At 42.2% G+C, this 72,089-nt stretch overlaps 1 long non-coding RNA gene across 2 annotated transcripts; it reads right to left on the reverse strand.

Annotated features, from left to right (window-relative positions):
• Window positions 1-9,819: 9,819 nt before the first annotated feature.
• LOC132538111 (uncharacterized) lies at window positions 9,820-59,914 on the reverse strand. 2 transcript variants are annotated; one of them, XR_009549520.1, is made up of 4 exons: window positions 59,084-59,914; window positions 37,534-37,720; window positions 18,426-18,473; window positions 9,820-10,554 (listed from the first exon to the last, which is right to left on the reverse strand). It is a non-coding gene; the product is annotated as an uncharacterized LOC132538111 (long non-coding RNA). The 2 variants fall into 2 exon arrangements; XR_009549519.1 differs by lacking the exon at window positions 37,534-37,720.
• Window positions 59,915-72,089: the final 12,175 nt, after the last annotated feature.

Below are 72,089 nucleotides of genomic sequence, written 5' to 3' on the forward strand. Positions count from 1 at the left end.
CCAGAACCTGAACCCTCACCCCCTACACCAGAGTCTTTTACTTTTGTACGATACACCAAACCCAATCCAAATTCTGCTTTGTGTTTTCTTAGTTTTCAGTTTCTCTCTTTTATTATTAGTGGTTTGATACTGATAGACAAGATTGTGGGATGAGAGGGGTACAGTTCACACAACTCCCACCAGCAATATGCCATATCCAATCCCCTCCACTGGAAGCTTCCTTATCCTTTATCTTTCTGGGAGTATGGACCAAAGATTTCTATGGGGTGCAGAAGGTAGAAGGTTTGGCTTCTGTGATTACTTCTCCACTGGACATGGACATTGACAGGTCAATCTAAACCCCTACCCTGTCTCTACCTTTCCCTAGTTGGGTAGGGCTCTGGGGAGCTGGGGGTCCAGAAGACACTGGTGAAGTCATCTGTCCAGGGAAAGCAAGTAAAGTAGGCATCATGGTGGTATTTTTCAATTCCTGTCTATGAGTGAGATCATCCCTTTTCTTTCTGGTTGATCTCACTAAATATGATTCCTTCAATCTCCATCCTCGATAATGTGAAGGAAGTGAAATCACCATTTTTTTATAGTTGAGTAGTATTCCATTGTGTATATATACCACAACTTGCTCAGCCACTAATCTGTTGTTGGACACTTGGGTTGCTTCCAGGTTTGGGCTATTACAAATTGTGCTTCTATGAACATAGGTATACACAAATCTTTTTGGATGGATATGCTTGGTTCCTTAGGATATATCCCCAGGAGAGAAATTGCAGGGTCATAGGGTAGGTCCATTTCTAGCCTTCTGAGAGTTCTCCAGACTGCTCTCCACAGAGGTTGGACCAATTTACATTCCCACCAGTAGTGTAGGAGGATTCCTTTGACCCCACAACCTTTCCAGCATTTGTTGCTGTTACCTTTTCTGATGTATGACATTCTCACAGGAGTGAAGTGGTATCTCACTGTTGTCTTTATTTGCATTTCTCTGACAAGCAATGACTTGGATCATTTTTTCATATGTTTGTTGGCCTTCTGATATCTTTTATGGTGAATAATCTATTCATATCCTCTCCCCATTTTTGCATGGAGTCATTTGTTTTCTTGTTACTGAGTCTGGCAAGCTCTTTATACATTTTGGTTATTAGGCTCTTGTCTGATATATGGCATATAAAGATCTTCTCCCATTCTGTGGGAGGTCTCTTTGTTTGGGTTGTGGTTTCTTTAGCTGTGCAGAAGCTTTTCAATTTGATATAGTTCCATTGATTTATTTTTTTCTAGTCTTCATTGTAATTGGATTTACATCATTAAAGTTACCTTTAAATTTTGGATGGAAAAGAGTTCTGCCAATATTTTCCTCTAAGTATTTGATAGTTTCCACTCTAACATCCAAGTCCTTGATTCATTTTCAATTTACTTTTACATCTGGTGAAATGTAGTGGTTCAGTTTCATCCTTCTGCATGTTTCAACTCAACTTTTCCAACATCATTTGTTGAAGATATGGATATATATACATATATGTATATATGTATATGTATGTTTTGTTTTCTGGGACAGAGAGCACTTGAGAGGGAAAGGGAAGATAGAGAAAGAGAAAGATACCTGCAGCACTGCCTCACTGCTCTTGGGGACCAGGAACTCCAACCCAGGTCCTTGCTTAAGGTAATATGTGTGATCAACTAAATGCACCACCACTAAATGCCCTGGGTAGGCATTTGGAGGGTTTCCTCCCTGGCCTCCTTGTCTGTGCCCTCAGCCTCCTTAGCCACCATCAAGACCTTCCTGAAGCACTCTTTTGCTGATATTCCTTTCTGTTTATGAGCAGTTGACCACACTATTCACTGCCTTGACCCCAGTCTGACCTATTGCCTTCCCAGTTTCTTCCAAGTTTCCCAGAATCCTATCATTTCTGGTACCTTCTAGTTCCCTAAACACACTAGGCACTTTTATGCCTCAGTGGACTTTATGCATGCTTCCCAAAATGCTTTATACATTTTTCTTTGCCAAAGGAAAATCCTATTTATTCCAACTAGCTTAAATATTTTAATCTGGATTTTAAATCCTGTATAGTAACGTGCACTCAAGCAGGTGTGCCACCTTTTTTAGTTATTATTTTTATTTATTAGATGGAGACAGCTGGAAATCAAGAGAGGAGATACAGAGGGAGAGAGATAGAGAGATACCCGTGGCACTGCTTCATCACTTGTAAAGCTTTCCCCCTGCAAGTGGGGACTGGAAGTTTGAACCCAAGTCCTTGTGCATTGTAACATGTGTGCTCATTGTAACCAGGTGCACCACCACCCAGTCCCCTCCAGTACAGTAACTGATGCCTTACATTGCTATCCCTAGCACACAGTTCAGGATTTGTCAATGTATATAGAACCATTCCTATGAATCAATCAAAAAATTCACTGCAGTCATGAGGAGGAAGGAACCTAAGACTATCTGTGAATAATGCACAATCAGCCTCTGCATGAGTGAAGAGGGAATAGTTAAAAGTTAAAAGTTTTATTAAGGAACATATAGTGGTCATGTTTCTACCCAGTGGAGAAAATAAATTTCAGTTCAAGCTTTACAGTGGGGGCTACTTTTCCTACCAGAGACAACATCCTAGGAGCCATCCCCCTCAATCATTCATCACAATTCTAATCATGGATCAAACACAGGGAGTTTAGAAGTGCAATTTATGGATCAGAGCTATAACTCTGGATGTGCTAGGCAAGAGGGAGAGGGCATCCCCATTCAGTGAAAATGTCAGGGCAGGCATTTTCCAGAATATATCAGTGGAAACAATGCTGCTTAGGAATATCACTGATAGTTCATAAAGTAAACTTTGAGCAAGAACATAAGCAGCTGAGAATTTTCTTCACATAAACAGTAATGTGAGGCCTGACATGTGTGAGCAAGAGAATAGCATGCCTTCAGGAAAAAGTCAGATGTGTTTCCAGGAAAAGCCAAGTATAGCCAATTCTGCTTGGCTGTTTTTTGCCTTGTTTTTCACCAGTTGCAGTGTGGGGTAAAGCGGGGCCTTTCATAGAACGCTATAGTATTGAGTACACACTTTTTAAAAAATGTTTATGTATTTATTTATTTTTGTTTCCAGGGTTATTGCTGGGGCTCGGTGCCTGCACTTCTACTGGAGGCTATTTTTCCTCTTTTGTTGCCCTTGTAGTTTATCATTGTTATTATTGTTGTTGTTGTTGTTATTGTTGTCATTGTTGTTAGATAGGACAGAGAGAAATGGAGAGAGGAGGAGAAGACAGAGAGGGGGAGAGAAAGATAGACACCTGAAAACCGGTTTCACCACTTGTGAAGTGACTCCCTGCAGGTAGGGAACTGTGGGCTTGAACCAGGATCCTCACTCTGGTCCTTGTACTTTGTGTCATTTGTGCTTAACCCACTGCACTACCTCCCAACTCCCGCACCCACTTTTCTATACTAGTGTTCTCAAGCTGCCTGTGTAGGTTTCAAAGTCGATAAAATGGTCTCAGTATTCTCTCTGAACTGTCTAATCTTTATAAACCCTAAATGATGGATTCTCTCTAGTTACTATTCTGGAATACCTGAGATGACCAGCCTGTGCCTCCAACTAGGCACATGAAAATAGAATCTAGGTGCCCATAGAGGCATTCACTATTTTAAATATTTGTCGGTCCTTATGTTAGACACCAGTGTTGTAGTAACAAAAAATAGATCCTAGGTTCTTGGAGATGATCTTCCAGTGGGATAGGAGATGCTACCTAACAGCCAGGACTTAGATGGCAATGCACTCTATACTGATGGAGAGACAGAAGGGCCAGAGAGACATAGTGAAGAAGCCTCTGGTTTGACCAGTGGGATCAGGGAAGGCTTCCTAAAAGGATAATGCTGAGACATCTCACTTGATAATCTAGGCGGAAAAGGTAAAATGGAAACACAGTCCTTGTGAAATGATTTTGGGCACTACATGTTGCTGTGAAGGGCAGGAGGTGAGAAGGCTGCTCTGGGCAGGTTCATGTGGAGACACACCTTGCTTTAACCTATCTAGATGTGTTATTAAAGAAGAGACAAGAGAGTCAGGAATAGAATCTAGGACTAGCTCCTCCCTGACATTCCCTTCTCTCTTTAGATGTAGGCTTGGAGATTCAATTTCACAAGGTAACAGGGCCCCAGTGTTCCTTAAAACCTCAAGGATGCAGAGTTATGCCAGTCTCCATACAATAAAAGATAAAATGTCGGGCCAGGAGTAGAAACACTTGCTATCCTTCCTCTTTGCACAATTTTCTTCTAGCAGAGAAGTGACTATGTGCCGGCAAAGTGTTGCCATCTTGGATAGGACCTGACCAGTTCCATCAGAGAAGCTGTTTTCCACTACAAAGACCAGGGTGGGGAGCACCCCATCTGCAAGCTGTATACATCCTACAAATTCATTTGGTCTGGTCCTGATAATGCACCTGAAGCTTTTTTTGATAACATTATACTTTAATTTTTAAACTTATAATTTTCTATGGACCGCAAATGATATTATAAATATCCAAATGGCCCTTTGCAGAAAAATAAAAAGTTCCCCATCCTAAATCAATAAAAAGAGACAACAGACTGCATTTCAGTGACATATTATGGGCACTGTACACATAGCATGGGTTTGTCAGTTGCCGAGGAGAACTTTCCAGAATGTATTGCTTCTCTCAACAGGCAACAATCATCTCCTCAAGTCTATGCAATGTATACATACAGAATTAGAAGAAAGATAAGGTTGCTTTAACAATATATCATAGGCATTTTTGGCATTGAAAAGTATTTTCTTGCATGCTGGGCTTCTGTTCGGCACTTATTTATTTAATTATCTCCTTATTTGTAGTCTCAGAGATTCTCACATACATGATTTCACTTCTCCCTGGCCAACTTTCTACATCAGGAACACAGAGAGAGACAGAAACAGAGATAGAGGGACAGAAAAGGACAACAATGAAGTGTCCTTTGATGTCATGGACTCTTCTAAGTGGTACCAGGTTATGAGTTAGTGTTACATGCATGACAAGACATGTGTTCTATCTGGTAAGTTATCTCTCCAGCACCTGCTGGAAACTTTAGTTTAATCTAGTATGAAGTTAGTTCTTTACAAACCCTTATAGGTTAGGCAATATATTCCCATTTTCTCAGATGAGGAAACTGAAGCCCAGGCAGGTATAAAAGCTTGCTCAAAGTCCACTTCTTTCATAACAGAAAGAAAATTTGAGGAGCCAGTAGCTGTACATCTGGATGAGGATACATGTTACCATGCCCAAGGACCTGTATACACCCCTTGGTCTCTATTTGCATGAGGGAAAGTTCAAAAGCAGTGAAGTCATGCTCCGGGTACTTCTTTCTATCTCCCCTTCCCTCTCAATTTCTTTCTGTCTCTATCTAAAGCAATTTATTTATTTATTTATTTATTTATTTATTTTGCCTCCAGGGTTATCACTGGGGTTCCATGCAAGCACTATGAATCCACTGCTCCTGGAGGCTATTTTTTCCCTTTTGTTCCCCTTGTTGTTTATCATTGTTGTTATTATTATTGTTGTTGTTGTTATTTGCTGTCATTGTTGTTGGATAGGGCAGAAAGAAATAGAGAGAAGAGGGGAAGACAGAGAGAGGGAGAGAAAGATAGACACCTGCAGACCTGCTTCACCGCCCGTGAAGTGACCAGCCCCCTGCAGGTGGGGGCCAAGGGCTCAAATCCAGATCCTTGAGCTTAGCATCATGTGCGCTTAACCTGCTGTGTTAAAAGAAAAACTGATTAGAAGCATCCAATAACACAACTATATACAAGATACTGGATACTGTACAGCAAACCATAACAAAAGGACTTTTCAAAGTTAACCCAATTACCAAATAATGTGATGATGACATTAACTATCGATTGTCTTTTGGAACCCTAAGACAGCAGGAACCTCACATCTCCACTACAGAGCCCCTACTTCCCCCAGTCCTGGAACCCTTGGATAGGCTAGGCCCACTTTCCCGTATGCCTCTCCCAATCCATACCAAATAATATTGCATCCGCCGATCACAACCTAACCAACACAACAATTGCCACCTCAACATGCTTCACCTCAGACTGTGTCCAGAGACTTCACGTGTGGAATGACAACCCTTCAGCTTCATTACTCAGCTGAGACCTTTCCTTTTATAGTACACTCTAATATCATCTCAGGTGGTTCACTTTCTAACAAAGTCCCGTAACCTAGATATACACCAGTTTCTGTGAGAGAGTGTCCTATGCTTTACATTGGTTTGTTCTAGCCCTCCCCCGCCAAGAGAATTAGATCATTCCAGTTAATTTCGCGGGCCCGCTTGGCCCCGCCCCTAGGAAACCCACCAGAGTTCCAGAGTGACAGAGTTGCAGAGTTCGAGAAAAAAGAGGGTTCCTGAGTTTGAGAGTAAGAGAGTGCTTGTGCCGCCGCAAAGAGACAGCAGAGTTCTGTTTGGTGATTAGTTTGTCTTAGTTTATGAATCGTTGTTCCTGAATAAAGAAATACTGCTTCCCTGCCCAGCCGTTGTCTCCGAGTCTCTGTTACCCGCCCATGAAGCTAGCCCGCCCGGCTAGAGCCTCCGAATTTTAACAAGAGAGAGCTTATGTTCACACGTATCCATAAACTACTGCAAAATATATACCTGAAAGCAGAAGTACACTAGAGTTTGCAGTGAGTACCTCCCTAACACTTCCTCTCCACTATTCCAAGCTTTGGGTCCATGATAGCTCAACAATTTGTTTGGCGTTGTATGTTAACTCTCTTTTCAATCACCAGGTTCCAGATGCCACCAGGATGCTGGCCAGGCTTCCCTGGATTGAAGACCCCACCAATGTGTCCTGGAGCTCAGCTTCCCCAGAGACACACCCTACTAGGGAAAGAGAGAGGCAGACTGGGAGTATGGACTGACCAGTCAACGCCCATGTTCAGCGGGGAAGCAATTACAGAAGCCAGACCTTCTACCTTCTGCAACCCTCAATGACCCTGGGTCCATGCTCCCAGAGAGATAGAGAATGGGAAAGCTATCAGGGGAGGGGGTGGGTTATGGTGATTGGGTGGTGGGAATTATGTGGAGTTGTACCCCTCCTACCCTATGGTTTTGTTAATTAATCCTTTCTTAAATAAAAAAAAAAAGAAAAAGAAAAACTGAATTCTGGCCTTGTGCTTTCTCTCACTCCCACTCCCACATCCGTGCAAATAGTCATGCCCTGAATCTTAGTTTTGTTGGTAAATCTCATCCTTTCAGCTGAGGAGAGCGAGGCTAGGCTAGGTGGTAGAAGGCAACAGAAGCATGAGTTTTGGGCCTGATAGTATTGAACCCGTCAGCACATTTTCTAAGGCAGCTCCCCCTTGCTGAATGCCACCTCCCATAATCTCATTCCGACCATTTAATGAAAAATAAACGCACCCCCACCCTGCCCTGTTCACTAGACCAGATTGGGCAATTAGATGGTGTTTGTGGGGAGGTTGGTTCTGAGAGAGCAGGTCAGCAATGAGCAACAAAGGCAGGAAGGGAATGAGATGGCCCAGCTGGGTGTCCCCAGGTCCCCTTGGATCCCTCTCTCACTGTCCTTTTCACCTCCTCACAGTGCCCCTCAAGCAACCCTCTGCTGCCTGGGTACAGTTAACTCCACCAGTCTCCCTTAGGCTCCAGAACAAAGGATTTTTTTTTTACTAGTGATTTAATAATGATTTACAAGATAATAAGGTTACAGGGGAGTCATTCCACACCGGATCCAGGACTAAAGTTCTGTACAATCATCCAATAATAACCACTATAGACTGAGCTAGGGCTCTAAATGCCTTTCAGCCAAACTCTAACACAATACCTAACATATAGGATAAAGGTTAAAAGGGAAAGAATCAGAGTGGACCTGACCTTCAGCAGGCTCTCGCTCTGTGATTCTGAGCAAAAGACTCCATCTGGAAGAGTTTCCATGTTGTCTTCTATAAAATGGGAATGATAATAGCACCCAGCTCAGAGTTTGAAATAAATTGTGTCATGTAAACAGAGGGTACCAGGCAAGCAATAAGAGTACAAAAGGCATTACGCATTCAGGTATTTTTTCTAACTTAAGTGTCAAAGAAAAATTCACTTGTTGAAAGTGTATAACTCACTGGTTTTCACTCACTGAACACATTTGCGTAGCCAGCACACAAATCTCAAAACAGAACATGCTCAGCATCCCAGAAGGCCTTACTCTCCTCCTCATCCCACAACTTTCTGGTTTGCTTCCCAAGGAACTTCTAACCCCACTTCTAATAGCAGGGAGTGGTTTTCCATATTACAGATGGTGTTGTCAGTTGGGTCACTGTATAAGAGAAAAGAAAAAAATCTTTGCAAAATTGAGTTAGACAAATATCTCTTTGAGAGGGCCTAAAAAAATCATCAATTTAAGAAAATGATAAGGGGTGGGTGGTGGCACACCTGGCTGAATATACACATTACAGTTCGCAAAGGCCCAAATTCAAGCCCCTGGTTCCCACCTGCAGTGAAGGAAACTTCATAAATTGTGAAGCAGTGTTGTAGTTGTTTCTCCTTCTCTATACCCCCCTTTCATCTAAATTTCTCTGTCTCTATCCAAAATAAATAAAGATTTAAAAGGTATGTTTCTAAAACAAAAATTTAATGAAAAAATAGACCTCATCAAAATTAAATATGTCTTCTATTTGAAAGGCAATATAAAACTAACAAAATACAAGTATTACATTGGAAAAAATATTCATAATACATATCTGGGAAAGAACCTATCCAGAATAAAGAACCCTTACAGTTTTATAATAAGGAAGCACCCACCCCCAATTTTTTAAATAGCAAAGCACTTCACAAGAGATGATAAACAAACAGCCAATATGAAATATGAAAAGATCATTCATCATTAGGGATATAAGTCAAAATTTGAAAATGAGGTAATGAGGAATGCCGGTTAGAGCAACTAAAAGTCAGAAGGCTAACCACACCAACTGGAACTCACAAACTCTTGGTAAGAGTGTTGCACAGGACCATCAGTTTGGAACAACACAGTCTGGCAGTTTCTTAAAAAGGTGAATACACACTTATCATACAAGCCTGCAGTCTCATTTCTAGGGATTCACCCAGGAGAAATGAAAACAGAGGCCTGTGTGTAAATAAATGTTCAGAGCAATTTCACTCTTACTTCCATCATCGGCTGAACAAACATGTGAGTTGTGGGACAATTCACTGTATTCATAAATAAAAAGAACAAAGTGGGCACATGGGTAGATCAATCTCATAAATACTTTGCTGAGCAAAATAACCCAGAAGACAGTAGAATGTCCTGTGGCATTATTGATACAGGGATAGAAAGTAGATTAGTGGTTTCCAGGAGGCCAGCATGGGAGACTAGGGTATCTGTGGGAGAGACATAAGGAAACTTAGGAAGCAATGGGAATATATCGATGGAGGTAGGCATTAACGAGTATATTGATTGTCAGAATTCACTGAACTGGACACTTAAAATATGTGCAGCCTTCCAGAGGTTACTCAGCAGTAGAGATCCTGCCTTACATACCTCAGGTTCTGTGTTGTATCTCCAGCACAGCGTGAGAGTAGTAAAGACAAAACAAGGCAGAATTCCATGTATGGTGGCTTTATACGACCTCTCCCTCTCCCTCTGCCTTTCCCTGCCACTATCTCTATGTCACTCTCTCATTTAAAAATAAATAAATAAATAATTGGGTGTCAGTGGAGGTTCAGTGGTCAAGCACACATGAGAAATCCTAAGTTAGAATTTTTTATTTTAATTTTTATTTATAAAATGGAAACACTGACAAGACTATAGGATAAGAGGGGTACATTTCTACACAGTCCCCACCCCTAGAACTCTGTATCCACTCGCCACCCTTGACAGCTTCCCTATTCTTTATCTTTCTGGGAGTACGGACCCAGGATCACTATAAGTTAGATCGTCTGTACTGCCTGAAAGATAAAATAAACAAACAAATAAAATGAATGCATTTTATTTTCAGTTTTTATGTTTTCTTAGTGATTTAATAATGATTATAAGATAACAGAGGTATGATTCCATCTGACTCGCACCACCAAAGTTCTGTGCACCCTCTCCCCACCAACCATAGTTCTCCCATAGTTATGGGTAGATTACTTTTTTTTATTATTTAAAGTTTATTATTTCAATTCTCTACATTTCACTTCTGAATGAAATCATCCCATGGTTGTCCTTCCTTTTCAAACGGCACCTGACTTCTTCCAGTGCTCTCCAGAATCTCTTCCTCTCAGTGATGGTGCAATAACAAGTATTCTTTGTCACAAAAGTTCTAGGTCCCAATGGAACTGGGGTTCAGAGCCCTCTTATCATTATCCCTTGACATCCCTCTCCAGGAGTAAGGACCAAAATTCTTTGTGGGGTACAGGAGTTCTGGCTTTGTAATTGCTTCTTCATTGGCACTGGCTGGTCAAGCCATCCCCCAGCTGGTCTCTATCTGTCCCTAGTGATGTAGGGCTCTGGAGAGATGAGGTTCTGAGACATGTTGGAGAGGTCATCTACCTAAGGATGTCCAGAAGGGGTCATGTTATCATCTGGAATTTAGTGGCTGAAAGGCAATAAGAAATAAAACAGGAAAAATATTTAATAAACAGAGACTAAGAGGTAGGAATAGAGACAATGAAAGCAGAGTCCCTAGGATGGAAAGAGGCTCAGATATCTATTTTGAGTATGTTCCTAGGAGCTCAAGACTTTAGTAAAAATTTTATAATGTAATGGTAATAGCTTAAATATTAACAAAATAATTTTAATAGGCAAAAATAGAATTACTGGTTTTGTCATCACTATGTCCTAGAAATTGCATTAAGCTCTCTTTATATGTATCATCTCATTTACTCTTTATTTTATAGAAAGAGATTGAGAGGGAAGGGAGAGATAAAGAAGGAGAGAAAAAGAGACACCTGCAGCACTGCTTCACTCCTCATAAAGTTTCTCCACTGCTGGTAAGGGCTTAAATCTGGGTCCTTGTCTATGGTATAACAACCTGACCCTTCATTTACTCTTCTAAACTCCATCTGACATTTGTGCATTGATATTAACCCCGCTTCATAGGGGAGAAAAGGGAGGTTCATGGAAGGACTTAGAATAACCTGGCCACAGTTTCACTGTTAATAAGTAACCTAGGGTTAGAATTCAGACAGGCTCAGCCAGTGACCACACTACCTCTAAAAACTAAAGGAAGTCCACTCTGTGCATGGAAGTATTCTCACTCAACAAATGGCCATAAAGGATATTGTCCTACTGTTGTTATTTGCAGAGGTGCTAAGTCTACCCTTAGGAGAATCAAGGTTGCATCATGTGAGTAGAACTAGAACGTGGAAGATGTCTCTACCTTTTAGGACAGCCTGCCATGGGATGGAGAGAGTGTCAGAATCGCAGCTAGCTGGGACTTTGTAAACACAGGCCTCCACCCACAGAGAAATGGGCAGTGAAATTGAAGCAGAAGTTGAGTTCAAGGCAAAGCAAACATAAGTCAAAAGCACTACACAGCAGGCCAGAGACCATAAAAGAAAGCACAATGAGCGTGGGACCCCTGGTAACAAAAAAAAAAGAAGAAGAAGAAAGAAAGAAAGAAAGAAAGAAAGAAAGAAAGAAAGAAAGAAAGAAAGAAAGAAAAAAAGAAAAAGAAAAAAAAAACCCTCCAAGCCCTACCCAGGGTGGAACTGAGGTAATGAAAGCAATTTCCATGCTGGTCAACTTGGATCAAGAGGTGGGAGAGGCAGGATGAGATGGTCTGGAGAACCCAGACTGACCAGAGTGATTGTCCCAACCCACTGAGTCTGAGACAGGTCGCTCCTGGCAGAGTGGAAAGCCTGTATGCACGACTTCCTATCACCACAGATGTTTCCCCATTGTCAGCACCAGGAGAGAGTCTCTCTGGAAACTTCCCTGCTCTCAACCCTGCAGTTCTGGAGGATGAGATCACATCAGGTCATCGTGACTTGGGTACTGAAACAATTATTCATCCTCTTTTGCTTGTGATTGGTGGCCCATGCTCACCAGATGACTAGCTCTCCCCCTAATCCCTCACCCCACCCCTCCTCTCATGGCTCACTGAACTTCTGTGAGGTGAAATTGTATCACGCCGGGGACACAGAACATGAAGGCAGTAGGGGTGAGGGCAGAGGAAATAGTCTTTGAGCTGTTACCTAGCTAGAGAATTAATAAGTGGCTAAGAGGGAAAAGCTAGGGGGAGGAGGTTGTTCAGTGGTCAGAGCTCTGAATTTGCCTGTAAAAGGCTCTGATTTCAATCCCTAGCACCACATATGCGAGAGTAATTCTCTGATTCTTTTTTCTCTCATACTCTCTCAATAAATGAATGAATGAATGGAGGGAGGACAAAAATTACTTCTTTCTTCAAAGTCTTAAGAGTGTCATGAGGCAGGGCCTGGTGGTAGCACACCTGGTTGAGCATTCACATTATAATGTACAAGGACCTGGATTCAAGCCTTAGTCCCCACCTGTGGGGGTTGGAGGGGAGCTTCACTAGCCATGAAGCAGTGCTACAGGTTTCTCTCTTTCTCCCACTCTACCTCCTCCCTTTCTCCTCCTGATCCTTTCAAATAAATAAATTTTCTAGAAGTTTCATGAGGGACCCTTCTCAATTCGTATTACCATTTGTAATATATATATTTATTTAACATGAGATAAAAATATTTGAGAGAGGGAGCGAGAAGCCAGAGTAGCCCTCCAGTATATATGAAGCTGGAGAGCCAATGACACATGAGTCCTGAGCTCTACCAGTTGGGCTACTTCCCAGGCCACTGCACTGTCATTTTTAAGCCAATACACAGAACTACTGAACCAGAGATGTGGCTCTTAGTGGTGAGATTTCAGACCCTGAGAAAGAGATATTGGGAAAACCTTCACTTCAATTGTCCCCAACTCAGTCACAGATAAGGCCTTGTATATGTCCTTATCTGACAAAATTGGATCTGTCCTGTCCTCCACTGGAACACTAAATTATGGCATGTCCATGAAAAGAGTTGCAAGTCTCAAAATATCAAGACTGACAATCAGGCTTGACAAAATAGCTCATCTGAATAATGTGCCTATTTTATCATGTGCACAACCTAGATTGGAGCTCAGCCCCTGGAAGAAACTTCAGTACCATGGTCTCTCTCTCTCTCTCTCTCTCTCTCTCTCTCTCTCTCTTTCTCTCTCTCTTTTTTTTAATATTTATTTATTCTCTTTTGTTGCCTTTGTTGTTTTGTTGTTGTTGTTATTGACGTCGTCTGTCATTGTCGTTGGATAGGACAGAGAGAAATGGAGAGAGGAGGGAAAGACAGAGAGGGGGAGAGAAAGACAGACACCTGCAGACCTGCTTCACCACCTGTGAAGCGACTCCCCTGCAGGTGGGGAGCCGGGGGCTCGAACCTGGATCATGAAGCCGGTCCTTGTGCTTTGCACCACCTGCGCTTAACCTGCTGTGCTACCGCCCGATTCCCTTTCTTCTCTCTCTTAACTCTATCAGATAGAAAGATACAGAAAGGCAGAGAGAGACACACACAGAGATAAAAAGTTTCCTCTTTGCTATGTGAGCCAGACTCAAATATGAGCTACGCACATGGCAAAGCAGCAAAGCACAAACCAAGGAAGTTATTTTTCCAGCTCCCCTCTCTTTCTATTTGAAAATTTAGTCCCAGAGCAATGAAGCTCCAGTAAAGACAAAAGAACAAAAAATACTGATATACAATGACTGTTCTAGCTCTCAGAGCATGAAGCTAAAGGACACATTGTGAAAGGTCCACTAGGCAGCTAAATCACTGTAAGACTAACCAATGTCTGAACAGTGTTTTAGATAAAAAGGCTTCACCCATGAGACTTTGGATTGAGCAGGCTGAGAGGGTGAGAAATGATGAGATGAGGAGGGCTTCAGTCACTGAAGCTGTGATGAGGGGGTGAGATGGAATTTTACACTAGAAGTCTCTCACTGTATGCACATGTCTGTGTATTTGTGTTTAAGTGCAGTTATCAATCACCTTTCTAACAGCTATTTGCAGTGCAGGGAAAATACAACGTAAGTTCCTCCCACCAAAGTAGAAGTCAGAGCACAAATAGAGGCACATAGTTAGCCTTCATCATTTGACACCCCAGCAAGGAAAAAGTCAATGTGAAGAATTCACTTGCAGTTTTATTAATGTAAACAGAAAGAAAGAAACAGCAAAAGACTTAGATAATATATATATACTGTTGGGCGGTAGCGTAGTGGGTAAAGCACAGGTGGCACCACTCGCAAGGACTGGCAGAAGGATCCCGGTTCGAGCCCCTGGCTCCCCAACTGCAGGGGAGTCGCTTCACAGGCGGTGAAGCAGGTCTGCAGGTGTCTGTCTTACTCTCCCCCTCTCTGTCTTCCTCTCCTCTCTTTATTTCTCTCTGTCCTATCCAACAATGATGACAACAATAATAACTACAACAATAGAACAAGGGCAACAAAAGGGAATAAATAAAATAAATATTTTTAAAAATACTGTTAAATGAACAAAAAATGATCTGGGAGAGAACATAATGGTTATGCAAAAGACTATCATGTCTGAAGCTCAGAAGCCTCAGGTTCAGTCCCCAGCACTACCATCAGCCAGTGCTAAGCAATGCTCTGGCATATTGCTCTAGTTTTCTCTTTGTCATTAAAAAAAAATAAGTAAAAATATATTTTTAAGAAGTAACAAAAACTTTCAACGTGCAGGGCAGCATGGTGACCAAGTCAAACAGCCTACACACATGCAGTGTCAGTAGTTTGCAATAGTCAGGTTTCTGGCATCTTCCATGTTGGCGGCATTATCCATGGCCTTGTCCATGGAACTGTCTCTCTTAAGCCAGATTCACAGTGTGGTTTTGGACACTCTTAGATGTTTGGCCTCAAACCTGTTTCTCCATCTTGCTCATCATTTCTGGGAGCTGTCCAACAGATTTCCTTTCTTAGGTGTGTATTCTGTCATTCTCAACTGAGAATTAAGGATGATACAATTCTCAGACAGTAAGGAGTATATATAAAAATGGATTTGGTGGTCTAGTGGCCCAACAACTAGTATTATGACTAATACAAAACAGACACTCGTATGATACTTAAACTTATTTAGCAGATAAAGGGAAGAGAGGAAGAGAGAAAGAAAGGAGGGAGTGGTGAGTAATGTAATATGAGAGAGGAAAGACTGTCAAATGATCCAGCCATTTCTTATTTTAATATTTTTTATTTGTTATCAATAGTAGGTTATAAGATTGTGAAATTACAGTGTATAAATTCCACACCACACTCACCACCAAAGTTCTGTATCCCCAACCTCCCAAAGATAACCACCATAGTTCTCACAAGTCTTAGAAACAGTTCGCTTGCTTTCATTTTGTTTTGATTTTTTTTTCTTTTTGGCAAGTTTATGTAAATCAGATCTCTAGATTCCATATATGAATTAAGCCATTTGGTGGTTGTTTTTCATCTCTTTAATTACTTTGCTAAGCACAATCACCTCCAGTCTCATCCATTTTGTCCCAAAGGACACAATGTCATCTTTTTTGACTGCAGAGTAGTATTCCATGGAATATATAGCTCATAATTTCTTTAGCAATCTGTCTGTCGGTGGACATTTAGCCTACTTTCACTCTTTGGTTATTGCCCATAGTGCAGCTATGAACATAGAGGTGCATATGTCCCTTCAAACTGGTGTTTTAGGACAACTTTTTAGATGTTAGCAACATTAGAAAAATACAAGAAACAAAAGGTGCAGGTTAGTAGAGAAGACAGTGAGTGGTGTTTAAGAGTTTTGTTATGAATTTCCTCTAATATAGCCAAGTACAGATAACTGGGTACTTAATTGAGTTCAAAAGGAAGCTCAGGGCAGCCAATGATTTACAGATGATGGTCTAGGGTGGAAGGACAGAGGACAAGTGAGCACTGCAAGTGAAAGTAGCTCCGAAATGAAAAGAGACATCAGCAAAACTTACAACTATGGAAAAGCACCAGCATTGGTATATGACTGTAAAGAGAATTGCTCACAAAAGAGAAAGAAAAATTGCCACAATTTCAAAGAAAACCAGGACCTGATTAATCAAAAAGTGAAGCCTGTAGACCAAGATGCAGTCTAAGACCAGCTATGGCAGAACCCAGGCTTCCACTAACATAGAGCTTAGGACAAAACTATCTCTTTCCTAGCTCTTTCTGCTGCTAACAGTCACAAGAGGCAGACAGGGCTTAGCTTCTGACACTTACGAGTACCTACTACAGGTTAGGCCCTATGCAAGGAAAACTACATGACCTTCTTATCCTCTCAGTTACACTGTGAGTGAACTGCTGCATTCACCTCACCAAGCTGCTGTGGAAATTGAGGTTCAAAGAAGTAGAATCACTTGTCCAGTTATCAAAACTGATGATATTAGAATCATTTAGCAAGACTATGAGATTCTGAACCAGGGTGAAAGGAAAAAGCTTCGAAAACTTTTGACTGTAAACCATTAATCCTCTCAACCAAAAGAAATTTTTTTTATTGCAACCATAACCTGGAGATATCTCAGCACATTAGAGCACAATACTTGCATGCTTGAGGGCTCACCTATGATATGTCAGAGCTGACTGGTGCGCTGGACTCTCATGTCTCTATCTCTATCTCTCTCTCTCTTTCTCTCTCTCAAATATATAAACACAAAATACATAAAAATTGAATCCAGTTTGCATCACAGGGCTATTACTTTATCTGATAGCATATGATTAACTGACTGGATCTAATCCCTGGCTAGGTGCCTCCATGGTCCAACAGTGATAGTGATGACAACAATGATGAAGAAAGTAATACGGTTAATGGCTGGTACATTTGCAGGGCACCTAATATGTGCCCCTAAATTGCTGTCTTATGCTTTATCTCATTTCTTCTTCATGACAATCCAGTGAGGTAGGGGTTATTATAAACCCCCATGTGGCCACAGGTATAAAGGTGTTCAAACTGTCACAGTGAAAATCCTTCCACTGAAGCTAGGAACTGGAGGTAAGCATACGGGACAGGACGGGGGACAGGCTGTCCAGTCTGTGAATTCAGGTTCCTCAGATCCAGAGAGCCTGAGGGAACAGACAGCCCAGCCCCAGCAAGGGAGACATCCTGCCCAGCCAAACCACAAACGCGTCTAGCTCACTGCTGTCTCCTGCCCTCTGTGAGCCTGTAGCAGCTTGTGCAAATCCCTGGCATGACAGGAGCAAGGACCTGCCCTTCTGTCCCAAGTGACTGCAAGGTAACCACCCCTGTGTACCATGGGGCTGATCTCTCCAGAACTGCCCTGACCCAAGACCTTGCAATAAGCCAGGAAAATAGATAGAAAAGCACCAACCCCTTCCCTCCACCAAAAAAAAAAAAGTAAAGGATTTTAATACTATCACAACAGGGCTCTGTCCTAGGGCTTTTCTTAGTCCTTTTTCTGAAAATAATGGCTGTTGAATAGTTTGTTGCCTTTTCTTTTAAGTTACATTGGAAACAAAATTCCTGTGATAAATCCTGAGCAAAGGGGATCGGGTGGGTGGCTATGTGTTTAAGCACACACATTACCACATGCAAGGAACCGGGTTCTAGCCCCCCTCTCCACCTGCAAGCTTCACAGGCAGTGAGGCAAGTACCGCAGGTGTCTTTTGTCTCTCTTTTTGTATCCCCCTCCCTTCTCAATTTCTCTCTATCCAATCAAAGAAAAAATAAAGGAGGGGGGAATGACTGCCAGGAACAGTAGGCGCATTGTGTAGGCATAGAGCCCCAGTAATAACCCTAGTGCTAGTGAAAAAGACTAAATAAATAATAAGTAAATAAATTCTAAGCAAAGAAACTTGATGTAGTGGGATCCCCTCATAGTAAATAAAAAGAAGTATTTGGGGACCAGTGGTTGCACACATGGTTTGAGTCCCTGGGCCCCACCTGCAGGGGGAAGCTTTGCAAGTGATGAAGCAATGCTGCAGGTTTCTCTCTTTCTCTCTCCCTCTCTATCTCACCCTTCCCTCTGATTTTTGACTGTCTCTATTCAATAAATGAAGATAATAAAAAAAGAGGTATTTGTTGTAATAAACAAGATGCCAGGAACCTTGTATTCACTTTCTCCTTTAACTGCAACTAAGAAAATTAGGTGATTACTATCTTCATTTTATAGATAAGGATATTGACTCTTAGAAAGGTGAAGCAACTTGTTTATGGTTGCATAACTAAAACACGACAAAGCTAGCAACTGAGTATAGTCCCTGTTAATAACTGTCCCATTACAAATGAGTGAAAGTCTGTTCATGAATGTGTGTATGTGTTCCTGTGGGGGTGGGGGGGGGGAGGTGCAGCCATGGTTGGGTGGGAGGAAACCTAATTCAATGGAGATAATTAAGCATCTTGAGCTTAAGACTTAATTCTGTTGTATGAAAACTGTGTAGAGGCTCAGCCAGTGACACAACCAGTAAAATCAACAAGTTACCTTGCTCAAGGACCCAGGTTTGAGGAGTCTCCACTTGCAGTGGAGAAGCTTCACAAGTGAGCAGTGGAGTTGGGAAAAAGAAGAAAGAGAGAAAGCTGCATGAATTTGATAAAGGAACTTTATAGCTCTGAGTCTTAACTTTCCTCATTATTTTTTCCCAAAACATCCACTCACGGGAAAAGAAAGGCAAACTGTGGTTCTGAAATAACAAGGAGAATGAAATTAGAATGTCATGTATGAGTGAGCACACAGGCTGTGTGATACTGACTTTGAGTGTAACAGCTCCCAGGTAGATTTGCAAGTATGTATGTGTCTATTTACTTGGGCATCTATCTAGTCTAAACTCATGTGTATCCCTCCCTGAATGTGATTTCACACTATTGGTCCAGGAAAGGTATCCAAAACTCGCTGATGATGCACACCACATTGGTGGACTTGTAAACAGTTCTTCCTCCAGTCTTAGAGGTCTAGACTAAGCATGAGTGGAAGATAAATGCTGCTTCCAAATCAAAGCCACTGTCTGTCCACATACTCAGTCCCAAGTCCTGCCAATTTATTTCCACTTAGACCATAACTGTTCCCTGAGAGTTTTTCTCAGCCTGGGAACATGAGCCAGACATGGACCCTGGTGGAAAAGGGGGCTTCAGACAATGTAGACAGTGTGGAGAGGACCAGAGGTAAAAGCTACCTACTCCAGGTCTCTTACTGTCTCAGCAACCTATGAACATGTTCTTCCATGAGGAAAGAGACCTGGATTTGTCCACAGAGAGTATAGGCACTATCATTATGTTAAAGACACTAAAAAAAAAAAAAAAACCTAAAGATCATTTTCTTTTTCAAGTCCTATGTTTTGCATGAGAGAACTGAGGCTCAGAAAGGTCAAACAGCACATTCACAGTGAAGATGATGTTCTGACCTAGTGCCATCCTACACAAAGTGTGTGTTTACTTAAGCCCCAAGAAGGTCTAATTCTGAGAGCACCTGGGGAAGTCGAAAATGAGAGTTGAGGTTTCCCAGCATGTCCTGAAAAAGAGCCTGAGCCAGGGAGAGTACACAAGAGGGTATGGTGCCAGCCTAAGACTCATCAGGGAAGGCACAGCTTAGCAGTGCTCTGAGGGCCACCATTTCCTCACCTGGAAATTGACCCAGCATGCCACAGTTCTCAGTGTTGGTGAAGATTAAGTGTTCTAAGTGGAGAAATCAAGGATGTCCATAGTATGAGGTGTGTGTGTTGATGAACAGAAGGGAGGGGTGAAGATGAAAATCTGTTGAACAACAGGTGGCCAGCAGAAGACAGTGCACAGATCCTGAGAGGTCTGGTGATGCTCTCTGTTTAGTTTCTCAAACTGGGTGCTTTAAAACAATAGAAACACATTTTCCCACAGTTCAAGGGATCGTACATAAAAAATGAGTTTCACTGAGTAGATACCAAGGTGTCAGCAAAGGTGTGCTTCTTGGGAGTCTCTAGGGACTGGCCCACTCGTTGTTTCTTTCAGCTTCTGATTGCTGGTAGCTTTCCTTGACTGCAGCCAGGTCAGTCGCTGCCTCTGTGATCCCTTTGCTTCTCTTATGCAGTAAAATCCTTCTTCCATAATGCATGTGTTAATGTTTAGAACCCACTAGGATAATCTCTCCATCACAAGATCCTTAATTTAATCATATTTGCAAAGACTATTTCAAAAGTAATATTTACAGATTTGGTGGATTAGGACCAGATATCTTTAACTATAAATAAGTCATTTGCCCAAGTTTATACTTTATCATGTTGATAAAGTATAAACTAATGTAATGGAAGCCATTTGGGAGACTTTAAGTAGTAGAGTGTCATGATATGATTTTCCTCCTCTAAAATAAATATGGAATTCTCTTCTCTAGCCTGTGGGAAGTCCAACTCCCAGAATAAGATTTCTACAAATTTCTCTAGACTTAAAAATCCTCTGTCACTTATGCTTCCTTGTTACTATGGATTCACTTTCTCAAAAAAATGATCCTCTGTATTCAAATACATAATGAAAACTTTCTTTAATTTTCATCCAAAACAAAACCCAAATAATTTACTCATTAAACTATGACTTTACTGAAGGCTTGAAGTGTCAGAGTGAGTTTGCAGCTCACAGTGAAAACAGCTGTAAATTAAGCATTCAATAACTCATTCTAGTGACCCTGTATCCATTCCTTACACAAGGCACATTTCATAGAGCATGTTCCCCTCTGACTTTAACTCCCCACTATGTTCTTAGTCATGCTTCCCTCTTCCCACTTTCCTTTACCCTACTCTACCACCATCCCTCACTCCTCTGGTTTCTAAAGCTGAGCAGTTAAGGCATGCCCTACCCTATCCAAATAAACTACTATTTTTGTAAGCAAGAATTAACTGCTTCCCAAAAAAGATTACTAAACCTAGCAATTAAAATGAAAATATATTATAGAAGCCAGACCTTCCACCTTCTGCACCCCATAATGACCCTAGATCCACACTCCCAGAGGGATAAAGAATAGGGAAGCTACCAGGGGAGGGGATGGGATATGGAGTTCTGGTGGTAGAAACTGTGTGGAGTTGTACCCCTCTTATCCTATGGTTTTGTGTTTCCTTTTTATAAATAATTTTTAAATGAAAATATCTTTTTCCCATAGTATTTACACATGGAAGCATGCTATAGGCAAATACATTCAAAATACACATTCAAAAAAAATACATTCACAGGAACATTACATATGTGAATCGGCACACATCAGTCACAGCCCAGTTCCGACTTGAAAGAAGCATGTTCTAATGCCATCACCACAACTAACCAACTTGCCTGATGTTCGCTGTAGTTGGCAGCAGGTAATTAGCATTCAGTAAGATGACCAGGTCTAGTGCTGTACTGTGGATCCCAACAGGCTACTTCACAGCAATAGTCTCTGCTTTTGGTGTAATTACCTATGTCTTGCACACCAGTTGTCCTGGTGTGATGTCAGTCCCTCCACATTGTTTATTTTAATTAAAACAGAAATTGCAGGTCTTAGGTGCTTGTAATTATAGCCTATGAACTAAATTGACAGAAGCCCCTAATTAACCCGAAACACGTCTACCTGACTGGAGGTGTACGTTTGGACTTGACTCGTGCAAGGCATTGTGTTAGCACTGAAAAAAGAACTGGGAAAGAGCTAGAAAAGACCAGGACATCCCTCCACCAAAAACAGGAAATAGCATCCCTATCCCTATAACTCTCTAGCCTTGGAACCTAGTGGGCTCAATGAAATTTCAAAATCTATTAACATAGGGTACATTCAACAAACATATTTTTGCTAGCACTTAAGAATCAATTAATATAGTCCACCATATCAGTAGGATGAAAAAAAAAATGAGCATCTAGATGAAGGAAAAAAATATATGAAAAAAAATCAACACCACTTCATCATAAAAATACTCAACAGAGGGGGTTGAGCTGCAGCTGGTTAAGTGCACATGGCGCAAAGCGCAAGGACCAGCAGAAGGACCCTAGTTTGAGCCCTGGCTCCCCACCTGCAGGGGAGTCGCTTCACAAGCAGTGAAGCAGGTCTGCAGGTGTGTACCTTTCTCTCCCCCTCTCTGTCTTCCCCTCCTCTCTCCATTTCTCTCTGTCCTATCCAACAATGAGGACAACAAGAATAACTACAACAATAAAACAACAAGGGCAACAAAAGGGAATAAATAATCTGTTAAAAATATACTCAACAGCTTAATGAAAAAAATATTCAACAAGGTCAGGAAGATTGATAGCTTGGTGGCTGAGCACATGATTTGCAAGTCAGGAGATATATATATATATATATGACAAAACCATAGGATAAGAGGGGTACAACTCCACACAATTCCCACCATCAGAGCTCCGTATCCCATCCTCTCCCTTGGTAGCTTTCCTATTCTTTATCCCACTGAGAGTATGGATTCAGGGTCATTGTGGGATGCAGAAGGTGGAAGGTCTGGCTTCTGTAATTGCTTCCCCACTGAACATGAGCATTGACAGGTCGATCCATACTCCCAGCCTGCCTCTCTCTTTCCCTAGTGGGGTGGGTGTCAGGTTCTATCCTTAGTACCACCAGATGCCAAAGTTGAGCAATATTCTGTCGCTCTCGTTTATTTATTTATTTATAAAATGGAAATATTGACAAGACCATAGGATAAGAGAGGTAGAGTTCCACACAGTTCCCACCACCAAAACTCTAGCTATCAGGTCAATTTTAGGTATAATCCAAGGGGTCCATGACTTTACTAGTTTTTGCCTGAGCCTGACATATAATACTGAGGTGGATCCAAGCATCTGGAACTTGGTGGCTGAAAAGCAGTAAGATATAAAGCAGAACAAATTGTTTAATAATCAGGAACCTAAAGGTAAAAGTATAGCAGGCAATGTTTGAATTTTCATGTTGGAAGAATCTATGAAGTGTATTTAGGCATATTCTAAGGGGCACATGCTTTTATTAATGTTGCCTAAGCCTGACAGCTAACATGCAGGTGAAAGTATTGTCTGGGATGACGCTGTCAGAGTTGGGAATAGGATTAGAAAGATGGATCAGGGCAGAGAGTAACACAAATGTTTTTAAAGAAGTTTTTAGTCATAACTTGCTAATAATAGACTCTATTGTTAACATTTTGTTTGACTTATCAAATATTAGTCCATCTATCCATCCAGTCGCCATCACAATTTTATGCACTCCAGATTAAATTATGTATTTCAAAATGCATAACATTAGCAAGGCTCAACATTTCTCTGAAGGCCTTTTCTTTCTTTAATCATAAACTGTACATACAATGAAAGGTATACACTTTAAATGTGCAACTATTTTTAAAACTGAATATACATATGCACCCAAACTCCCATTAAAATATAAACATTGTGTCATCACAGAAAATTCCCTCAAACTCCTGTCAGTGTGACCCCTTTTACCCAGACTCAATCATTATTGTGACTTTTGTTCACCATTAACTAGTTTTACCTGTTTTAAAATAAATATATATTTTTATTGTTGTTGTAGTTATTGTTAATGATGTTGCTGTTGTTAGGACAGACAGAAATGGAGAGAGGAGGGGAAAACAGAGGAGGAGAAAAAGACAGAAACCTGCAGACTTGCTTCACCACCTGTGAAGCGACTCCTTGCGGGTGAGGAGCTGGGGACTTGAACTGGGATCCTTAACGTCCGTCCTTGCACTTTGCACCACGTGCGCTTAACCCACTGCTTTACTGCCCGACTCCCTAGTTTTAACTTTTTAAGAGCTACATGTTTATAGAAGTGAACAGTATAAGTTCACGTATCTGATTTTATTAACATACCAAAATATTCTGAGATTCTCTCATATTAAATTATCAATCATTTGTTCCTTTGCACTGCTGAGTAATATTTTAATTCATAAAGATTGTTCATCTAGTTCAGTACTGATGGACACCTAAATTTTTTCCAGTTTTTACAAATATTAATGATATTCTTCTAGGACATTGTTATATAAATCTTTGGGTGGATTGTTACTTTCAGTTTTCTTAATACCTGAGAGTAGAATCTCTAAGTCATATGTGTGTGTTTTACATTTGTTTTTCAAATTAAGATTTTTCCAAACTCTCATCAACAATGTTCCAGTGGCTTCACATTCTTGACAACATTTAGGATTGCCAGTCTTTTAATTTTAGATCTTCAGATGGACACATAGGTGAACCAAATTATAGCTTTGATTTTAATTTTTCTGATATTAATGATATCAAACACTTTAGATGGGAACATTGTCATATATGTATCTTCTTTTGTGAAATATCTAATTATTTTCTCTGTTCCACTGACTTTTCTTTTTATTATTGAATTATTGAATATATATATACATATATATACATATATATATATGTATGTTTGTATTTGGTCTGTGGAAACCACCTTGGTGTATGTATATTTCACTAACATGTTCTCTCCATATGTAGATGATTTCCTTATTTTCTTAGCCACTTATAAGCAAAAATATTTGAATAATAAAGTCTACCTTATTAATTTTTCTTTTATGAGACCTATCTAAGAAACCTGGCCAATCTCTTGAGTCCTAAAGATACTCACCTATGTTCTATACTGTAATCTTTATAGTTTTATGCAGGATATGAAATAGTAATAGAAGAAGTCTTCATTTTTTTAAATTTTTTTTAAATTTTTTATTGAAGAAAGGATTAACAAAACCATAGGGTAGGAGGGGTACAATTCCACACAATTCCCACCACCCAATCTCCATATCCCACCCCCTCCCCTGATAGCTTTCCCATTCTCTAGCCCTCTGGGAGCATGGACCCAGGGTCATTGTGGGTTGCAGAAGCTGGAAGGTCTGGCTTCTGTAATTGCTTCCCCACTGAACATGGGCGTTGACTGGTCGGTCCACACTCCCAGTCTGCCTCTCTCTTTCCCTAGTAGGATGGGTCTCTGGGGAAGCAGAGCTCTAGGACACATTGGTGGGGTCTTCAGTCTAGGGAAGCCTGGCCAGCTTCCTGATGACATCTGGAACCTGGTGACTGAAAAGAGAGTTAACATGCGAAGCCAAACAAATTGTTGAGCAATCATGGACCCAAAGCTTGGAATAGTGGAGAAGAAGTGTTAGGGAGGTACTCACTGCAAACTCTAGTGTACTTCTACTTTCAGGTATATATTTTGCAGTAGTTTACGGATACGTGTGAGCATATGCTCTCTCTCACAGAAACTGGTGTATATCTAGGTTTTGGGACTTTGTTAGAAAGTGAACCACCTGAGATAAAATTAGAGTATACTATGAAAGGAAAGGTCTCACTCGAGTAATGAAGCTGAAGGGTTGTCATTCCACACGTGAAGTCTCTGGACACAGTCTGAAATGAAGCATGTTGAGGTGGCAATCGTTGTGTTGGTTAGGTTGTGATCGGCGGATGCAATATTATTTGATATGGATTGGGAGAGGCATACGGGAAAGTGGGCCCTATTCAAGGGTTCCAGGACTGGGGGAAGTAGAGGCTCTATAGTGGAGATGTGAGGTTCCTGCTGTCTTAGGGTTCAAAAAGACAATCGATAGTTAATGTTATCATCACATTATTTGGTAATTGGGTTAACTTTGAAAGGTCCTTTTGTTAGGGTTTCCTGTACAGTACCCAGTATCTTGTATATAGCTGTGCTATTGGTTTCTTCTGATCTACTTGGTCTAGGCTTTTGAGAGAGTCTGCATATCAGTTACACAGCCTATATATTGAAAAGATTCAGTTTGTGTTTTGAAAAACTTTGAGACATACAATTAATTTTCCCCCTCTCGTATTAATTAACTAGTGATTTATATGACTACATTTTACTAGGAGTGTACATAAACACCATCCCCAACAACAAAAGACTGTGACCCATCCCTCCCACCAACTTCCACCCCCCACTGTCCCAGGAAGCTGCATGTCTACCCCTCACCACTGGGTTTTTACTTTGGTGTCCTACTTACAATTTGGTCAGGTCCTGCTTTTAGTTTCCCTTTCAGATCTTCTTACTCAACTTCTGTTGATGAGTGGGATCATCCCATACTCATCTTTATCTTTCTGACTTAGTTCACTTAACATAATTCCTTCTAGCTCTGTCCAAGATGGGTCAGAGAAGGTAGGTTCATTGTTCTTGATAGCTGCATAGTATTCCATTGTGTATATATACCACAGCTTTCTCAGCCACTCATATGTTGTTGGGCACCTGGGTTGCTTCCAGGTTTTAGCTATTATGAATTGTGCTGCTATGAACATAGGAGTACACACCTCTTTTTGGTTGGGTGTTATGGAGTCCTTGGGGTATAACCCCAGGAGAGGAATTACTGGATCATATGGAAGGTCCATGTCTAGCCTTCTGAGAGTTTTCCAGACTGCTCTCCACAGAGGCTGTACCAATTTACATTCCCACCAGCAATGTAAAAAGGTTCCTCTGTCCCCACAACCTCTCCAGCATTTGTTGCTGCTGTCCTTTTTGATGTATGCCATTCTTACAGGAGTGAGGTGGTTTCTTAGTGTTGTCTTAATTTGCATTTCTCTGACAATCAGTGACCTCGAGCACTTTTTCATGTTTGTTAGCCTTTTGGATCTCCTCTGTAGTGAATGTTTTGTTCATCTGCTCTGCCCATTTTTGGATGGGGTCATTTGCTTTTTTGGTGCTAAGTTTGCTGAGCTCTTTATATATTTTGGTGATTAGTTTCTTGTCTGATGTCTGGCATGTGAAGATCTTCTCCCATTCTGTGAGGGGTCTCTCTGTTTGTTTAATAGTTTCTTTGGATGTGCAGAAGCTTTTCAATTTGATTTAGTCCGATTGGTTTGTTTCTGCTTTAGTCTTCCTTGCAATTGGGTTTGTTTCATCAAAGATGTCCTTGAGGTGTAGGTGGGAAACTGTTTTACCAATGTTTTCCTCTAAGTATTTGATTGTTTCTGGTCTGACATCTAGGTTTTTGATCCATTTGGAGTTGATTTTTGTTTCAGGTGAGATAAAGTGGTTCAATTTCATTCTTCTGCATGTTTCAACCCAGTTTTCCCAGCACCATTTATTGAAGAGAGCCTCCTTTTTCCATTTAATCCTTTGGGCCCCCTTATCAAAGATTATATGTCCATAAGTGTGGGGATTTAATTCTGGGCTTTCAATTCTGTTCCACTGGTCTGTGTGCCTATTTTTGTTCCAGTACCATGATGTTTTGATGATGAAGATGGCTTTATAACATAGTTTAAGGTCTGGGAGTGTGATGCCTCCATTTCTGTTTCTTTTCCTCAAGATGGTCTTGGCAATTCTAGGTGTTTTCATGTTCCAGATAAATGATTGTAGTGTTTGTTCTATTCTCTTAAAGAAGCTTGGTGGAACTTTGATGGGTATTGCATTAAATTTGTATATGGCTCTGGGGCGAATGTTCATTTTGATGATATTTATTCTTCCAATCCATGAGCATGGGATATCTTTCCATTTCTTGGTATCAGTTTCTATCTCCTTGAGTAGCGACTCACAGTTTTCAGCATACAAGTCTTTCACTTCTTTGGTCAACTTTATTCCTAGGTATTTGATTGATTTTGCTGAAACAGTAAATGGGAGTGATTTCTGGATGTCTTCTTCTTCAGATTTAGTGTTTGCATAAAGAAATGCCACTGATTTTTGTACATTGATTTTGTAGCCTGATACCTTGCTATATTACCTAATAACTTCCAGTAGTTTTCTGTTGGATTCTTTAGGTTTTTCTATGTATACTATCATATCATCTGCAAATAGTGAGAGCTTGAGAAGTCTTCATTTTTATTCCTTATGAATTGCTAGCTGTTACAGCATCATTAGTTGAAGTTTTTTTTTTATTACTGAATTGCTTTGGTTCCTCTGTCAAAAATCAGTTTATCAACTAAGTCTACTTTTGAACTTTATTCTCTGTTCTGCTGAAAAGTTTGTTAACCTTTCTGTCACTATCATACTTTCTTGATTATTTTCATTTTAAAAATAAGTTTATTTATTTTGGATAGAGACCATGATAAATTGAGAATAAAGGGAGATATATAGAGGGAGGAAGAAAGAAAGATGCCTGCAGCACTATTTTACCACTCATGAAGCTTCCTCTTGCAGGTGAGGACCACAGGTTTGAACCAGGTCCTTGCACATAGTAACAAGTGCACTCAACCAGGTGTCCCACAGTCCAGCCCCTTGATCATTTTTTAAAAAATGAGTCATGGCACCCAAAAATATATATTCTTTTATGTATTCCTTCGCTTCTTCTATGAATTTTATCTGGCATTTATTTTGCAATAGCTACAATCTCAGTGCACTGTTGAACAGGAATATTGCAAGAAGACATTTTCACTTTCCTTCCAATCTTAATGAGAAAATGTTCAATATTTATATGGTAAGTATATTTTATTGCTTTTTAAGTCTTTATGAGATTGAGAGATATCCCTCTTATTTCTAAATTGCTGAATTTTTATCTTGAACTGATGTCACTTGAGTCAAAAGTTTTTTCTACTTGATATAATTTTCTTCTTGATTTTTGTAAATGCAGTAGATTACACTATTGACTTTTCAAACGTTAAACCAACTTTGCATTTCGGAAGTAAACCCTACTTGGTCATGAAGTACTATCTTTTTTACATATCAGTAGATTTGATTTGCTAATGTTTTGTTAAGGGATATTTTTATCTTATTCTCATGCTGAATTCTAGTCAGTAGTTCTCACTTTTATGTTTTTCTTAAACTTTCTGTATTTTCCATCATATTTTGGGATAGTAGTTCATAAATAGATGGGATGAAATAAACTGGTGTTTCCTCTATGATAATAAACTCTCTGAAAGAATTTGCTTGGACTTGGTGCTATTCCTTCATTCAATACTGAAAGAATTCAGTGAAAATATATGTACCTAGAATTTTCTTAAAATATTTTTTCTTAAGGGCCAGGCAATAGCAAGGCAGTTAAGCACACATGGCGCCAAGTATAAGGACCAGCATAAAGATTCCGGTTTGAGCTCCCAGCTCCCTACCAGCAGGGGGGTAGCTTCACAAGCAGTGAAGCAGGTCTGCAGGTGTCTATCTTTCTCTCCCCCTCTCTGTTGTCCCCTCCTCTCTTAATTTCTCTCTGTCCTATCCAACAACAACAACAGCAATAACAACAACAATAATAACAACAACGTTAAACAACAAGGGCAACAAAAGGGGAAAAAATGGCCTCCAGGAGCAGTGGATTCGTAGTGCAGGCACCAAGCCCTAGCAATAACCCTGCAGGTATATATATATATATATATATATATATATATATATATATATATATATAGTATATATTATATATTACATAGTATATATTATATTATATCATATTATATATATATATATATTTGTAACTTCTCCGCTTCTTTATTTACATAGAAACTCTATCATTTGAGGTGACTGGGTGGTGGTGGTACACCTGGTCGAGCACACACATTACCATGCTCAACGGCCTGGGTTTAAGCTCCCTCACCCCACATAGAGGAGGGAAGCCTCATGAGCAGTAAAGCAGGTCTGCAGGTCTACAGGTGTCTATTTTTCTCTCCCTCTCCCTCTCCCTCCCCCTCTCTCTCTCATTCTCTCTTTTCCTCCCCTCCTCTCAAGTTCTGTCATGTCAAATAAAAAATAGAAAGAAAAAACAAAAAGAAAAGAAAACATAGCCACCAGGAGCTGAAGATTTATAGTTCCATCACCAAACCCCAGTGATAAACCTGTGGTAATAATTAATTAATTATAGCATTTGTTCAGGGAAAAAAATTAATTTTCAACCCTGGTATTCCCTTTTTCAACCTTTTATTTAATAGATCTCAGGTTTACTGAAGTGAAATCTTCTCTAATTTCCTCTGCCTTATTCTGACATACAGAACTGACAGAATATATGAAAAGATCCATCATCTCCAACAGATCCTGCTACTTAGATTCTCTTCTTTTCTATCCTCATTTACAAAACTTTCCCTATGATATCTATTCCTCCTAAGATCAGTGTGTGTTGATCCACAACTTCCCACCCTGTCATGTTATAGTAAGACATAATCTCTGAAAAATACAGAGCAATGCGCACAGACTTAAGAGATGGCTCTGCAGTTTAATTGTTGCAGATGCTACAATTCTCAGTCAATTCAAAGAGGGGCAAGGAAAAGAGTGTCTCCACTTTTATGATAGTGGGGCAGGGCTATTTCTACATCTTCATTAAAGAGGTTAATTGGAAAGCAAAAGAGGCTGTGCCAGGGGCACTTACCATAGCCAGATGCCATTTAAGTTGGAAGCTATCCAGCTGATTTCTTTGAAAAGCTGCAATGCTTTGCTCTACAAACACACTACTGGCTGGCACTGTGAAACTGTTGGTATATATAATATAATATAATATAATATAATATAATATAATCAGCAAAGAGTGGTCCATTTTTGCCCTTCCTTCTGCTGCCATTCAACCCCACTAACCATCTGAGTTAATTCAAGCAACCTAACTATTCTTTTGTAGAAATTTGCCAGTGTATTCACAGTTCAGAATGAAATTTGGAAATTGTGCCCTCAAAGGCATCTTTAAATGATAGTTCCTCTTTGAGGTTCAGAAAGGCTGGGCTGCTGTGACCTCAGAGTTTCCAGATCTTCCTTAATACAACTACACTCCTGGCTACTTCAAGGTTTTTTAAAACCCCTGGAAATACCAGTCTATCAGAATCTACTTGGGTCTATTAGGCTCATGTGCCCAAAGGACCATCAGATTAAAATTTGGATGTGAGGTGTCTATTAAGAAATAAGCAGCTGGCCAAGCAATTTAACTGCTACAATTATGCACGCATCTCATTTGCTGATAAAGTGATTTGAAAGAGTGATTTTGAAGATAACGAATGAAGGTGTAGGAAGACCCAGTCTCAGGACTGGGTAGGTAACGATGTTTTGGAAGTCTAAGTCAGTAAGATCATTCAACTAATAAATTCAACACATAGCTATGAATGAATGGTTTCTATGTCCCAGGCTATATTCCAGTTTAATACTTATGAGTCAAGGACACAAAAATGTAAGCTCCCTGAGAATGGGTCTTTGCCTGTATTGGTTATCCTAATATCCTCGGCACATAGAACAAAGCCTGGTACATAAAAGATGTTCAGTTGATGTGGATTAGTCTGGTTCTTTGAAAGGATAAATTAACTGGAGTAGACTTGAACTCCAAAAGCAGAACTCATCTACAGATACTTGTTAAAAGTTACATCAAAGCTAATGGATCAGGATATTCAACTAAAAGAAAATAAATACCTGCACTGGGAAGATAGCTCATTTGGAAAATGTGTCTGGTTTTCAAATATATGATCCAGATTTATGCCTGGCCCACACCACAATGGAGGAGGCTTCAGGACTGTGATGACTATCCCTCTCATCATCTACCTTTCTCTTTAGATCCAAAAAGTCAGCACTAAGGGTAAAACCCTGGAGATAACAAAATAAAATATGTGCCAGTTTGTTTGAATGATGTATTTTCAATCATAGCTATCAAAAATCTAGAGAACTCTATCAGCTATGGGACTATACAATACTGACAAATGCATTCCTTTAAGAGAAACTGCTGGAATCCATTCTCCCCCACCCCCTCAGATTTATTTTTTTAATTTATTTTTATTAATGATTTAATATTGATAATAAGGGTTAATTCCATATTGTTCCCACACCAGAGTTCTGTGTCCCCATGCCCTCCATTGGAGACTTCAGTAGTAGTAGTTCAGTAGTAGTTCTCCCAAGATCACAAGATATTGCCTGACTTATATACCTGTGTCTATATCTATATATCTATCTATATATATATAGATAGATATATATATATACTGTCCTTTTTTTATGATCTTGCTTTCACTTCCTTTCTAAGTCACACCTAAACCTATCACCACTTCCAAGTGTCGTTCCTTTTTTCCCCTCTTCTCTCTCAGATAAGAGAAACGGAGACTAATTTTCTCTGGTGTTTTTCAGATTCACTTCCCTTTCAGTGATGGTATAAAAACAAGATTCCTGGTAATCAGCACTTCAGGACTCATTATAATTGGGATACAGAGCCTTCTGGTTATCTTCCCCTATACTTTACCCACCTGGGAGTATGGACCAAAATTCTTTTTGGGGTGCAGGTGGTAGGAGGTCTGTCTTCTGTAATTGCTTCTCTACTGGACATTGGCATGTTGATCCATATCCCTATGGAATCCTTTTTTGTTGTTGTTGGTTTAAAATATTTTTTTAATTTCTTTATTGGGGAATTAGTGTTTTACACTCAACAGTAAATACAATAGTTTATATATGCATAACATTTCTCAGTTTTCCATGTAACAGTACAACCCCTCTGTCATCCTTCTTGGACCTGTATTCTCCCCCCTCCCCACCCACCCCAGAGTCTTTTACTTTGGTGCAATACGCCATGGAATCCATTCTAGACCCTAGACCAAATTAATTAAGAACAACTGACATAGGTCTTCAAATAGGATCAATCTCTCCAGGATATGTGTATTGTACACAATTCTCAGGTAATCCAAGAGATTATCTGACACTAGTAGGTTGTTACATAATTCAACTAAATTCTAATACTATCTAGATCCAAAAAGTTAAATGTTCAGGCCTATAAGACTGCCTCCCATCTACACACACACACACACACTCACACACACACACACACACAACAGACATAAATTACAAATCCCAGGTTGTCACCTCTGTTTCTGACCAAATGACTATAGATCAGTGGGTCACGCAAACCCCTTCTTAGGCTCACTTGATTTGGTAGAGCAGTTCACAGAACTCAGAGAAACATTTCCTTTGTTAAATAACAGCTTTGATATAAAATAATACCTCTCAGGAAGAGCCAGATAGAAGAGATGCATAGGGCAAGACTAGGGTGATGGATGTAGTTTCCATACCCTCTTCAAGTACACTACTCTATCAGCACCTTCATCTGTTCACTGTTCACTAGCCTGGAACTTCTCTCGACCCTGTCCTTTGGGATTTTGTGGAGGCTTCATTGTATAAGAATTATTGATTTAGTAATTGTTGACTGACTCAACATCCAGCCCCTCTTTTGTCCAAGGAGGGAAGTCAGAGGGTGGGAATGAAAGTTGTTAGATGACCTAGGGGATTTCTAAAACCCACATCATTAATTTAAAATAAGGCATACTTGGAAAGGGCTTTTTCAGGATATAAAAACACATTTTAATGTACTTAACATTTTAACATACTTTGCTAGAACTAAGAGTTCTTTGCTAGAACTAGGATGAAATCTAAATCTATATTTCTTACTAGAAATCAAAGCATGATACCCCCTTACCTTCTTTTCCCCCTTCCCTAGGTGAGCTTTGCTCTGTGGTTGATGCAAAAAGAACTTAGGAGGGGGGGTGTAAATCAAAGCAAAAGTTAATTGGTATTCAAGCTAGTTCTCCAGATTCACCCAGGAAATGATCTCCACCTTCTTCAAGTCCAAGATTTTTTATGGTGATTTCTAATAGGAAAAGTGAAACATCAAAAGAACTCCATAAACAATTGGCTTATTTCCTCCTATAAAACCACACCAGCGGAAGAACCTTGAGTGAGCTCTGTGAGAGTAAATGTATTATGATATACCTAATGCACTAAAAGTAGGGGATGACTGAATTAATGAGTGACAGATCTGATCAATACATAGAAATAGCCTCAATAGTTCTCTTATTAACCCGCAACTTGAGCCATCCTTCTTAGTGCATCAAATTTGGACTTGGAAGTAACTTTCCTAAGTCCTATTTTGGTGTTTGTTTGTTTTTTCCTTCTTGTGTGGTTACCAGAGTCAAAACTATACAGCTTTTTGTTGTTTATTAAGTCTACCTCTCCACTCACACTACTGACAAAGTTATGTTCAACTATTTCATCTCCTCAATGCTATTCTACCAACTACATACATTTTTAAAGGTCATACTTGCACCATATGCCTCTCTCTCTTACTGATTAGAACATAAGTCAACATCTGACTCAAACAAAGATAATCCTGTCTCCCAGAGATGTGTGATTTCAGCACATTCCAAGTTAGGCACCAAAAGAGAATTGAAATCACCTAACGTGTCACAAGAAATAGAGAACACTATACTACAGAAAGATGGTAAGAGACTCATACACTGAAGCAGGTATAACAAACAGAAAGATAGTAACTCCCTGGCTCCAAATTCTCCACAGGTAATAGTTCCAGTACCATGTGATAGTAAGGAGATAGAATCATTAGAACTGCAGGACTGATTAGAGGTAGTCAAAGATAACATTAGATTATCAGTTTGGTTAAGTAGGAACATGGTGGTGCCAAATAATAGTAGAATAGACTCAGGAAAGAGAATAGACATGGAAGGAATAAGTTGGATTAGTTGAGGATGTGTTGGTTTTATCACAGATGACTGTGATATATTAGCTACATAGAGTCCAGTGACTAGACAGTAACAAGGATTAACTCTATGTGTAAGGCATCAATAGTGATAACAACAAGTATTCTTTGGATAAAGAGTCATATGTTATAGTTCACAATTTAAACTAAAATTCAAGGTAATAATTTTGTTTACCATCCAAACTATAGGGTTCAAGGGGAACTGGGAATCACAATTACACAGACACTGTCTCTGGTTAACATGGAATGTGTAATCGCTCTATGCACAATAACAGATGCTCCTTGGGAAAGAGTACCCAAAAATCTGGAGAGGAAAAAGAGAGACTTAGGAACCCAGGAGTCTCTCCCATGACCTACACATGAACCTGTACCTGGGTTTAGCTCTGGCTTCATAGAAAGAAAAGGAAACAGTTCCTTTTATTTCCCATTTCCATATGCTGACCCTGCTCCTGTTATAACAACCACTTCGAATAAGACCTCCTTTGAGAAGCCTGTAAAATGAAGATTCAGATGCAGGCATGCTGTGAAGGCAAGACTGTAAGACCCAGGTCAGGCTATGTTCTCAGCCAGGTGAGGCTAACTGTTACTGACTCCACTGTTGTGAGGAGAGAAGGGGAACGTTCTATTCTGCCATGGAGGAAGAGTCCTGTGGGCATGATATATATATAAACAATTATATTTTTGTCTTCAAGGTTAAATGACAGCTATACTGGCAAAAATGGATTCAGTTCCCCAATCCACAAATATGTACATGTATATATACATATAAATACATATGTATATGCATACAAAAATATATGTGTATAATATAATACATATTATACTATATAGTATATGTATATCTTACATATTATAGATAACTCTCCTAGTTTTGAGTGCTTTTGGAATCTTGAGCATAGGAACTTGAGTCTAAATAGAAGCAAATGATAACCCTTAGTAGAGCTTAACAAAATAAAAAATACTTTAGTATGATTTAAGTTTGTATTTACTTTTCTTCCTTATTGCAAAAAAAAATAATAATCTAGGTTTCTTTTTTTTTTTTTTTTGAGAGTTTTCACAAAATTAGATATGTGGGAGCAGAGGTGGTGAGTTTCAATCTCAATATTCAGAAATAACCACTGATAAGGTATTGCATGCAGTCTTTTTTTCTTTTGCTATGTACATTTTGAAGTAAATCAGAATCACACTGAAAACTGGTTTGCATTATCTTTTTCTGTTTAATGTCATGTCATGAGTATTTCGTGGAGTTACTAGTTATGTCTCCGTAATAGAAAGCTTGAAGGCTGCATTTTCTCCAGTGTTCCTGGATGTATTGATACATATTTAACCAATATAATTTAGGGATATTATTTCTTTTTTTTTTACCTCCAGGGTTATTGCTGGGGCTCAGTGCCTGCACTACAAATCCATGGTTCCTGGAGGTCATCCTTCCCATTTTGTTGTTCTTGCTGTTGTCATTATTGTTGTTGTCATGGCTATTGTTGTTAGATAGCAATCACAGAAAGAAATCAAGAGACAAGGGGAGACAGAGAGGAGACAGAAAGATAGACACGTACAGACCTGCTTCACCACCTGTGAAGCAATCCCCCTGCAGGTGGGGAGCCGGGGGCTCGAACTGGGATCCTTATGCCATGTGCGCTTAACCTGTTGCACTACCTCCCGACCCCCAAGGATATTATTTCTAATTTCTCACTATTACACCCAACATTATATTGAGTAGCCTTGAATATGTCATATATATATATACTTTTTTTTATTAGAAAGTTGTTTAATGAGAAAGAAAGATACCAAGAGAGAAAGAAACCAGAGCACTGCTCAGCTCTGGCTCATGGTGGTGTTGGGGATTGAACCTGGAACTACAGGAGCCTCAGGCATGAAAGTTATTTGCATAACCATTATGCTATTGCTCCAGCCCACCCTGAATATGTCTTTATATCATTCAGATCTCTGATATCGCCTAAGTATCAATTCTTAGAAGTAGAATACATTAATTGAAGAATATGCACCTTTTAAAATGTTTTTTACCTGTTGACAAATTCAGGAGGTTTACATGTCTACCATAAGTATAAAATTCCATGTTTTCTTCAATCCTGTAAGATAATTAGTGTTCTCTTCCAGAGTCTGATTTGTTACTTCTGCATTTCTGATGACAATTCTTTCAAACTCTTTAATCACTCCTGTGATTATTTCCTTAACTAGTGTTTGGATGTTGACCTCATTATTTTGTGCTTCACCCTCTGGGGGGCTTTTAGCTGGAATCTTGTCCTGGTTCATTTCTCCAATATTTCTTCTTATTGGTTTAACCATTTTATATAATATGTTATGAAGTCCCTCTCTCAGTACTTTTCAAATTGCTGATCACTCTTGCCTGGATTGACTTGTGTCTAAGTAAGGTATTAAAGGTTCACAGTTGTGGAAATTGACAGTTGTTTCAATATTATTTTAATCCCTGAGTTGGAGCACAGTGACTTAAAAGCCTCTTTTGTTCTTTTTCTTCCCTGTAGGCTATGGGAGCCTGAGGGCTTTTAAACTATAAGTAGGCTTCTTAGCTTAATCACTGAGTCTTGACCAAAGAGATAAAGCATGGTGGGGCAGAGATAATCCAGTGGTTATACAAAGAGACTCTCACTGCCCCACCACTAGGACACTGAGGTATAGAGCTCCTGAGTTTCCTGGTTAGTTCTCTGTCCCCTGGTGTCACACAAGGCCTCCCACTGCTCCAGATTCTGAGGGCAGTAGCAATGGAGACTCACAGTTGCATTTGGTGAGTCTCAGGGGAGTCCTCTTCTCCCTTCAGGCATCTTTTTGTTCGTAAAACAGACTGGAGGTGGCATCTCAACTGTTAAACTGCCAGACTGTTACCAGCCACTTAATCTCTCCCTAGACTCCTCTCTGTTCATGAGCCACATGTATTTGCACTGACTGGTGATTTAGGTCATTCTAGTCCTGTCTTGTTGTGGTCCAAGGTGGTCTCCTTTGGTATTCCTAGCTGACCCGAGAGAGGAGAGAAAAGAAGAGAAGAGAAACCAACAGTTTGGTTTCATCAGGCTGCAATATACAAAATGGTCCTGGTACTCTTCTTCTGTGTGTTAAACCGAAACTCCAATCCTGTAAGAACTTTGTGTTTCATTATTTTTCATATTTGTGAATTTTCTGGGCAAAATAGTATCTATTTATTTAATTTGGGCTGTTTTACCATTTCAATAATTCTTAATTATTTCCCCAAAAAAAAAACTTTATCTTTAAAAATATAAAACAGTATTTTACCTTCTGTGCAGTTTTAAATGTTCATAAAGCCCACTGAGGTTTGGCTTCTTTGTGACAAAGCTGTGACTGCAATACCATAGAGTCTTCATATGACATCTCTGAAGTGGCATTCATTACATTTGATGTGCAAATCTTCAAGACTGGTAAGTCTATAATACTTTGCTTGGCCTGCCACACTTAAGGCAAACTAAGTGACTTAAAATAACAGAAATTAGGGGCAAGGAAACAGTTCAGCCTGTTAGAGCATTAACTTGCTTCTTTCTTGCCTGAGGACCCAGAGGCCACAAACTCAATCCCTGGCACCACCTTATGCCAGAACTGAGTAGTGCTCTGATTATCTTCCTCCCTCCTTTTCTCTCTAAGTAAATACATATTTAAAAAGAAATAATGGCAGAAAACTGAGTAATTTTACACATGTACCAACAATTTTATTTACTGTAAATCATTAATCCTCCCAATTAAAGAGAAATAGAGAAAGAGATAAGAGAAATTTGTTCTCTCACAATTCTGGTGACCAAAATTCTGAGATGGAGCTAAGACAGGGCTGTACTTCCCTTTATAGCGCTCACAGAGGACACTTCCTCATCAACATCTGGTAGTTCCTGATGTTTCTTAACTGATAGCAGCTTCACTCCAATCTCTCTCTGCCTCTCCTGGCCTTCTTCCCTGTCTGTGTCTTTGTGAAGCTTCTCTTTTTCTGTCTATTACATGTCACTGAATTTAAACTCCAGAATGGTGTCATCTCAAGGTCTTCACTGAAATTTCATCTGAAAAGAGCCTGTTTCCAAATAAGATCCCCTTCACCCAGTATTCAGTCCATGTCCAGAGCAGGGCACCAGCACAGCACTTCATTTGGGGTTGTTCTCATGAATAGTCACTCAGTCTCATTAGATGCAGGGAGCAGGGGCAGGGACAAGGGAGGGAGGGTATGGGGAAGCCAGTGAGAAGTAGCTACAGCTGAAGGAAGAAACTGCCTCTTTTCAACAAACTATCCAGATAAAAGTATCAAGATTTACTGTTTTGTTTTCTTCTTCCCATTTTGAACCAGCAATTGTTACTAAAAATAAGGCTGACTGAGAAGAGGGGTAGAGAGGAGCAAATGTCTCCTATTGGCTAGCAACCAGCTCCTGCATCCAGAACCTCCTACTCTATGGGACAACAAAGGCAGAAGAAGTAAATCAATCTCAATATAATACAATAAAATGAGCAAATAGGAGGCCAGACGATGTTACACCCAGTAGAGCACACACATTACCTTGAGCAAGAATTCCGGTTCAAGCCCCAGTTCCCCGCTTGCAGGGGGGATGCTTCACAAGCAGTGAAGCAGGTCTACAGTTGTCTGTCTTTCTGTCTCCCTCTCTATCTTCCCCTCCCCTCTCAAACTCTCTCTATCCTATCCAATAAAATAGGAAGAAAGGGAAAATGGCCACAGGGAGAGGTGGATCTATAGTGCTCACCCCAAGCCCCAGAGATAACCCTAGTGTAAAATAAATGAATAAAATGAACAAAAATCAGAAGCATAAGCCAAATGCTTTCCAGGACAAAGAAAGAAGAGCACTATTCTGACGGGATGAATCAGACAAGGAGGCATCTACCTGGACAACAGCAGATGAGCTAGAGTTCACCCAGTGGGTAAGAAGGGAAGAGCACTGTGGGCAGAGAAAGCAGAGCATTCAGGACATGAACTCGGATTGGTGCTTGGGATGTTTGATGGCCAGAGGCACTTGGCATAGCCAGAGCTTGGAGTCAGAGCCAGTTGTGAGGTTTTGTTTAAGAAAATAAAATGCTAAATCATAAACAAAATAAATATACTGGAGCATCTGCCTCTTTTCAGGTAAGGGGGAATAGCAGGAGGGAAAAGGTACTGCACCATTCCATAATTTCATTCCATAGAATAATCAGAACCTATAGTGATAGAAAGCAGACAAATGGTTCCCTCAGGCAGGCCTATTCGGGTAGGTTGACATAAGAGGTAAGAGGGAAACATTTGGAGTCATGGAGATGTTTTAGTGGTTGTAGTTAGATTTATCCAAATTCACAAATTGTGCCCTTAAATATTTGCATTTCATTATATATAAATTATATGTCAGTAAAAAAAATAGTAATACATAAATAAAAATTGAAATTAAAAGGTCTGGTGAAAGTGGGCCTGGCTAAGTGCACAAGTTCAAGGTTTATTCCCCACCTGCAGAGGGGACACTTCACAAATGGTGACACAGGGCTGCAGGTATCGCTTTGTCTCATTCCCTCTCTACCTCCTCCTCTCCTCTCAATTTCTCTTTGTCTTTATCCAACAGTAAATAAATAAATAATTTTTAAATAATAGTAATTTAGATAGAGGAATATTCATTTAGAATAAAAACCCAAATAATAATAAATTTTCAAATTAAAAAATAGCACAAACACTACAACATCTAGAAAAAAATAGTTGTATTATGTATTAAATAACTGCCTGACATACCTCTAGAATACTTCACCCTCATATTTTCACTTTATTCTCTTTGTCTTTGTACATGTCAGTAAATAACACAGTTGCTTTTTGTGTATTCATGTTGGTTTGTTTTGCCACCAGGTTTATCACAAGGGCTCAGTGGCCATACAACTCCACCACTCCCAGTCGCCATTTTTATCTATTTTTTTTTCATGATAGAGATAGGAGTCATCAAGGGGCGAGGAAAAGGGAGGGGGAAAGAAAAAGAGGCACCTCCAGCACTGCTCCAATGTTCATGAAAGTTGCCCCTTGCAGAGACAGGCCAGGACTTTGAACCCATGTCCTCCTGCACAGTAATGTGTATACTTTATCAGGTGCACTACCAACTCACCTCATAGCACAACTATTTTTGATAGCAGTCAGCATTATTTTTATAATTGATAATTTCAAAAATGTCTTTTAGATTTATAACTGTCAGACCTCCCCCTTTTTATAACTGTTAAACATTTGTCAAAGTCTTTAAAAAAGTGTTCTCAAGTTTGAGTTCTGAGACTTGTGAGAATTTTGCACAGATTAGTTTCTGGTTCTGTGAATTTCAAACTTAGTTTCTTCTCCATAATTTGAGTGCCACAAGACACGTTCATGTCCTGACACAGCATCTGGTGCCAAGCCTTCATGTCACAACGTGTCACATGTCACAGTCAAGTCAGCACAGTAGCTGGTACAAGTTTCCCTGGAAGCAATTTCTACACCAGGGTGACTAGAAATTACTTAACAGTGCTATGTGGAAGCAAATGCAAAGCATGTCACTATAACCTTAAACTAAGTATCTTTTCCAATCAACTCCCACCTAGCTAGATCCTCAAAGACTCTGGAGCCACTCAGGCAATGAGAAGAGGCAGAAGAAAAGTACAGAAGACAGAAAAGAGAGTTGGTTGTCTTACTTATTTCACCTTATATATCTTACTTTTGCTAGTTCTGCAGAAACATATATATGATACTGGGAGCCCATTGCTAGGAACCTACCCAGAGCTCTACAGATGAAACTTCCATAGGTTTATAGAGAAGATGCTTCAAGGAAGGCAACATAGTATACATAATTTAGGGAAAACAGACTGGAAAGTGGCAGGAGCCATACTCTAAAAGACCTGAAAAAACTGTAACAGGCAGTAAAGCTAAGTTTGATAAAAGGCCACCTTGTATACTCAATGGAGCAGTATGCACTGAAAACAGATGAGATTGTGTCACTTGGGAAAGATGGATGGAATTTAACATAATCACACTAAGTGAAATGATTAAAAATGATGGACAACTGCTAGATGATTTTGCTCATATGTGGAATGTAGATGACTAAAACAAATCAACTTGCAAAAAAAAATATGTAGCCAAACTCTTTGTGAGAACTATAGTGGTTATGGGGGGTGGGAGGGAGACACAGACTTTGGCACAGGGTGTAGTGACTCAGACTGATCATAAACAATTGCAACATTATAGCCCCCGAAAAAAAAACTTATAAATTTTGTAAAACTCTGTTAAATCACTAATAAAAAAAATTGGAGAAAGGAAAGGCCAACTAACATCCACCACACTAACATAACGAAGTAAATAGAATGGTGAAGAACAGACTGTAGAGTGTGAGTCCTGAGTTCAAAATTTGGTTTCCCCACATTCTAACTCTGACCTTAAGCAAATACAGTCCCATGGCCCTCAGTGTCCCTGTCTATAAAATAAGAAAAAGAAAAAAAGAAAAGAAAAGAACCTGAGTGTAAAGTCCATTGTGAGGATGAAATGAATGAATGAGTGCTCTTCAAGTACTGAGTACAGTTTCTGATTCAATCCGTGCTGGCTATCGTTATTACATTTTGGTTATTTGCCTCCCCCGAACAGCTGTGTTCCATTGAATCCCCACGTCTGCAGACTCTTTCATGGTTACTTATCTTCATGGCAGTCATTAAAATATTCAGGATCAGACCAAACATTCAACCTGATGCAATAAGTTGGATGTGTTGCAGCCTGTTCCCTAAGAGGAAGAGCTGGGAAGAGAGAGAGTTATAAGGTCTTGAGGAGATAAGTTACCACTCAAATGTGATAGAGATGGAAAAGTCAAGACAAACTGTATTAGTCAGGACTCCAGGTTTTAAGAGACAAAACGCCAACTCAAAAAAACTTAAGAACAAAGAAACCAAGGACTGGGAGTTGGAACACACAGCAGAGCTCATACTTTACAATGAGTAAGGATCCAGGTTCAAAATCTTGGTCCTAACATACATTGGGGAAGTTTCATGACTGGTGAAGCAATGCTGCAGATGTCTCTCTGTCTCTCTCTCTCTCTCTCTCTCTCTACTTCTCCCCATTCCTTCTCAATTTCTTTCTGTCTCTATGAAAAATTAAATAATTTAATAACTTTTAAAAGAATGGATGAAAGGATACAACACAGATTATAGATACCACTTCACAAGGGCTATCAAGATCAGCTACAGGGTCTTCAATCAACCCCCAACACCACAATTTATATGTTAAGACTTATTTTATCATTTTGATAGTAGGAGGAGTCTGTCAGTCACTCAGACTCCAGAGCAGGCTGCCACCTGCTTCTCAAGAAGGTAACCTGGCTCCAAGGGCAGGGCTGCAACTATGGGCACAGAGTCAGGTACTGGGCGTCCTTGGACCAGGAAGGCTGTTGAGTCAAAGGGCCAGAAGCCAAAGCGCAGGCTGCTCAGTCCTGATCCTTGCACTTGGGCATTACTGAAAATCCAGAAGCAGTGCAGGACTATTGTGCAGGGCCATTCATTGGACATGGCTAAATGCTCAGGGAAAAATTAGATACCAGATGCCTCCCATAGAGCTGCCTTCAAGTGTGTGTCTTAATGGAGTAACCAAATAGCAGCCATGCCTGGGGAGAACCCAGTAGAAACCTTATTGGCCTTGATGCCACCCTTATACCCAGCCTACACTGCTTCCAATCTGAAGAAACTTAGGCAACTCTCTTAATTTCTCTGAGCATTAATTCCCTTATTTGTAAAAATAAGAATTAAATTTTTTTTCTAGAATGATATGACAAAGGTTTTAGGTCTACTCAGTCTCTCTCTCTTTTTTTTTCCTTAAGCCATGTTAGTAAATTATAGTTTTCTTCAAAGCTTCCCCTTCAAAAAGATTTTCAATATTTGGGTGTTAAATTATGCACAAACCTTCCAGATGATTCTGATATATGTTCAAGTCTATTTCTTTCATAGCCCACAAAAATGCTGTATATCCATACTCCATAAACAAATTCAGCTGAATGCCAGCTTCTTTGCAGAAAAGTATTCTCTCAAGGTGTAAGACTCCAACAAGTTTCTAGATATACAAGTCAGGCTATCATCTCTCTGTGTTAAACAAGTTAACTGGACACCTATTAATTAATTAACTCATTTTTTCACTCTTTCAGAATGTATATGAACTCACAGTCATAGACATAAAGCAAATGTATGATCCTATCTACCATTCAGAAAAATGTGATAAGCAAATTTTCTTTTAAGTAACCTAGATGACTGACGCAATTCTTCCTTCAGAGCAGAGAGCTTGCAGTTGGTGAGTTCTGTCTACAAAAAGACCAACCATATGGAAGATACAGATATGGGAGTAATAATTTAATAACTGCTGGAAGAATTGAGAAATGGAGGCACTGAGAACCAGCTTGTATCCTGGACACGCATGTGTGCATGCACACACACACCACACATACAGAAACACTTTAGCACTCTCTTTGTCTTAGCATTTACTTCTCTAAACCTGTAGTGAGATTAAAGTCTACCTCTGGGGCTGATAGGCCCAACTACACTTTGTAGCTCCTCAAGGGAAACATGTCAGTCAGTCTAGCATCTCAGGCATACCGGTAACAGTCAAAAGAATGAAGAAAAAAAAAAAAGGATGGAGTGAACAAGTTATCCCGTGAGCAAGTCATTTTATTGTGCTACCGCCTATAATCAGAGCACAGGCTGAGGAGATAAGGTAGTTCTGTCTATTCAAGCACGAACTCACAGGCCTGAAGCTAAAGGTTCAGACTCCCTCACTACCTTGTCAGAGCTGAGCAGTACTTCAGTTCTGATTCTCTCTCTCTCTCTCTCTCTCTTTTCATAAATAAATAAATATTTTTATTAAGCCAGAGCACGTCACTACTGGTTCCAAGAGAGAAAAGAATGGGATAGAGTGAGGATGGCAATGGGAGGTATAAAGTCTCCTGAGGGTCCAAAGCCTGACTCTTCATCCAGGAGCTAGGAATGACAGGTGTACAAGTTGGGGCATGGGTTTTCAAACCTGATTGTGCATCATAATCCCCCAGAGACTGGCTAAAACACAAATACCTGGGTCCTACTCAGAATTTTCAGATACAGTAGCACTCTTCAGCACCCAAGACTCTGCACCTGAATTCCCTGTTGATACTGGTATTGTGGGTGCTGGGGCCTAACAGTGAGAATCATCAGGTTAAGTTTATACCTGCTGCTATAACAAAATAAAAACTTCAAGTGCCACCAGTTATTTGCCACTCAGTACCTATCCACTCTGCATGCTCCTGGTTGAAGGCTGCTGTTCCCCTTCCTGACTTGGAGATCCAGGCTGCTGGACACTCTGCCACAGTTTATAAATGGTTTCAAGAGCACCATGAGGGTTGGCATGCCCAGAGAGATGAGGAAGCAAGTGAGGACACTCCACCCTTTTCTTAAGCAACTTGGCCAGAAAATGATGCATATCATTTCCACTGATAAGCCACTGGCAAGGACTTGTCACTCAGTCCAATGTTACACAAAGGACTTGGGGAGACAGTTCTTGGAATGGCAGTCACTTCTCCATTATAGTCAACTACATTATAGGCTCTGCAAGGGAAGGACATGCTGACTACTACCACTGCACACAATAATAAGTCCTTTCCCTTCTCCAGCCCACTGGGAAACGGGTCATCCCAGTCATAGCCCCAAGCTGATTCCCAGTGCTAAAAACTCACTACTGTCTGTTGAGAAAGTAAGAGAAAGGGGTAGAGGAGTAGCATCAGTGCAATCCCACAGTTCCCTTCTTAGTGACTTAGACATAAGTTCAAGTCTTGCTTGTTCTATTACTGTCAAACCCAAACAGTAACATATAGGAACTATTCCACCAGTTCCCACCATTATGTGAGACCAAATCCTCAAAATGAAGTCCTCTTCTATTTCCTGCCCTGGCCTCTCCCTCTCAGGGTGTAGAGTAACATAATGCAAGCATGAACTAACAGGCATATGGAAGAGCCACCACTTACCTGTTGTGTGGCCTTGGGTCTCTTTAATCCTTGCATGTACTGAGCAACTGCTACACACCAGCCCTGTGTAAACTCCCCCACTCACTGTCACTTTCGATGCAGATGTCCTGCTTTACACTAGAATCAGTTGGCAAACATCACAAATATGTCAAATAGAAGTATTAATCTGAAAAATACTATAATACACCCGAAGTTCTAAGTCACAAAAGACACTATGGTTAGCCCCAAAATGCATGCTGAGATACTCAAAGAGATACTAGAGACCAGGTATGAATACTGTGATAGATTAGTACCAAAATAAGTTTAGTTATGCTGGTCTACATTCCCCAGAACTCCCCATGCCTGCATAACCCTGTGTCATCTTAAGCCACCAAAAATCCTTTACATAATATTCAGAAGGTGAAAAGTCAAGCAGTAATTATTGGGCTTTCAGCACGGAGTGCTACACAGTGCTCCTCTGCAGATTCTCCAGATGACAGGCACATAAACCTCAGTTCCCCCTATTGACAGGTTATCTTAAGTGAGATGGGGAAGCTTGCCCATGAGAGGCACAGCAAGAGGGTAGAAGAGAAACTGAGAAAAACAGAGGACATGATCAAGGGAACAAAAACAGCAAAAATAAATAATTAAACAAACAAACAAACACCTGGCCTGGCTTCCTTGCTCAGCTCTCCCAAACTCTTGGGCAAGGTGCCTGCTTGAATTCCATGAAAAGTGCATCCATAGCTCCAGGAGGACACTGGTATCACCCAAGTGGAGCTCAGAAGGGAGGAGAGTCTGACACTGGTCCACATGTCTCACATGTTCCAGTTCAGATTGTTTGTGCTTGCTCACCCAGGCATGTTGACTTATACTTCTAGACTGCTTGTCCTATGGACATCAAATCTTTCAGTGGCCTGTTTAACTGGCTCGCACCATTATGTAAGACCAGTCTCAAAATCAAGCCCTTGGCATCAGAAAGGCCAATTCACTTATCCCAGGACCCATATCCAGTGAGGGATTGAATCTGTTTCCCCAACCCCAAAGAACTCTTTGTCACCATATTTTTCTTCTCCTTGAGAAAAATAGGCCATATGAGATGGCCCTGTGTTTGCCCCTAGAATCCTGGCCATGAACTCATGACTTCAGAGGAAGGGTCTTCCTTGCTCAGGGCCTGCTCTCTGCAGAGATCAGCAGCTTTCACTGCTGACCAGGAGTCCCTGCTGGTTAATGACACTACTTCTATCATAAATTAATACACATGAAAATGCTTTCTTATAAGATTCTAAACTTAATTCAAAGCATAAAGCAGAACTTCCCTCAATATGGTTCTATTTTCTGTAAAAGAAACATATGTTCAAGATGCATCACTGTCAGGGTGTATGGATTGGCAGGTATCTTGTGTGAAGTGGGGGAGCTTGCCCATGAGAGGTACAGCAAGAGGGTAGGAGGGAAACTGAGCAAAGCAGAGGACATGAACAAGGGGAACAAAAACAGCTAAAATAAATAAATAAATAAATAAATAAATAAATAAATAAATAACAGGGATAGAGTAGAAGCCTAATAAGAGAAAACAACAGAAATAGAAGAAGTAGAAACTGAACACATTGCAGAAATATGGGGTAGAGGAAGTGAAAAAGATGGGGAAAGAAAAGATGTGAGAAATGAGAATAAGAGCAATGGGGTGGAGAAAGAGGGTGTAAGAGAGAGATCTAGCAGGTTACTACCTAATAAGCCTGCTAGTCCCAAATTCTGTGGAGGAGGGCAGGGTGGGACCCAAGATGGCCGGTGGGCAAGGGAGGTGCCTTGGGACACTGAGCCTGGCACGCTGGACATGGGCCACATTTGACACACCACCAAAAGACAGACATCTGTCTCTGAGTCAGCCCCTTTCTTCACAGCCCTACCTGCCCCACCTCTTGGGCTAATGTTCCTGAGATAATTACAGAAAGCTGGCCCAACTGGGGATTTATGAGCCTAGGGAGAACCTGGCACTGAAGGTGAAAGACAGATGGAAGGCTGGGGGCAGAAGGAGTCACAGCTCCCCACTGAGATGAGTGGACACCGAAGGCTCCTACAGACTAGACTGGGTCCACAAGCAGCCACAGACAGAAGGAATCCAAGGCCTATCCAGATGGATGTCTGGGCCCCAAAGTCAACTTCATCATTCAACCTTTTACCTTTCCATCAACTATTCCTTCTACTACCCCTTCCACCTTGCCACCAAATGTTTTCCACACCTGCCTTCTTTCCAACACTTGAACAGTTGCTCTTCCCATTCATCAATGATGGTCTCCTCTCTAACATCTTCATTCATCTAAAATCCTCCAATGGAACCAGGTGGTGGTGCACCAGGTAAAGTGCTTACATTACAGTGCACAAAGATCCAGGTTCAATCCCCTGGTCCCCACCTGCAGGGGGAAAGCTTCATGAGTGGTGAAGCAGAGCTATAGGTATCTCTCTGTCTCTCCCTCTCTCTATCTCCCCCTCTCAATTTCTCTCTATCTCTATCCAATAATAAATAAATAAACATTTTTAAAAATAATAAAAATAAAACCCTCCATTTGCCTACCTTCACCCATCTGTCAAGCCATCAGTCTATCAAAGTTTGCATGATTCATCGACTAACTTCTCTCTCCAACTGCTAGTCCTGTTTCCATCTGCCCACCTGCTCTTATCATATAATATTCCCATATTTTCATCAATCCCTTCAACCTCTGCATACCTTATAGTCACACCATGTCTTCTACCCCTCTACCAATACACTCATCCATGATTCAGCATCTGGACCTGCCAATATCTTTCCCAACTGATACTTCTTCTACCTAGGCACCATATCTCCCAAACTCTTCCATTTTTCTACCCACACAAATCTCCAACCTCTCTATACATTTACTATCTACCCTCTGTTCCCTGTACCAATGTATCATCAACTCTTCCCATCCATGCAGACAATTTCTTGCCAATCCATCAATACATGTAGCTAGCTACCACCCAGTCATTCAGTCAGTAATCTTCCCACAAAGACATCAGTCTCTTCCCACAATGCTTACTTCTTCATCCACCAAGCCCTCAGCACTCCATTGCCCTTCTGTATACCCACTGTTTTTACAAAGATCTCAAATAAGCCCTTGCAGAGGTTCAGTGAAAAAAAAGTGGACTGGTCTGGTAGAATAGCTCACTTGTATACTGTGCTGCTTTGTCATGTGTGCAAGGCAAGTTTGAGCCTGGCCACTACCACACTGAAGGAAGCTTTAGTGTTGTGTTATCTATCTATTTATTTATCTATCTATATCTATCTATCTACTTATCTAAAAGAAACAGAGAAAATGGAGGGGAGGGAAGAGGAAGAGAGAGAGAGAGAGAGAGAGAGAGAGAGAGAGAGAAAGAGAGACACTGGGTTTGTAGAATGTGCACATAGGGATATAATCACACAAGGGCAATGTAGCTCTATCTCCCAGCTCCTTCACAGCCTTGGAAGGCTCCTCAAAGCCAATAAGGAAGCTGGTCAGAGAAGAAAGAGGAGTGGGGTAAAGGTTCTTTTACCTGTGTTAAGGATGCTGGTAAAGTTAATTACAACCATCTGCACACGCTCCCAGCTAACTGGACAGTACAGAGGAAGCCTCACCCCGCTGATTGCTGCCCTGTCCTGCCTTACCTAGCCTGATGGGGCACATTCAGGCCACAGGCCCCTCCTCCACCTGAGCCCAAGCATTCTAAACTAGCTCCTAATACTGAACAGGTGACTCCAGGTTGAACCAAGGGGTTATAGGTGGTCCCAGCACTGCAGAAACCTACTGAGTCCCCTATGGTCCCAACTAATCTCAAATGCAAGCAGACCCCTTGTGACATATAGGTCACTTTTGATCAAAGTCATAAAGACCACAGGGAAAGACACTATATCAAACCCAGATGTAGGCTATCACATCAGAAAGGCTATCTTCGGTGTTGGTAGATATCTTGATGCACTTTTCAGCTGTGTGACCTTTCCAAATCACTTCACCTCTCTGAGTCACTGTATTTTCATTTTTAAAAAGAAGGGTACACTGTGATTAAAAATATGTAGACACCGAGATAAGTCTGACACACAGGAAACCTTCATAGAAAATCAGACTGCCTTTCCTTCACTCAGACTGGCCCTGGGGACTGAGGCCTAGGACCCTGAATATAAAAGAAAAATGGACTCCTTTCCAGATCCAGCCCATTCTGCCTGGGGCAAAAAGTTAAACCTGCCCCAGAGCTCTCTGCATCAGCATTCCACAGAAAACTTTTTTTCCAGGGAATTGTAAAATGCCTATTTTACTTTTTGGTGAAAGCTGACCAGAGCTGGAATCAAATTACTTTTGCAAATTGTGAAAACCAGCTTTGGACCTATGTAAGTCCCTCACTAAAACACAAACTGACAGGCCGGTGTGTGACTTTCTGTGACTTGGGCTTCTAGAGTGGAGTTCAGCGAGTGATGGGTCTAATTGCTTTTGATATCTAGAAAAGCTAATTAAGGTAATAATACTTGGCACTTGTATAATAATAATAAAAATAATGACCCTTTATATGTAAGCAGCGTCTTTCATCCAAGGATCACAAAGCCTTTACAAACATTAATTAATCTTCACAGCTCACCTGTGAGGTGGGTGTAATTAGCCCCATTTTACAGCTGAATGAATTTAGGCATGGACAGGGTAAGGGATGTGGCAGAGATCACACACCACAACTACTGCCAAGATGGGGGTGGTTTGAAGATTCCAGAAGCCACACGTCAAGCTCCCCAAGTTCTCTGTCCATCCTTTGAGCAAATTCCCCCACTCCAAGACTCCAAGCTCCCTGCCAACCAACCATAAAGAAAAGCAGTATGCTGTGTAGCCTGGAGCTAGCCCCTGCCCTTCTCTGAGCTTTTTCTTCCTTCCCCCATAAAGCAAGAAGACTGGGCTCCTTGCTGCTTTACAGCCCCCATGACCAGGCCCAAAACTGTCATCCTGTTTCTGATTACCCTGGTAGGTTTTCCTGACTTTGAAGTCACCAACAAAGACCCACGATCAGGGCTGGCAAAATAGTTCACTTGGATAGTTCATTGCTTTACCTTGTGAGCTACTCCGGTTCCAACGTGCCTCCCCCCACCCCATGCACTAAAGGAAGCTTGTGTTTTGTGCTCTCTCTCTCTCTCTCTCTCTCTCTCTCTCTCTCTCTCTCCTTCTCTGTTTTTAAGAAATAAAACAGACAGAGGCCAGAAGGTGACTCACATACTACAGTGCACAAGGACATGCGTTCAAGCCCCTTGTCCTCACCTGCAGGGGGAAATCTTCACAAGTGATGAAGCAGGGCTGCAGGTGTCTCTCTGTCTCTTTTCCTCTCTATCTCCCCCTCCCCTCTCAATCTAGTTCTGTCTCTATTCAATAATAATTTTTTTAATTTAAAAAGAAAAAACAATAACAACAAAAAGAAAAGACTCAGGATCAGTCCCTTTGCAACTGGGTGGTCAGATTGAGCAAATCAAAGTACAGATACCTATTCACTTTGTAAAAAAAAAAGTTACATGTTAGCATAGGTACATCCTAAGAAATACTGAGGATACCAGGTTCCAGATGCTACCATGATGCCAACCTGACTTCTCTGGGCAGATGACCCCACCAATGTGTCCTGGAGCCCCAACTCCCCAGATCCCTACCCCATTAGGGAAAGAGAGAGATAGGCTGGGAGTATGGATCAATCTGCCAACACCCATGTTCAGTGGAGAAGTAATTACAAAAGCCAGACCTTCCACTTTCTGTACCCATAATGATCCTGGGTCCATACTCCCAGAGGGATAAAGAATAGGAAAGCTTTCAAGAGAGGTGGTGGGGGATGGGATAGGGAGTTCTGGTGGTGGGAACTGTATGGAATTGTACCCCTCTTATGGTCTTGTCAATATCTCCATTTTATAAATAAAAAAATTTGAAAAAGTCATACTGAGGATGTACTTATACTCAAACACAATGTGTTGTTTGTCTGAAATTCCAGTGGAAGAGTTCATCCTGCACTTTGCCTGACAGCTCTGCTTCTAGCTCCAGGTTGCTGAGCAAAGCTGGCTGGGCCCACATTGCTGATCCCCTGTACTCCCTGACCCATGCCTAGCAAGCATTCCCCACCCTCTACCCCCCAAGGGCACTGGAAGGAGTCGAGAAACAACAAGGGTCCCACATGCCTCCTCTGCCTCCACTGACACCACCCACCACTGCACAGTGTTCAGAAAACACAGACCAAGCTCCTAATTGCTTCCCTTTAAGATCCTGCAAACTTATCTGGCATCATGTGAGCCCCAGTCACCACCATCATATGCACTTCTAGTCTTGGTGTACTTAGCATGCCTATCACTCAGCCTCCAACCTTAATTTCTGCTGTGCCCTCCACCTGGTGTGCTGCTCTGTTGTCTTCTGGAAAATGACCACCTGTCTCTGCAGGACTCTTAGTAGGGCAATTCTCAGTGTCACATCTTCAGGGAAGCTTTCTCTCCACTTTGTTCATTTCTGAACCTCTACAATCCCGTGTGTGTGTGTGTGTGTATGTGTGTGTGTGTGTGTGTGTGTGTGTGTGTGTGTGTGTGTGTGTGATGATAATTCCCCCATTACCAGCACAACTGTACTATTTCTTAAAATGTTTTTATTTATTTATTTTGGATCCCGACAGAAATCGAGAAAGAAAGGGGAGATTGTGTGTGTGTGTGTGTGTGTGTGTGTGTGAGAGAGAGAGAGAGAGAGAGAGAGAGAGAGGGAGAAAGATAGAGAGAGATCTGCAAGACTATGTCAGCCAGCACTTGGGAAGCTTTTCTCCTGCAGGTGGGGGCAGGGGGCTTGAACCCCAGTTCTTGCTCACTGTAATGTACAAACTCAACCAGGTGCACCACCACCTGGCTCCCAACTGTGCTATTTCTTGATTGTGGTGCATGTTCTCCCTGCTGCCTGGAATTCCAGCAAACTAAGTCTTCAAACCTGATCAAGTCATTCATCCATTGAAGCCATATTTATTATGTGTTTTCCATATGGTCAACTCACAATCCCTGCCCTTACACATTTAACAGTCTAGTGGAGAAGTTGGAACACCTTTTCTCTAAAGAGCCTGACAGTAAATATTTTAAGTCTAGCAGATCAAAGGGTTGCAAGTACTTGACTCTGCCCTTGTAGCAGGAAAGAGCCATCAGCAAACATAAGGGCATGGCTGTTGTTCCAATAACACTTTGCTACAAAAGTCAGCAGTGAGCTACATATGATTATAGCTGGTCCTGTGTTAGAAACAGACATTGAATAAGTGCCATACAGGTATCCGATAGCTGTGAAAAACAACCTTAAATTATATGAGGCAGAAACTTTGCAAAAATAAATAAATCATTCTCCCTATTGGGACCTTACTTATGTCAGTAACCCACTGCCTCTGCTTTACAGTCCCAAGGCTAAGGTATCCTATTCAAAGCACCAAGCCTGCCTTTTCTTTTTTATTTATCATCATTATTATTTATTTATTTATTTATTCCCACCTGAGTTACTGCTGGGATTCAGTGTCTGTACAGTGAATCTACCATTCTAGTAGCTGTTTTTACTTTTTTTTTCCTTTTCTTCTTTCTTTTTATTTGATATAACAGAGAGAAACTGAGAGGGAAAGGGTAAGTAGAAGGGAAAAGACATCTATAGCCCTGTTTCACTGTTCATGACGCTTCCCCCTTGAAGGTGGGAACTGGGGGCCTGAACTTGGATCCTTGAGCATGGTAACATGTGCACTCAACTGGGTACTCCACCACCCACATAACTTGAACCTCCCTTTTTAACCCAGAGGACTTGTACTCACCTTTGATCCCACCTCCTATTATAAAAAAGGACCCCATCCCATCACACTGACACTGCTTAGGGCTGGGCTAAGGTAAGCCTTCTCCAACTCTTCCCTCTAAGAGGTCTCTCTCTCTCTCTCTCTCTCTCTCTCTCTCTCTCTCTCTATCCTATCACCACTCCTGATTGTTCCCTTCTGAATACCAACCCAGGCTGAGTGGAATTAGGAGTCTCATTTACTAGCAAGTGCCTATGCTCCTGTAGTTGAGTGAAAGTATCATATTTGGAAATATTAACCCTCTCCAGAGACCCCAGGTCATATGAAGGACCGGATGTTTCCAGAACTGTGGCTTTTTATCCCTTCCTTTAATTTCTTCATCCTGCTGAACTGCAGGATGAGGTGTCAAGACATATATCCACCTTACACACACACACACACACACACTGAATCCTTGTCTTCTGTGCATCCAAGCACATGCACTGTACATGGACTCATGCACACCTTAAGCAAGTGGACATATACAAATTCCTGCTTTGCACATATGCTCACATCCAGATTCCATCACAGACACATCTAGAAACACACAGACCCTGAAATCTTGCCCCAGACCTACATGTGTGTTCACATGCTATAAGCATGTGTGTTATGCACATGTATGTGTGCACATGGGAAAACACTATAGTACTGTGTTCAAGCACACATACTCTATATGCATATACTATGAAATGCAGCCCCACCAAGTGTCTTGCAGTAGGAACTGGCCATGAAAATCATACCCTTGGCATTGCCGGACTGCCAGCTCTGTCTGGATTGCTGCTGCCAATCTCAGCTCTCAGGCAGGCCACAGGAAGTCACCCTTTCCCTGGCTGCCAAATTCCAGTCACCTCTGACATTCTCCACCCCCCAAGGACAGAAATTTCTCTGACTTCCTGTGACCCACCCACCAGGGCACTTTGTACACACACACACAGACCCACCCCGCCGCCCTGACACACACCAACAAACACACTGCAGCATGTGGTGGGAGGAGATAAAGTGAGTTCTGTGTCCTAGATGTCACAGTTAGACCAGCTTCCTTGGCCTCCCTGGGGGGTCAGGGTCTGGCATGTTGGAGCCTCCAGGGAAGGAGCTTGGGCTAAGTCCAAGGTCAGAATGTCCTGTTATCTGAAGGACACTAACAACTTTCCTGCCCTGTTTCCCTCTGCTTCCCAACACATCTAACAGCCTTGAGGGGCTCACCATGCCCAGCAGACATGAATTGCCTCCATGAACACACACTCATGGCTCCTCTGACTCTCAGTGAGCTACCAGGCTTTCGCCTTCGTTCTACAGGCTGGCAGCACAAGGAGCAGCAATGGAGACTATGAGTAAGAAGCAGAAGAACCAATCCCCAGTCACTGTTAAACTGATCAGCCAGCTGGATCTGGATCCCTGTGATCTCCTCATATCAAACCATTCATTGATTTATATTTTTAAAAATCTGTGTTAAAACTGTATCCAGGAGTGAGAGTAGTACAGGGAATTCTATGGTAAATAGACAGAAGTCACTGGCTCCACTGGAGAATAAAAACCTGAGTATCAAAGGAACCTACTACCTTGGCCTGCTGTTACCAGGAAGTTTTCATTTAAGTGATATTAGTTATATACATAAAGATAGACAGATAGTTATAGGACCAACCCATATCTGCGATCTTAGGAGAACTACTGCAGTTTCCAGTGGAGGGGATGGGACACAGAACTCTGGTAGTGGGAAACCCTATGAAATTATACTCCTATGATCTTATAATTTTATAACCCAATATTTAATCACTAATTAAAATTTTTAATAATAATAGTTGGAGGATTTTTTTTAAAAGACATGATATTAGACTTCAGTGTAGAAAGCCAGTGTAGCATGTGCATGAAGAACAAGCTAGACAAAAATCAACAGCAAAAGCAAAAAGCCAGAGACAGGGTCTGATGAATAAATGAATGACCACTAGAGGCTTCCAAATGAGACTTGCCACGGGTTATGGGGATTCCCAGGACTCCACTGGCCAAAGATGACTAGATCTTCTCCTGGGGCCTTAGTCTTCTGTGGCCTCCACACACCTATATCTAGACACCAACACCTGTGTCCAGGTATTCAAGGACATGAAGTGACCACAGGTGTGTAACTCCATGCAGTCACAGTCTTGTATCTTAGAATGAGATAAGCAGTACATTTTTAGCACACTTCCCCTCAGGCGGGGTGAACAGACAGTTCCTGCTTTCTCTGTATTACTGACTCAGTTCATTTAGCCCACTAAGGTAGCAAATGTTTAGCCCCCCCCCCCATGCTTACAAATGAAAACACAAAGATTTCTAGACAAGAGGCATTTGTCCAACGTGATGTAGTCAGTGACAGAGCTGAGATGCCAAGATCCATGCTCTTTTATCATCAAAGCAAAAAGGCCCCAAACTCCTTCTGTCCACAGTCCTTCCACATCTATTCATCCACACTACAGTCCAACCACACTGAACTGCACCCCTTGGGGTCTCCCAAACACACAGTCTTGGGTCTGTACGTTCCCTCCTGCTTCTTTCACACAGTACATAACTCCTAATGGCAGCCATTGCTTTGATTTGTTTGCCAAACACTTGTCAAGCAGATTACCATGCAGACTTTGTGTTAAGCATTATTTGTACATACTCTTATTCTGCCTTTATTGTGACCTCATGAAAGTTCTGTTCTCTACTGCACTTCAAAAATGGTTAGACTGAACCAGGGAGCGGTTAGTTCACAGAGTGGCAGAGCATAGAATAGACTCATTCCATCTTGACTCATGGGCCTCAACTGTTAGTGCAACCTTGGACTGCATTCCGCTTATCTTTGGCTTCTGAGAAGAAGATCTGAGGGGAGACAGAAAGATAGAAAGAAGGAAAAAGAAGGCCAGCACAAAAAGCAAACCAAAAGCTTTTGACCATACTTGGATGGGCTGTGTGAGTAGAGCAACCGCATCAACATTCACCCACATTTCATTATGCATAGGATGAGAATATGGAAGAGTGGAAAGAATTATACCATAAACACCCATGAATGCCACCACCTGAATTTAACAGTTAGCCTCTTTGTACCACATGTAACCATCGACACTGTTAAAATGGGAGACACTTTGTAGGTTTTTCTAACAAGGATGAATTGCCTTGAAAGAGCCATGGTGAGTGACTTAGTTTGGGGGACAAAGGGTCCAAGAACAGTTCACATGAATTTATGTAAAAATGTAAAAGTACATATACACACGGGGTGGGCGGGAAGAGTGCGGGGAGGGAAGTCCAGTTCTTTTCCATCCACTATCCCCATGGGAAACAGCGGTGAAGCCATGAAGCCACCAGGAGCTCTCAGGCCTCCGGGGTCAGGTTAGGGGGGTGGGGTGTTTCCCTAATTGGCCTCCTTGTCGTTCACCACACAGAGGAAACAGCCTCTAGCTTCAGCCTCCAAATGACAGGAAACGCCATGGAGGGCTACTTGGGCAGTAATTACTACTTTGAGAAAGGAGGGGAAGAAAAGCTGAGGGGAAATCGTTCCAACTCAATCTGCTCGTTGGGGGGATGGGAAGATGTTTCAAGGAAAAGACATTTTGAAAAACCTTCAATCAATCTGACAAGCAATTATCTGCTTAGCTGCTGGTACAAATCCCCCATGGAGGACTGGTGCCCCTCCCAGGAAAACAAGAGCCCCAGACTAACACTCAGGCCCCTCCCCCCTGTCTCACCACCTCCCACCCCCTACCCCACCCCCAGAAGCCGGAAGAGTTAACAAGGAGATTGAGACCCTGCCTGGGAAGACTCTGGGCATACTAGTACTATGAGGGCGTGGCTGCCTGATTCTTTCCCCCTAATTTTCATGTCCTTGAGTGTGCTTGCACATGTGCATGCGCGCGCGCACACACACACACACACACACACACTCACACTCACACACACATACAAATACTGTGACTCTATAGCCTGCCTAGTGTCTTAGAGAATTCTCCTGATTCAAACAATTGCTCAGACCCCAGATAGCTACAGGTGTTCTCACACTGCATTAATTCATTCAACAAGAATCTTCCTGAAAAGAAAATTCATTCGCTATGGTATCCAAACATCCAGTATCTGAACATCGGAAGAGAAGCCTGAGAGGTAGCTATGATCTTCCAAATACAACTGTGGGAGAAAATCATTGCCATTTACCATGAGACTCCTAACCCTGTTTGGGACAGCAGCACAAAGGACTTGAGAGAGCCTATCTGAAGGGCAAGAACCAGTGTAAAAAGCAAGCACTGGGCCCTGTGAAGTCAGGACACAGGAGTCTTCTCTCTGCCAGCCTCAGACACCTGCTCTGGCAGCAGCTTTCTGCTGGTCCCTGGCCCTAAGGCTGACTCAGAGAACTGTAGAGCACCATGGCAGACAGAATAGAAAAGCTTCCCAGTGTCCTGCCAGGGAGTGGGTCTTGCAATTACCCCATCCTTCTGAACAAAAGCCCAGCAGCACAGAGCAGGGATTAACAGCTCAGTCCCCAAACCCACAGCCTTGCCCATGACCCACCTCCAATCCCTTCCCCACCTAGTGCTTCTTTCCCTGTCTCTGGGTCTGTCCCTCTTTCTGTCTCGTTTTTTGTCTCTGCCTCTCTGTGCCTGTCTATCTCTGGTCTTCTGTCTGTCTCTGTAGTTCTCTCTATCTCTATCTCTCTTTTACATATGCACCTACAGAGTCCCTCTAAAGCACATTCAGATGATGTATGTCCCAAAGCTAGAGGAAAATGCAGCCAAGTGATACTCGAGGCCCCCTCACCTCCCGCACCCAGCACACACAATCACACCTGTGCATCCACAGTGGTGGATACACGTGCTCTTCCCAGTGCAGGCACAGACTTACCTTGGTGCTTATACCCACCACACACTCACATCTCCATATCACAAAGCAGTCTTCCTCTCTGGCAGTCCTTTATCTTTGGAGAGAAAGCACCAAAAGAAAGAGGCCTCAGACTTTGTGAAGGCAAACAACAGTATTGCAACCCTGTCCCTAACTGGTAGAGAACCTAGAACCTGTCCTGATCGATGCTCAGTCAGAAGCAAGAAAGAAAACCCAGGGCTAGAAGCCAGTAAATCTGCAAATGACAAAAGTTTCCCAGTTGGAGGCAGTGGCAATAGAAGCAGACAGGAGCATTCTGGAACCCTGGCTGACAAGAGCCTACGACCATGGCTAAAATATCAGAGACCTCAGGGGACTGAAAGATGTCTGAGGTGAAAGGCCTGGTGGAGCAGTCACACTTCCAGGAAGGAGCACCAACAAGGTGATGCATCCTGTCCTATGCAGAAGAACAGTGTATGGGCTCCCTGGCATCTTGGAAACTACCAAGATTAGTCTGAACCTTCTCAGGGTAAGAAAGCAGAGCTGGCAAGTGAAGGGATTTGCTCAGTCTTCACACAGTCACTAGCATCTAAGGGTCACTCACATCCAAGCCCTCTAATTCTGAAACCACTTTGAGAGATCAATGGCCTAAATGAGACTCTCATCTAATGCAGAGCAAATCCTCAATAAATATCAACTAGTCTCACCCCTGCTGCAGTCCACTTTGGAAACCCAAGAAGATCACAGCAGCAAAGCTGAGTGCACCCCACCACCACCACAGTGTGAAACACTGGTCACCGCCATGAATTTGAACTTGGGCCTTAGGTATAGGTCAAGAGCAAAGTCCACATCCAGCCGGGAGGGTACCACACACCAAGCTTTGGCACAACAGCTCCAATCTCTGTGGGGGTCAGAGTATGTGGGCCGAACTGGGATCTGCCCAGCGCTGGGCAGAAAGGTGGACACTGACCCTGGGCAAATCTGCCTTTCTCTGCAGCCCCAGGAAGTAGGTGCTACTTCCCTTAAGTTTCTGCCATCTGGAAAAGGACTGAGTCCACCTTATCCAGGCCCAGGGGCCTCAGTAATCTATGCCTTCCCCTTTCTCCCACCATGGACACTCTCAACAATCACTTCACACACTCTGGGGCACACAGAACATGTTATCTCCAAGGTCATCGACAGGGAGAGGAAAGCGTGTACAGATGGGGCAAAATCATTCTGCTCACCTGGCACAGGAGGGAGGTGGTTGTTTGCTCTCCCAGGACATTTCATTTTGCCTTGAGTGTTTAGCAAGATATATCTGATGCACGGGCAGGCGGGGACACTGCTTACTATGTCCCTGTGAGGACACACCCTCGTGTTTTATGACCAGGACAACCCCAGTGCAAGATCAGCCTCAAGTGAAACCCAGCCCCCATCTTCTGATGGCATAGCACGAACAGACGCAGAAACTCTGCACTTGCAACAGAGCCGGGGCACACGGCCAACCCCCCTCCATCTAGCCCAACATCCATGTCATCAGTATTTACAACATCTACCGGCGCCCAGCCTTGCATTAGGGATTAGAGATTCAGGGACAAATGCCACACTGCTCTTTCTCTCCCGAACTCTTGGTCCTGAGATGGAGATGGTGCAAGTAATGCCATCAGTAGTGCCATGGCAGTATAGGGACTTGGACAAAATGCAGGGTTCTGTCCTTCCCCGGCAATGTGACCCTCATTATTGTCCCCAGCAAGTCTCCAGATAGTGGCTTGATGATGTTGGGGGGATCACACAGAGGACCACTTGTAAACGCAAGGAACTGTGCTGACACATTGACACACTGTGTCCATAGCAGCCATTCACTCTTGAAGCTGTTAAATTCTGTGAAGTGTTACAACAATATCCAGCCTACTCACTTTTGTCAAATAGACAACATACAGGGGAGCATTGTAAAACTGCACAGTGCTTGTTTGATTCCTCAGTCTTGCAGCAAATACTCCTGAGCACCTGCCATGAGCCTGAACAGGTGATGGGGATGCAAGGGAGGCATAGATGTTGTTTCCAGTGGCATTGAGGCATCTAGGAAAGAAGATCACCAACCTGTGAGGATCCTAACTATGAGCCTGGTGTGATAAATGCAGCAATGCAAGTTTCTACAGAGTAAGGCAAAGAAGGAGGACAGCAGCTAACTGGGGAGTTAAGAGTAGGCTTCTTTCCTTCTTTCCACTGTCACTGGTCATCTCCATCAGGAACAACATAATGGATCCCTTTGTGGGTCCCTATATGACCTTGCCCTCAGTGTGGATCAATGATGGTAGGGACAGCCCCATTCTCCAAAGGGAGGTTGAGCAACATACTCTATCACTCGAGGAAGATTGGTCCTGAAATTAGTGCATCCTAGAATGTTCCTTGCTGTGACCACAGAATGCAAGCTCAAATACAGAGATGCAGAGGTTATACAGGCTACTGAGATGACTATGGACCCCAGATCAAATTGATGGGGTTTACAGTTAACAATATTTATATATTTTCCCATATATGGGAGTTATTCTCTTTCCTGATTCAGCTTTCTAATTCTTTTTCCAACTATGACACCATATCCTCAGACAATACCTTGGGTCCACCTGCATGTTAGCTGTCAGGCTCAGACAAAAATTAGTAAAGTTGTGGGCCCCTTGGAATATACCTAAAATAGACCTGCTAGCATTTTCCAAAATAGAGACACCAAATCTCATCTGCAATATTCTTGCCTTTAGGTTATGGATTATTTAACAATTTGTTCTGCTTTGTATCTTAATGTTTTTTTAGCCACCAGGTTCCAGATGATACCATGATGCCAACCTGACTTCCCTGGGAAGATGACCTCACCAATGTGTCCTGGAATCTCACCTCCCCTGATCCCTGCCCCACTAGGGAAAGAGAGAGGCAGACTGGGAGTATGGATCCACCTGCCTATGCCCATGTTCATTGGGGAAGCTATTACAGAAGCCAGACCTTCCACCTTCTGCACCCCACAATGATCCTAGGTCCGTGGTCCCAAAGGGATAAAGAATAGGAACGCTTTCAAAGGAGAGGATGGGATAGGGAGTTCTGGTGGTGGGAACTGTGTGAAATAGTACCCCTCTTTATCCTATGGTCTTGTCAATATTTTGATTTTATAAATTAAAAAAAAAAAGAGTAGGGGCAATAGGAGCCAGTGTTGGGACTGCCAGGATGACTATACAAAGAACTTCATCTTATAATTCTGAGCAAGAAACTAGGGAATCCAAATGGTTGGGGTAAGGCCCTAAAATGGCTTTTCTCCTTACTCATCAAGAGAGAGAGAGACTTCAGACAGAAGTCTAAGAAGCCTAGAGAGAGCTGGACCCCAATAATGGAAGAGTCTCCCAGCCAAGAAGAGAGAGTAAAGACTCCAGCTTGCACAAGGACCCAACAGGATGAGGATGAGAAGTATACAGACTTTGGGTAGAATTCACTACCTGTACATCTTGCCATTCTGAGGGCCACAGGGACCTCTTCACTAGGCATGTCTGGGTGGGTGGAGCCAGGATTGGAACCTAGTCTGCTCTATATACACTCTTCTCCAGAAGCACCAGCAAAGCTCTGTTCCAGGCTGGGCGATGGGTCCCTAATAAAGTGTCTAGTCTACTCACCAAGTGGCCTTGTTCAAATGCCTCCCCCCATTCCCACGGCTGTATGTGTGTGTGTGTGTGTTTTGTGTGTGTGTGTGTGTGTGTGTGTGTGTGTGTGTGTGTGTGTGTGTGTGTGAAGTTCTCACCCAACCCTTGTAAATGCAAGGCACTGTGCTGGCACATTGACACACTGTGTCCATAGGAGCCATTCCCTCTTGAAGCTATTGAATTCTGTGAAGTGTTACAACAATATCCAGCCTACCTATGTTGTCAAGTAAGACAACATACAGGGGAGTGTCATAAACCTGCAATCTGTGGAAGCCAGACTCCACCCCCACACTCTGACCACACCCCCTCCCCCATGTGCCCAAACCACTTAACCCACTGTCACCAGGACCTAATGCTAGTCACAGGGGGAAGCCCTTGGCTGACATCCACCCCAGGAAGCCACATTAGCAACTTCATTAATCAGGGTCAGGTTTGCACTTCTATTGTCTGCTGTAATCATTTGTTTATTTCAACTTTGGCGGCAGCCCCAGTTTATTACAATTACTGCTGTCTGGCATGGGAGAGAATACACTTGCCTTTCACAAGCACACAGAAATGGCACTCTTGCATTTTTGTAGCCAAATATTCATCTTATCCAATGCCACCAACAATATCAGATCACATTGCAAAGAGAATATAAATCCATTAATACATATCATACATATGTAGCTTTGGATCCACAAAGAAAAGTCAACTCAGACAAAATGAGAATAAATAACAGTTTATCTCATAGAAAACAATAATAACTAATGCTGGTAAGGTTGCCCACCCTTAAATTGCTAAACAGGCAAACTTTTCTGGAGATAAATTAGAACAGCCTTTATGGAAGCAAATTGGAAAATATGTATCACAAGCCACATACGTGCGTGCGTGTGCACGGGCACAGACACACACACACACACACACACACACACACGTTTCTATCCTGAGTCCTACTGATTCCGTTTCTGGGAATTTATCCTAAGGAAATGAGACACATAAATAGAAACATTGTGTGTGGGGTGGAGGGGGAGGAGAAGAAGAAGAAGAAGAAGAAGAAAGAAAAAGAAAAGTGTTCATTAAAGCATTGTTGATAATATGGGAAAACTGAAAGTAAAATTCAACAATGCCTAGCATCAATTTGATGAAATAATAGGTAGCCATTAATATGATAATCAGAATGGCTGGCACAGCAAGCAAAAGCACTTTGAGACTACAACTGTAGTGGGAAAAGCAGCCTTCACATTTCAAGACCAGTATGTATAAGCTGTGAATTAACATAAAAGTCGGAACTCTTGCAATCTGCTGGTAGCCTTACAGGAAAGCGAGGGTTTTTTTTTTCTTTCTTTCTTTCTTCTTTCCTTCTTTCCTTCTTTCCTTCTTTCTTCTATTTTTTTCTTCCCTTCATTTTCTAAATTTTCAGTTTGGTCATATATTGGTTTTATAGTTTGTTTTAACTGGAGCTAATAAATGAACACGCTTCACAAAAGAACCACAACCAGCTCTTAATTAGACGGCACAGCTTTCACAAGACCCTCAGCCTGTCTGGGCCTCATTTCCGTCTTCCCTAAGATCATCTGCTTCATAAATGTCTTGTGGGAAGTAGACAAACCTGAGAAGGCTTTTTAAGTCTTTGAATCAAGTGCTGTGAGGAAGAATAGGTTGGTTAAAATACTGGCTGATGATTGTTGAGCAAGGAACCCCCATCTGCAAGAACCCTGCAAAGTAGACAGCACCCCATTTTGCAGAAGGGACATGAGAGGCTCAGTTGCAAAGGGAACTTTACAGAGAACAGCACAGGTGGTAAGGAGTGGAAGCAGGATTCAAATCCAGATCCTCTCTTTCTTAATGGTCTCTTAGGTTGTTGTCATGTTTCTCCATCCATGTGGATTCTTTTTATCCAATGGATAGATTTTTTTTGTTGTTGGAAGTTGTGGTTTGAAGGGAAGTCAAAAAGGCCCATTCGGACTGTCCAGGAGGTCTTGGACAGGAATGCAGGACTTGAGGGTTGGCTTTGCTTGAAAGAGAACTGGCACCACCAGCCATCAGCCTCTGCAGAACCCATGGGGTCTAGGCATTCCAAAAGAGAGTATCTATTTTACCAGGAATTTACCTCAGCAACCACAGAGAAAGGCCCCAGAGGAGAAAAAAGGGCTGGAGGAGCCCCCAATTGGCTCCTGGTGATGTCATGACCCCACCCAGAATGCCCATAAAAACTGCCTGTTCTGGGGAGACTTTATGGGGGCCTTGGTGTCTGCACCTTCCCTCTGCCTTCGCAGCCAGGCCATCACAGCCAGGCCAGTATGATGGGTACTGCCAGCCAGCCAGCCAGCACCCTGCCCGCCCCCTACAAGTCCCCAGCCTCTCTGCCCTGGCCCTCTGGCAGCCTGTAATTACCCACAGTGCCCAGTTTTATGGGGGGTGGGGGGAGGGAGCTGGGGAAGAGGAAGTTCCTTGCAAGGGAACTAAACTAAAATAAAATAAATAAAAAATCTTCCCAACTGGGCCTCTTCCTCTGGTCCTCAGTGGAGCTCGGAGTACAGACTCTGGCAGCCCTGATGCCTCCTCTGACCACCCCCAAAGACAAGCACACCCCCACGAGCAACACTCAGGCTACTCCCTGGGGGCTTTTAGGTAAGAAAACAAATAGCTCAGTATAGTCTGGGATAGGCCCCCTGACTCCCAACTGTTCCTAACTCCACAGCGCCCCCTGCCATGACCTCCCTCCAGTGCCTGCAGACATCAAGCTCTGGCTCCCCTCTGAGCCTCCTCCAAAGCTAGCTAGTCCTTTTATCCAGAGGCTTGTCCCTCCCTACCTCTCTCTGCTCACCTCCCTTGGGCTGATTAACTCCCACTCACCCTCTAGGTCTCAAGTTTCACTTCTCCCCTTCAGGGGTCTTTCCCAGGCCCTCTCTCCCAGCTATACATCTTCTGGAGCCACCTCTCCTCCCCCAGTTTGGAGTTCAAAGAGATCCCCCAACTTTCTTGCTTGTCTTGGTCCTTGGGGCCCTCCCTGCCATCAAGATTCAAGTGGGGATGAATTTTTGGGGAGATGACAGAGGGAAAAGTGGGAGGTGACACAGAAGGAAGAAGTGAAGAGAGGGTAGGCAACTGGTACAGGGAGTACAGCTGACAGGTCACCATCGTGCCCCCTCCACACCCCACACCCCACCCCCGGCAGCTCAGGCCGTGGGAGAGCTCCTGTGAAGTCAAATAATCACCCCAGTGCTGAGAGTCAAGGAATGAAAGCCAGGCACACTCCACACATCAGAGCCCACCAATGCAAGGCAGGAACCTTCCCCAACTCTCTCCTTCACAAAACCACCTGCTTCAGGCAGGCAGCTTGCCCACTTCCTCTGCAGCCAGACTCCCATTCCAAGGGCCCTGCGAACAGTACTTGGCATATGTGCACATCTGAGGAATCAAGATGGAATTCTTGGGGCTGTGACCCAGAACCTACCTGTGATATAGGGATTCTGCCAACTAGGCACTGTTTATTCAGTGGAAAAAAACGTAGATCCAGGAAAACCGTAAGAAGACACCTGGAGTACCTTTTTTTCATTACTATCAGCAGTGGTCAGAGACTCCAGCTGCCAGGGCCAGTCTCAGCCCTGCCCTTGCCCTCTCAGGCCAGGACAACAGCAAGCAGAGTCAGAGGCGGCACAAGTTCACATATGGCTCTAACAGTGACTGTGTGGCCTTGGGCAAGTTGCTTCATCTCTCTGTGCTTCTGTTTCCTCAACTATAATAACCCCCCATAAGGTATGCACAATTACTAGCATTATTACAAGGTTCAAGTTAAATAATGTATGTAAGAGGCTTGGTTGTTATTAAAATAATTCTTACCTCCTTTGCAAACAGAGGGCTGATGGAAGAAGAAGAAGGAAGAAGGAGGAGGAAACAGAGGAAGAAAATAGGAAAAAGAAGAAGAGGAAAGAGAAGAAGGAGAAGAATAAGTAGAGGAGGAGGAACTGATTCTCACCCAGCAGCAGAACTCTAATCCTGAACCTTCAGAGGCTTCTGCTCAAACCCAAGCATCATTCACACCTATCAGCCCACCCACTACGGGCCAGCTTTCTGCAGCACTGCTGTGTGGCTTGAATACCCCCAGGGCTTGGGAAACTCACTACTTCACAGGGCAACTAGCTCAGTTTCAGACAGTTTCCAATGACCAAGTTCTGATTTGCAATGAGTGCAGAGCTCTCTCTCTCTTTGTCCCACCATGGAGACTACAGGGAGTGTGCTTCCCCAGCAGCCCTATCTTACCCACAGTAAGAAGAGTAACCCCCCAGCAGCCAGGGGCCAGGCTGTGGAGCACCTAGTTGAGTGCACATATTACAGTGTGTAAACTTCTGGGTTCAAGCCCCCCATCCCCACCTGCAGGAAGAAAACTTCATATGTGGTGAAGCAGAGCAACAGGTGTCTTTCTTTCTCTGCCGTCTTTATCTCCCCTTCCTTTTCAATTTGTCTCTGTCCTATAAAGTAAAGAAATAGGAGAGCATCTCTACAGCCATCTCCAGAAAACCACTTTTGAAGTTCTGTGTCTTCAAGTTTTTCTCACCTTCCCTCACTCCTGGATCTATCCCAGTGTCCCTCAATCCAAGAATCACCCAGGAGGCTGCACAGAACAGTATGTCTCCACAAACTCAGACATTTTGCTTTGGTTCCTGAAGTCAGTGGCCACACTGGCATCTTGATGGCTAGCACACTTGGCCTCTGAATCCTTGTGTTTTCCTATAAAGCAAAGACAATGCCAGCACCTACCTCATAAAGTTATTAGGGTGATTCAGTGGAGCTAGACACACGTTGGACCAGGCTTGTGGGACAGAAAGGGCACTGGGGAGTGTTAGGTGACAGCTACAGGGCAGAACCAGTTCATGCCAGTTCACATGACTTCTTCATCAGCCTGCCTCTTCCCATCTGTGGTCATTCCCAGTGAAGTCAGCAAGCTGTCAGACCTGAACTGGATCACAGATAAATATATTAACTAAAACAGGACCAAAGAAGACCTCCATCAGGAGTGCTGTGGGCCCATGGTCCACCATTTGACGAGTATATTCTGCACCATCCACCTCCTCTTTTCCCCCTCTACTGCATGTGGCTATTCCCAGCACTGACAGTTCTGCTGTGTCTCAGACCCTGGCAGTGTGGCTGGCCCCAGAATGTAAGTTGAATTCACCCTGTTCCTGGAGGACTAAAAGACAGGGAGAGAGTTTGTGAACTATCTTTCTTATTCTCACTTTATATGTATGAGCATGAATGATTAAAAAGTCGCAACCAGGGTGTGGCTCATTTCAGTAGAGCACACACTTTACCACGCTCAAGGAACCCCCTGCCACCTCATGGGAGCACCATGCAGAAGGGAAGCTTCATCAGTGATAGAGCACTGCTATGGTTTCTGTCTCCTTGTTCCTCTCTACTTCTCACCATCTATGTAAAAAACAAATAAATAAATAAATAAATAAATAAAACAGCTGTTGACCACTCACACTGCAAAGATCCTCTTTTGTTTGCTTCCTAAATCCTCTCAGCCTGATGAGGTCTTGTTACCTCTGTTTTTCAGGAGGAGAAACTGAGACTCAGATCAGCTAAATGAGTTGCTTACATGCCACGGATACCAAGCAACAATGTAAGGAATTAAATGCAAACCCGTAGAGCCACAAGCCTCTTCCCTCCTCTACCTGGCAGGTGATCAAGTGATTTTCCTGTGCTGCATGTTAAGTGGAGACTATTTGGTAATCCAGTTCCCCTCCTGCCCAGGGCCTAATCCCCAAATCCTCATTGCCATAAACCAAGCATTGTGGTTGTAGAATATGGCCCCCAAATCCTCTGATACTGTCCCTCAGTGAGAGGTAGTGGCGGATCTGTGCTCCCTCCCTTGAACTAGAGGGGTTTGGGACTGTTTTGATCACTAAAATATTGCAGAAGTGAAACTACATGTCATCCTTGGCCATGTTATAACATGCCATGAGGTTCCTACTTTCTGTGATTACTCTCAGACTTCTGAATCACCACTGAGCAACCCCACTCTTCTTCTGCACTAAGACCACGACACCAAAGACCACAGGTAGGTAGGTGCTTTGCACCCAGTCTGTAGCCATCCACCCCCACAATAGACCTGGAGTTGTAAATAAATAAATAAATAAATAAATAAATAAATAAAGTCACTTTGGAAGTGGATCTCCAGCCCCAGGCATTTTAATCCTCCCAACTGAGTTCACCACAGTCTTCATGGAACAGGAAAGAATGTCCCTACTGGATCCTTCACAATTCCTGACCCACAGAGTCTGTGAAACAGATCCACCAGCTGTTTCTCTGGGCAGGTGTTTTGGTGATTTGTTCTGCTGCAAAAGATCCTCAGAATACTTTCTGATGACCATTCCTCACCTCTTAATCCATTGAACTCCTCTGTGGAACTGAACATTTATTTTTTTCCTTGCTTCCTTCCTTCCTTTCTTATTATTAGGGTTATTGCTGGGCCTTGATACTAGCACCACCGCTCCCAGCAGCCTCTCTCTTTCTTTCTTTTTTTTTCTTTCTGTCTTCCTTTGCTTCTTTCTTTTTATTTTATTTGACAGGACAGAGAGAAGCTGAGAGGGAAGGGGAGATAAATAAAGAGAGAGAGAGAGAGAGAAACACACACAGACCTGCTTTACCATTCATGAGGTGTCCTCCCTACAGGCAGGGAGCCAGGGCCCAAACCCCAGTCCTTGCACATGATATGTGTGCTTAACTGGTACACCACCACCCAGCACCCATGAATGCTTTTTTCAAAGTCAGAAACTCCATGTGGACCAGCTGGCAAGGCAAGGCCAACCCAGGATGTAGAGCTGAGTTCAAGATCAGGCTTTCTGGAGATGTGGAATTCTGAAGCCTGAGGATTTGGGCTGCCCACCACTCATGCCTCAGGAATCAGTGCGTGGCAGCATTGTACCCTGTATGTGCTTAGAATGGGGACACAGTGACAGACCAAACAGTCATAGGCCCTACTCTCAAAGGCTCACAATCCAGTGAAGGGGAGACAAATGTCAAACCAATTACTTTAAAACTAAGTTTTTAATACCAGTTGTTTTTATACTCAGGTTCTCAAGCACATGTTTTACTCTAAACCAGCTTCCTGATCCAATGTGTTTTATGAGTGATATGATGAAAAGTAGAGGAAGAAAACAAAATTCTGTACTATGGAGTTCTGTACTTTCTGCTTTATTGCTCTTTCCTGTGGTGGCAGCAATCAAATCCAGGTACATATCAAAGAACTGAGGCTGAGAGACAAGAAGACTGAGAGACGAGATCTCACCTTGAGGTTTCACTGAGGCTTGAACCAGGTACCCATTTGTTTCAGCTGTTCCTCCTTTCTTGCAGAATGGGGTCAGGAATCCCAAGAGAGCAGCTGCCACATCCAAACCTGAGGTCACACATGGTTCACGTGCACTGCTGTTTGCTCAAGGAGGCGGACCCAAGGCCCTGAAATCATACCAGGCACTGGAGTGTGACTGACCAGGCAGAGCATAGCAGTGGGGGTGGGCTGGGGATGACTCTATAATCTACTCTGTGTCACTGCCCCCACGGATTCAGAGAAGCTGGGTGAAAGTGTACCATCTCTTGGTGCCAGGCCACTTTGGGTCATCAGTGGGGCGCTGCCTGCCCAGAGCAGTCCCACACCCTCCACGACCTGGAAGTCCTGAGCTTGCTAGCATTCTGGCTTGCCCCCAGCACTGACCTCTTCAGGGAGGGGATGGCTCTGGGGCAGGGAAGGTTGATGGTGAGTGTGTGTGTGTGTGTGTGTGTGTGTGTGTGTGTGTGTGTGTGTGGAGAGAGAGAGAGAGAGAGAGAGAGAGAGAACGTGTTGAGGAGAAATGGTCCTGCAAAAGAACTTTCATGCCTGTGGCTATAAGAGCCCAAACTTAATCCCCAGCACCACCATAAAACAGAGCTGAGCAGTGTTCTGGTCTCTCTATATCTTTCTCTCTGTATCTCTCACTCATTTAAAAAAATGAATAATTAAAAAATGAGAGAGAACACCATAAACAGGCATGAAAAACAACTCAGTCATCTTCAGTACCAGCCAATGTTTTTTATTGTCTCCTTTGTGCCCAGGCTTCAATTGCTCAAAGCAAGAGGAGATGAGAAATTGTTCCCCCATGACAACAACTGCACTGTAGCCATTACCCACCTACCCCTCACACACACACACAACATAAAAAAGAATAGGTTGGTGCAGATATTGGTAATGGGTTAGTTATGGTTAAGGATGGAGTATGTGAACAGTATAAAGGCAATGAAGAAAAATAAAGTCCCCACCTGCAGTGAGAAACTTCAATAGTGGTGAAGCAGGGCTGTAGGTGTCTTCTTCCTCTCTGTCTCTGTATCTCCCCTCCCCTTTCTATTTCTCTCTGTCTCTATCAAATAAATAAATAAAATTTTAAAAGGTTACAAAATAAATTTTAAAACAACCTGGTCTCTATTTTAAAAAAGAAGAAGAAAAGAAAAAATGAGACCTGCTAGTTATCAAAACAATGTATCTCTGGGCTAGTAAATTAGCTCACCTGGACAGTGATCCTGTTTAACCACACACACAAGTCAGATTCAAGTCTGGACTCTATCGCTCTGGAGGAAGCTTCAGTGCTGTGACGGCACACTCATGTATATATTACAGAATTACATGTCAACAGGGGTTTAAATCTACACCATTCCCACCTCCAGAGTTCTGAATATTCAGTCTACCCACTGCAATCCACCACAGTTCCCCAAAGGTTGTAGACATGGGCCAGCCATCATCTCTACAACTGTCTGTCCACATTTATATATAATTCCTCTTTTTTTTTTCTGATTCAGTCCTCTCTTCCCCTCCAAGCCACACATGACAACATAACTACCTCCACATGTCCCTCTCCTTTTCCTTCTCTCTCTCTCTCTGGGTGTGGATGAAGATGGAGTTCAGAGCACTCTTATCTTCATCCTGTCACTTCTCCCCCACTGGGAGTATAGATCAAAGTTGTTTTGGGGTTGCAGAAGGTAGGAATTCTGGCTTCTCTGCTGAACATGGGCATTGACATGTCAAGCCATACCCCCAGCTTGTTTCTATCTTTCCCTAGTGGACCAGAGCTCTGGAGACATGAGGGTCCAGGACACATTAGTGAGGTCATCTGCCCACAGAAGTCAGGATAGAGTCATGGTAGCATCTATAACTTGGTGTCTGGAGGGTGACTTGACGTATATTGAGACAAAATAGTTAGTGAACAGGAACCAAAAAATAGGATTAGAGCAGATGAAATTAGGGATTTTACAGCAAGAAGAAAGCTAGAAAATCTACTTTAGGTATGTTCCTGGGGGCACATAACTACGGTAGTGTTGCTTGAGTTTGGTAGCTAGCTTGAAACTGCATAAGAATATTGTCTGAGAGAATGGTGTCAGAGTAGAGAAAAAGGGTTAGAAAGTTGGATTAGGGCAGGGAGTAGCTCCCGTTCTTGAAAAAAAATTCTGTGGCTAAAATTAACCATTTACCTCCATCCATCTGGTTCAGGGCATATATGTATATCTCATATCCTCTATGTTCCCATTGGTCTGAGCTTACAGCTCATGGTCACAACTGGGAACATTGCAGCTGCACTTATTTCAAGACCAGCCTTCCTTAGGAGACTGGAGCTATCCCTACCATCATTGCTTTATGGTGACATGGTCCTGGGAATGATGGCTCACTCTCTGTCTATCAATAATGGGGAAAAAATAACAGTCTTCTCACACTGGTGAAGCCCTGGTGACAACAAAAATAAAATAAAATAACAACAAACAAAAAGAAAAAGAAGAGAAAATACATGGAGTGTACCCTCATATGACCACCTGGTTCTGAGTACAGTGAGAAACTCATGTAGAACTGGAACCAGAGCAAAATCCATTAACACCTCCTATGCACAGAATACTTGCATTTAATTCTCTGAAGAGTCCCTAGAGGAAAGGGGATATCTGCAGCATCCCAGCTAAGATAGCTGAGGCTCTGAAAGGTCTTTGGGCACACTTATAAGAAGTTCCATGGGAAGCAGATGCCAATCTATTTCTGCTCACCATTTAATTCCCAGTGCTTAGCACACAAGAGGCAAATATCCAATGACTCTTTGTTGAAGGAGGCAGGCAGTGAGTGAGTGAGTGAGTGAGTGAGTGAGTGAGTGAACCAGAAGTCAGGTCCCTGAATTTGCAGGTGATCATTATGAGTGGTGAATGCAAAGCAGCAAAGGGGAGCAAAGACTTCAGTGTCAGACACTATGAGGGGAGTAGGGTGGCATGAAGAGCAAGAAGTTTAGACTGAAGTTTTGAAGCATAGATAGGTGTTTCCTAGGCTGACAATTTATTCTGAGAAACTTAGTATGAATCTGCTGTACACTTGGTACTTTCTAAGAGCTTGGGATGGAGGTGATAAAAACTGTCTGCACTTAGGAAATTTACATTCAGTAATGTTGGGTGGTTGGGGGCGGGCGGTAGCGCAGCAGGTTAAGCGTACATAGCACGAAGCCCAAGGACCGACTTCAGGAGCCCTGGGCTCCTATCTGCTGGTTTGCAGTTATTCTCTCTCTCTCTCTCTCTCTCTCTCTCTCTC

Source organism: Erinaceus europaeus, chromosome 1, assembly GCF_950295315.1.
Source record: "Erinaceus europaeus chromosome 1, mEriEur2.1, whole genome shotgun sequence".
In the NCBI taxonomy this organism is placed as follows: Eukaryota; Metazoa; Chordata; class Mammalia; order Eulipotyphla; family Erinaceidae; genus Erinaceus; species Erinaceus europaeus.